The 70029-nt window shown below is 39.6% G+C and overlaps 7 protein-coding genes across 9 annotated transcripts in view; 1 reads left to right on the top strand and 6 right to left on the bottom strand.

Annotated features, from left to right (window-relative positions):
• The window catches only part of furina (furin (paired basic amino acid cleaving enzyme) a), a 77967-nt gene extending 71356 nt beyond the window's left edge, over positions 1-6611 (bottom strand). The window contains exons 1-2 of one of the 2 annotated variants that reach the window (XM_028575945.1): positions 6437-6611; positions 870-1184 (exon numbers count right to left, since the gene is read on the bottom strand). In XM_028575945.1, coding sequence (XP_028431746.1) covers positions 870-1079 — 210 coding nt within the window. In that variant the 5' untranslated portion in view covers positions 1080-1184; positions 6437-6611. Of the gene's footprint in view, positions 1-869; positions 1185-5793; positions 6094-6436 lie in introns of those variants that run through there. The other variant, XM_028575954.1, reaches the window with a different exon arrangement.
• A 1887-nt stretch (positions 6612-8498) lies between these two features.
• On the bottom strand, positions 8499-25150 carry LOC114552590 (stereocilin). The gene is made up of 29 exons (XM_028573552.1): positions 25057-25150; positions 23816-24946; positions 22284-22308; positions 21582-22167; positions 20539-21426; positions 20033-20095; positions 19821-19946; positions 19424-19590; positions 19154-19340; positions 18709-18821; positions 18051-18183; positions 17772-17954; positions 17410-17448; positions 17144-17320; positions 16677-16826; positions 15014-15072; positions 14730-14853; positions 14489-14571; positions 14269-14404; positions 13600-13802; positions 12711-12801; positions 12437-12608; positions 12159-12328; positions 11725-11880; positions 11458-11600; positions 10428-10576; positions 10096-10193; positions 8873-9020; positions 8499-8659 (listed from the first exon to the last, which is right to left on the bottom strand). Exons 1-29 carry the CDS (start codon positions 25148-25150, stop codon positions 8580-8582), a joined length of 5874 nt encoding a protein of 1957 aa, XP_028429353.1. The 3' UTR covers positions 8499-8579.
• Positions 25151-27687: 2537 nt separating this feature from the next.
• On the bottom strand, positions 27688-32243 carry drc4 (dynein regulatory complex subunit 4). Its single transcript, XM_028581208.1, has 11 exons — positions 31985-32243; positions 31609-31704; positions 30269-30466; positions 29944-30144; positions 29772-29826; positions 29482-29684; positions 29005-29160; positions 28745-28825; positions 28231-28440; positions 28076-28141; positions 27688-27968 (listed from the first exon to the last, which is right to left on the bottom strand). Exons 1-11 carry the CDS (start codon positions 31985-31987, stop codon positions 27855-27857), a joined length of 1383 nt encoding a protein of 460 aa, XP_028437009.1. The 5' UTR covers positions 31988-32243; the 3' UTR covers positions 27688-27854.
• Positions 32244-34110: 1867 nt separating this feature from the next.
• LOC114566169 (transcription factor E2F4) lies at positions 34111-40257 on the bottom strand. Of its 2 annotated transcripts, none has more exons than XM_028594563.1 (10): positions 40000-40257; positions 39397-39562; positions 38710-38819; positions 38442-38600; positions 38104-38147; positions 36311-36375; positions 35896-36205; positions 35174-35215; positions 34432-34476; positions 34111-34342 (listed from the first exon to the last, which is right to left on the bottom strand). In XM_028594563.1, exons 2-10 carry the CDS (start codon positions 39556-39558, stop codon positions 34227-34229), a joined length of 1053 nt encoding a protein of 350 aa, XP_028450364.1. In that variant the 5' UTR covers positions 39559-39562; positions 40000-40257; the 3' UTR covers positions 34111-34226. The 2 variants fall into 2 exon arrangements, with proteins under 2 accessions (XP_028450364.1, XP_028450286.1); XM_028594485.1 differs by having other exon boundaries at positions 39397-39559.
• Positions 40258-41340: 1083 nt separating this feature from the next.
• si:ch211-122f10.4 (Cathepsin A-like protein) lies at positions 41341-46185 on the top strand. The gene is made up of 11 exons (XM_028594330.1): positions 41341-41645; positions 41789-41900; positions 41985-42122; positions 42197-42355; positions 43046-43137; positions 43658-43742; positions 43831-43983; positions 44065-44208; positions 44909-45073; positions 45166-45255; positions 45375-46185. Exons 1-11 carry the CDS (start codon positions 41476-41478, stop codon positions 45456-45458), a joined length of 1392 nt encoding a protein of 463 aa, XP_028450131.1. The 5' UTR covers positions 41341-41475; the 3' UTR covers positions 45459-46185.
• A 1582-nt stretch (positions 46186-47767) lies between these two features.
• Positions 47768-57264, bottom strand: slc38a7 (solute carrier family 38 member 7). Its single transcript, XM_028594428.1, has 12 exons — positions 57171-57264; positions 54407-54726; positions 53422-53475; positions 52247-52391; positions 51504-51648; positions 51283-51381; positions 51088-51145; positions 50853-50967; positions 50010-50157; positions 49444-49643; positions 49302-49353; positions 47768-48653 (listed from the first exon to the last, which is right to left on the bottom strand). The coding sequence occupies exons 2-12, from the start codon at positions 54659-54661 to the stop codon at positions 48554-48556; spliced, it is 1371 nt and encodes a 456-aa protein (XP_028450229.1). The 5' UTR covers positions 54662-54726; positions 57171-57264; the 3' UTR covers positions 47768-48553.
• A 1247-nt stretch (positions 57265-58511) lies between these two features.
• On the bottom strand, positions 58512-67352 carry LOC114558307 (aspartate aminotransferase, mitochondrial). Its single transcript, XM_028582192.1, has 10 exons — positions 67155-67352; positions 62946-63102; positions 62499-62627; positions 62341-62400; positions 62098-62256; positions 61904-62008; positions 61636-61786; positions 60984-61149; positions 60665-60815; positions 58512-59773 (listed from the first exon to the last, which is right to left on the bottom strand). Exons 1-10 carry the CDS (start codon positions 67235-67237, stop codon positions 59651-59653), a joined length of 1284 nt encoding a protein of 427 aa, XP_028437993.1. The 5' UTR covers positions 67238-67352; the 3' UTR covers positions 58512-59650.
• Between the last annotated feature and the right edge of the window lie 2677 nt (positions 67353-70029).

Below are 70029 nucleotides of genomic sequence, written 5' to 3'. Positions count from 1 at the left end.
TCAGTAATAATATGTTGGAATTATGTTAAGCCATTTTAATTTTAGAAAAAAAACTTCAAAAATTGACAATAATTTGGGGGCCCCCCCTGCAGTGACTCTGAGGACCCCCTAGGGGTCCCGGACCCCCTGTTGAAGATCTCTGCTTTAGACTATTGTCATAACCGGTTCACAAGCAAGCAAGCAACCAGGATGGGAAAAAAAATCTATTGTTGTATGTTTGATCAGTGCATCAGTACAAAGCTTCCTGCTACACCACTGTCACGAAACAAAGAACATAAAACTAATGAGCTGTAAAAGATAATGAAGCAGTGACCAGGTGTTTAGACACACACACACACACACACACACACACACACACACACACACACACACACACACACGTTTTCACTGTAACTGACATTCAGAGAAATAAGATCAGGAAGTATAAATACTTTTTAAAAGAGTGTTTTATCTTTGGGATGGAAAAAGTGGAAACACACAAGTGCATGATGCTCTCTGACAGATGAGCCAACAGGTAACCCCAATAAAATGAGCTAACCCATAATAATGAAGAATCATAAATAACTCATAATAATCATTAATGAGCACATCTGAATATTGATGGGATATAATACAGAAATGAACAAGTCATATATTATACACAGTGAGGGGACCCTGTGTGTATAATAGCAGCAAGCTAACCTCCTTTTATGCAAACTCTCAGGAGGCCGATGCATCCTATATTTGCATAGTCTAAATGTAGTTGGTTTCATTTTTCACATACGGCCGCTGTAGTGCTCATTTAAGTGCTTCAGATCTTGGACTTTCTCATAATATCTAAACATTATACCATTGCAAATTAAAAGTCTAAAGTGCAGCTTATTACTTACATGTCCGTAATTGATGAACCCATGTTTACTGGCAATTTGATCCGCTTCCTCCTGACCTCCAGGTATGTGGACAGCCCATGTGTTGGTGTAGACCTTCTGACCCAGGGCTGGTCCCAACCCAGAAACCAGCAAGACCAACAGAGGCCCGAGTAGCAACTCCAGCAGCCTGAGCCTGCGGCCTACAGAGGGACATGGAGTGCCAGAAGCCATGGGTTCTTCTAGTGCAGCACAGTCTCTGAGCACAGCGTCTCTCCGAAGGTACACAGTACATGCAGGTGTACGTAGAGACAAAGAAGGGGGGCAGTCACAGCTCACCTGACAGGAAGCAAAAGAAGAAAATAATGCAGGTTTACACATCTGCAAAGTTTAGAAAGGTTTACAGTGGCGAGTCATTCCTTGTGATCCATAAAACTGTAACAAAAAAAGGAGACCGCACACCCTGGACGTGTCTATTCACAGGACGCCAAACAAAGAACACTTTGAGGCCCAAATTTGAGGTTTGGTTCTCCCCTTTATAGGTGCCCCAATGTTTGGTGAAATAAGGAACATAAAAAACAGGAATAGAGGAAATAAACTATGGCGTTAACATTTTCAGATTTCACGAAAAACCTAACTAAACGGCAATATGTCGAAATGAAGACTAAACACATTAAATAATAGATGAATCCATTTTGTCCGTGAGGAAGAACAGCCACCCCAACAGCAATTTGGACAAGGCGTACTACAGCCCAGCTAACTACAGGCATTTGATAATCTCACAGGAAGCAGTGAGCAGGACGTCAAGGCCAGGCCTGATGTTGTGGTCAGACACACAGCAACAAAATCTGGCGTTTAAACTCCTGTGGGAGGATACGGTAGATGAAGCTTACAAAAAGGAAAATGCTTAGGTGTACTGGATTGCCAGCAGAGGTGGATAAGTGTAGTTGGAAAACCTAGGCTACGCCCTGGATGCTGAGGGATCACAGCAGACTCGCTCTCACTTTGAGGGGAAGTAGCCACTCGAGGGTGGAGTTTCAATGTCTCAGGCAGGCGCTCAATGGCTGAGGCCAAGGAGAGAACATACACACTTAAAGTGTCAGAGAAAAATGTTGGACTACAGCGTACAACACACAGATTTGAGAGTGGGTATTTCTTTTTAGTATGCTGCTGATAAAACTTGTGCGATCGCTACGCTCATCTCATCCGTGGAAGCTGCCACCTTGTTTAGACTGAACAGTTGCTTCTCGTTGCGTCACACCTAAACCCGCCTCAAAACCAACGCTGATTGGTCGGTCGTTTGAAGAAACGGCTCCAAATTTTCTCTATCTCAAGATGCCAGACTGATCTGCGAATGGAAAACTGGAGCTCGCGAGATAAGGACGGTCTCACGAGGCTAATACATTTACCTAAAAGGCCACTTTTTATACATTCTTAAATGTATAGGCAATTTAGTTTCATTTAATTACACATTTACAGGGATTTTTCCTACATGTGTAACTTCAGATACAGGTTTCATTTGTTGGAGTAGGGCTGCTCTTCTGTGTATATTTACATTCACATACATAACACATTTTACATAACAACAAACATGTTCACCAATTCAACTATATTTAAAAAAAAAAAAAAAAAAAAAAGCATAATTTCAGTCATAGATTATTTACTAATTTGTTATACAGTAGATGGCCTTAACAGAAGAATTATTCTTGCTAGTGTAAAAATCTCTTTGGTGGCTGATGTTTCCATCTGGCTGGCTACTAAGAAATTACAAGGATCCCTTGATATTACTTCTTCTTTCGCATACACTTAAAACCAACACAGCTACTGTAGATCCCCTCTCAGTGGCATTTATCATTTATTATCAACAACAACCCTCAGATTTCTATTATGAAAGAAGCCCCGTTTGGTCAGTGGCAATTTAAATTAATATTTAAATCCCTTGTACCCTCTGCAATAAGTATGTGGAACTGATAGAAATGTTAGGTGGCATAAGGTGAAAAAGACAATTTAAAACTGCTGAAAAGACTTCATCAATTTAACCGCAAGTAACAAGTAAATGTCTAAAGGGTTGAAATAGACTTGGTTCAATGTATTGTGAAGCCTCATGTAATTGCATCATTAGCGATCAGCGAGCCCACAGGTCAGCCTGGCTGTGAGTCGGTACGACTAGCTGCTAATCCATGCCAGGCATTTCAACAGTAGATGTTCATTTCATAAATCTCTGGATAAGAGCTAACTGCACAACACATAATACTATAGATAGTGCTTCATAGCTATTTAAGCCAATATTGCTAGTAAATTGCAAGAAAAGCATGTATTAGATTTACATAAATCACAGTGTATAAGGAAAATAAGCTAACAAGAAAAGGAAAAAAAAAAAGAAATCTGGTGGCGTAACTCACTCAACTTTGTCCTCTGATGCAACAGGTAAATAGCGTGTGAACGTTTTCAACCCTCTGTTTGATTTCCAGACACATACGGACGTTTAAGTACAGACACATGCGACCTCAACCACTCCGATCCTTTAACGTCAGTGTGAAAACCACAGCATGGCGTAACAACTGCCCAACTACTTTACTTTTCGCAAGAGAGTAAGGAGAAGCCGACCGTCGCGCTGTGAGTGGTCTTTAGTGTTGCCACAGTAAATGATACCATATGCCAGACTGTGATAACAGATATTAGAACAGAAAAAACTACACCAAATTGTAATTAGCCAAGTATCATTAAACCCAAAAGGATAATACCAGCCTCATTACCAAACTCATCGGGACGTTTTAAAAAGGAAACCGTTTACACCTCATCAGTTTATTATTTACATTTTAATGAGATAAAAATGAACTCAAAAGCATTTAGCCCATATGACCCTTTTCTCCCACACAAATATCTTTCAATTACTGCCGGTTCTCACATTGTGACACACATGAAATGAATATATCAGTGCTAGAACGCTCAGATAAACCTACAGGGATTTTGGAAATAACAGGTTGTGTAGGTGTGGCAAACCAATGAAGTGACAGTAATAATATTGATGACTTTAGGTTAATTCAATATGCCATAAACAACCCCTCAGTCACACTGTATTTGCAACTAAATTTGCGAAATATAACTGAACCTCAGTTCCTAAATTGTGATGTACAGAGGTGTTCTAATCACAGATCGACAGTATAAAACTGAGTTTATCACTATTGCACCCGCTATCATCGTCGCATAGGGATAGTGAGGCATCAGACTACTAGGATACTATATTCCATTATCACTACCCATAACTAAAAAAAATACTTTTTTATAGCAAATTGTGTATATGGGCTAACACTTCACAAAGCAGTTTATTTTACAAAATATGGTCTTTAGTGTAATAACCAGCAGCACGCCAACATTCAGACAATTATTATCACAAAGAATATGCTTTAAATGTTCAGAGTGTTTGGTGGAGTCATAATAGTTAAACATTTCGACTTAAGTCGACAGAGACTGTATTTGAATTCAATTCAATGTGTTGTTAATTAAAATATTAACAAAAACAGTGGCACTGTGAAAGCTTTGGGACCTCTTTCAGAAGTCCACAGGTGCTCAAAGTAAACGAGAAAACAGGAAACAAAATGGTGGAAATGTACACCTCTGTAGAGTTATAAAACCAGATCCTGACACAATGAGTATAAAAGCCTTTATTCAGGATGTCGAGAAGCAAAAAAACACCTCCTTGGCCACATTGTTTGCCCTCCTGAACGAAGGCCTTTAATAACAGGAGTGGATTTTACCACTCTCTTCAATGGTGCAGGATTTCACTATTTTGCTTTTTATTTAATTAAAATGTATCCCTGCTACTTAGCTTCACGGTTTTAAAAAGAATGTAAGCGTGACCAAACGTGACAGCATCACAGTGTAGTTAGGTTATTGAATGCGTTTTGTGACCACCTTTGCAAGTAAGTCTCATTCTTATAACATCACTTCATTGTAAAACCCATTTAAGGTTTAATGGGTTGACTCTCAGCTAGCTGAGCAAGTGCTTGCAAACTATTAAAACAAAAACCTCTTGTTGTTGGTTCTTCCTTTTTTGTGCTGGTATATTTGTTTTGACCCATGCGTTGTCATCTACTTCTTCAGACTTCCTATAGCAATGGTCAGCATTACTGCGTCATACAAAGACTTCCATAATATATTTTCTACTACACAGGTAACTCTTAGAGTTCTCCCTTTCTAAGTTCAGTTTTCCCGAGATAAGAAGTAGTAGCCTTGTATAGTATAAGGCAGTGCTCACTCAACTTTAACTCTACTGAAACATCTTATTGTACAGTAGAAGCAAGCTGCCTGACACTTACTACTCCAAATGAAGTGCATTGTGTGGTACATGTAACTGCATGTAAGGGGCTCAACGACCCTGTTTCAGTGTTAAGCCATAATGATCAGCAGCTCGGTATCGCCTCATTGGAGAGATAAAATTACAGTGTTGGATGTAGTGAAAGAACAAACACAAAGGAGGTCAGTTCCCATCATGAAACACCCATTTCTATTCTACTGTGACCCTTAATAGCTGAAACTCAGTGACTCTTTTCACAGGAAGTTAGTATTCATATCCATCCAGGTTTTGTTTAATCCGAGCGTACAACAAAATGTGGAACACAGCAAGTCGGACCAGTCTAACAAAACAACATCAGCTGTGTTACTCCCTGATGTCAACGCTCAGTCCCAAAGGAATCTATAGGCATAACCTTAATAACCCCTGATGAGTGTAATATTAAAGAGTAAGTTTCCTATGAGCTTGCACGTGTAAACAACAACACGTACCGTGCTTTAAAAATGACATAAACATGAACTGCCGTTACAGTTCAGGGAGGCGGAAAACTTCTCTCGCTCCGGCCTGTATCGCCAAATACTTTGTTCATAAACTAAAGTTAACAGGTTTAGCTAAACACACCAGCTGATAGGAGTCTGCGGTTGTTTGACTCACCTCACACGTTAAGTCCGTGATAACAACACGTAATCATAATGCTGGAGCTGAACCGATGAGGACTCCTCCGCTTGACAAATATGTCTGAAACTGTACCTCGCCGGGATTAACGTAAACTTGACACCGCGGTAGGCTGACCTGCTCCGTCTCACAGGTGCCTCCCCTTTTCCTCTCCTCTCATCCACCCCTGACGAACATTTCCGACCTTAGCTACATTTTACTACTCGTACCGAGCGAGCAGTGTGGAGCACGAACACAATTCTTCGCAGGAACAACCACAGAAACCGGACACGGCGCAGTCGACGTCACCTCGGCGTGAGTGAGTGTGTGAGATCCCCCCCTTCGCGAGCCAACACACACACACACACACACACACACACACACACACACACACACACACACACACACACACACACACACACACACACACACACACACACACACACACACACACACACACACACACACACACACACACACACACACACACACACACACACACACAGGGATCAATAAACAACACGCCGTCCTGTCCGGTGACAGGGTCCCGGTGGTACCAGAGGCAAACTCGCCGACCACGCAACCCAAACAAGTAAAAATACGAGCTCAAGCAAATGGGAAACTTACAATACGTTCAACTTACCAGCTTCCTCTTACATCCTGCTCGACCCGGGTTGTTGTTGTCTCTCACCTCGGTGTTAGAACCGACGACGGCACGGTAAAGCGACTGAAAAATTAATAAGATAGAATTGCTGGTTATAAATAGTCATGATACCCCTCTGGTGTAGCGCCGAGTGGACCGTTCAAGCCCCAGGAAATACGTCACGGCCGTGGACAGAGTGGAGACGTTAGAGCAACACCTACTTACCGGCCAGCAGCGTTGCGACACCCCCATCTGCTGGTCACAAGCGGAACAGCACCTTAATCTTCATACTGAGGCTGGCAAAACAAGATATTTATTCACATACAGATTGATTTTTTTATTTTATTTTTACAGTAAAACACTTAATAGATGCCCAGTAAAATGCACCATCTTCATTGAGAAAATTGTTGTGGCTAGAACACGCACAATAAATGAAGATTTCTTAGGGCCAGATCAACCTGTTTGGGGGACCCCGGGCAAATAATTGTCTTTAGGCCCCTATATGTATCCTGAGACCTCCACGTTTTCACTAAGCACAATGTAGACTATACGTGGAAGCTTCATTATTTCCCCAGACCAGCCAGTGGCCTCCTACACTGGAGTAAAACTATCTGGTCCCAGGTTTTCTGTGTGTCAGACAGTTATAATATATATGATAATTTGATGAGACCCAACTTTAATTAGAAATATGCATTTGGGCTGCCCTAGCAGCCAACCATGAACCGCAATGTGCCTAGTTCGCATTCAGCCTGGGGATCCTTAAAGCATCATTAATCTGTCATTCCCTGCCTCTCTCTCTCCTCATTTCCTGAAATCTCTCTACTGGAACTACTGTAATACTGTAAAGGAATAAGTGCTCAGAAAGTAATATTAAAAAAAGAAATATGCACCATGCTAAATTTTAGCACCCGCTAAACTATTATCAAAATTACATTTTCACACATGGCCCCTGTACAATGCAAGGCCACAGAATTAGCTAATTATGCTGCATGCTACCTTTATTGATATTGTAGTTTAGTGGGTCAGATTATTTAACAAATGTGCAATGAATTAACTTACCAAAAAGCAACTGACAGACAGTGAACCTGGGGCCCCTGGCCTGGGGCAGTTGCAGTCGCTTTGCCTGGTTGGTAATCCGGCCTCTTTCCTTCTACATCGTCTTATATGTTTTTTTAAATATTAAAACATATAAAGGCTCACATAACAGTTTCCTCTCTGCCTTAAAATTGTTAACTTGACTTTGTTTTTACTTTGCTCCTTAAAGTCACAAATCCTGAAAGCTTAAAAGTTTCACTGTGTAGTATAACAGTTCAGTAATACCATTGCACAGGCTGACTGTAATTATTGTATTTTACTCTCATTTGGATTGCAGTACCACACTCAAGAAATCAAAAATACCTTCAGGCAGGAGCATCAGCATTCTGATATTATCCCCATTGCCTCTTGTATGTCAAAAAGTTTAAAAAAGAAACACACACTATTCCAGTATTATATAATTAAATGTACCGAAATATACCACATATTATAGAATTAAGTGAATGTATTGTATTTGATAAAACATACAGGAGGTATAAAATATGCTACCAAAGAGGACAGGTATTTTACTTTGAAAGGATTGATACATCAAATCTGCAGCATTTCTAGAATGAAAATAACAAACTACTGTAGATCCTAGTAGAAGGTAGGTCGCCATAGATGTCACAGGGGCCATGGTAGACAGGTTTGTGCGTCAATAGATGTTAAAAATAAATGGTAGAAAGATTTCAAAGTTCTTTTATAGACCCCAGTGTCTGTTTAAGGGAAAGGTTTCAAGATATTTTATTCAATAAAATATAATCTCAATTATGTTTGCTTGATCACACAACCTGTAAAGTTTGGAAAGCCCCTTTCATCTATCAAATAAACATTAATAATTGCATTGCTTCCTCTGATTGTTCTAACAAAAAATATTATACATGCTGTACTACAACTACATTCACTTATCTACATATTTGTCAAGATGTGCAGTAGAGCACAATCAAGAGTGAAGTAAATTTAAGGACCAATGCACAAAGGGAACAGAACAGTTCAAAATATTTATTTGTAAGTACAAATATGATGATACCAAGGGAGGTCAGGGGACAATTCCATTCGTTCCAGCTTGTTAAATAAGTTGCCATAAAAAGAGGCACAGAGCCAGTGAGCGTATAGTGAAGCTGTCTCCTACTGGAGCCGAGTTTCTTCCTGTTGAAGCAGACAAACGGAGCATTTATCACCACCTTATTATCACAACATAAAAATCATATTGGTTAGTGGAAACAAGGATTACCATAATTAAAGTACAGTATATGCGCTCACAAACACTTCCTTCGATAAATAAAATAACTCTAACAGTCTCATTATGAAGGAGGTTGTTAAAAGGACATTTTGTCACCATAATGTTTTTTCAAGACACACCTCTTAGCTCCAGCAGGACGTCTCCTTCGTATCGAGCGAGTCCGACAGCGTGCCTCTGCTCGGTGTCCAGCTCTGCCCACTGCTCCTCAGTGACAGCCCACGCTTGCTCCGCACTCAGCCACGACATCTGAACTGCACTGAACACCACCTGTCCGACACACACCCAACACACATAGTGACTTACTCACAATGTGAGAGGAGGCACTCTGTGTATATTTTGTCATACTTGTTGACATCTTTTTTTTCATATAATAGTTGAAGAAATGTTCTGTAAAATGTACTATACTTCAGTTTCTTTATATGAGTATATGATATATAAACATATCTAAACATTCAATACACACAGTACATGCACAATATGTAGGGTGCACTAAATATCCTTCTTCCCAAATCAGATCATATATTCTACATGTCCATTACTTCAGTTTTTCTCCTCACTAATTATGTATATTCTTATGTGTGTCCAGGCTTCACTTTATCCAGTATGATTTTGCTTGAGGTCATTAAGCTCCCTGCACCAATTGCCAATAAGTCTCTGAGTCATTTTCTGTATTTCCCAATTTATTAAGATTGTCTGTTTGGATAAGGCAGTGGGTTTGCTTTTGCTTTACATTGTCAAGTTGCGGATTCAGCCAGTTTCAGTAAGAGTTATTGTTGAGTTTGTGTTCTGTCTTTTATGTATTTGTTGTTGAGTTTAATGTCTTTTAAAGGCCCATCTAGGGACGCAAATTATCTTAGACTATAAATGCTGTGGTGTGTGGCATAGGTTTATGCTACATATGTGTTCCTATACAAATAAACATGAAATGAAATGAGTCATTAGTAGTTTACAGAAAGCAAAAAATATCAAAATATTTTGTTCAGTTACATTTTATATGGCACATCACGACAAATACCTAATTTATGTTCTTTTTAAATATCGTAAAAATATATAAAAGACTTCTGTAAACCAATGACAGTTATTGTGAGGAAAAATGTGTAAAATTTGGTGGTTACATCTACAAATGGTGGGTTGAAAAAAAAGTATGTGTTCATAGTTGTTACATCATATTTTATAGTTTATGAAACTATAATTGTTATATGAGTTAAATGTGATATCTCAAAATTGAACAATTCAGCCAAATTTGCCATTGGTGCTACTTATAGATATAGTAGATAGATAGATAGTACCTCTATACTGAAGCTAAACAATGAATAATCCTAAAATCATGGGTAAAACTCACTGCCATCTTTTTTGGAGACATCAGGGCGATGGCTTCAGGGGTGATTCCCTCCACTTGTTCTTGTACCAGAGCCGACAGCAGCATGTCCTCCAGGCCCACTGAACAGAGACGCAAACACTGCGTAGTCAGACGATTAATGCTCCTCACATCAAATTACAAGAAGTATAAAAGTTTGCCTAAACTTTTATACCCTCAGGGATATTTTTAATTGCTCCTATCCATCCAAAAGCCTCCTCCCATATTCCTCACTCTTTGGGGGGAAAAAACAATAAAAAGAAAAAAGTTAATTACAAAAATGTTTATATCCCGAGGGATATTGTGTCCTACTGTACCTGCCAATGTTCCAATTTCAGTGAAAACTTCTGGTCCCCAAGCACTGACTGGACCAAAGGCCTCAGATCTGGACAAACGGCTTGTCAACGCCTCCATCTGCTGCTCTGTGCATGGCAGGGACATCTCCCGCAGGAAAAGGACCGCCATACTGCAGTGTGAGGGAAAAAATGTGGACTTTATCTTCCTCTGGGGGTATGCAAAATGTTTTATGAGGGTGGTGCTGCTAAGAAATGTGCACCAGCCTCCTGTTAGTAAGCATCTGTTAACAGCTGGATGTGAAATCAATATATGACTCTCTGAAAACCTAAAGCCAGTTCTTTTACGGCATTAGAAAGATTTCACTGCTGCTAAGTACTGCTATGTAGGTGCATAATGTGCTTACTACCTTGCATACAAATTAGCAGTATTTGTCAACACCTTTGGACTGTACGTCTATACGTCCATCTTTGTTTATGCTCCACTTTGTTTTGATGCCATTTACCTGTATTTTATAAATATATATCACAATTATTTTTGATGACATATTGCTGAGTCTTCTTTTATAGCTATTACAACTGTTGTTTAGTTTTGTTGTGCTAGAGGAAGTTTATACTTTATTTCAGCGATCTTCAACAGGAGGTCCGTGACCCATAGGAGGTCCTCAGAGTTAGTACAGGGGGGCCGCCAAATTATTAAAAAACATATTCAAAAATTAAAAATGTCTGAAAATATACATTAATATGAATCCAACATATCAATAGTAAAGATACATTGGCCTATTTGTGAAAAAAGATTAATATATTTACATATTGAAGATAAGCTTACTATAGGTAAGCTAGCCACTATGGTAGCCGTACAGTAGAAAGATTCACTGTGCCTTTCACATGTATGTTTAATGTTAAAACATGATGTTCATCCATTCAGCCCAGTTTAATATGCAACTCAATTGTATACAATATATGCAGGAGGGGGTTCCTACTCGGTCTCTCTTTAAGCTAAAGGGTCCCTGGCCGTTGAAAAAAAGACCCCTGCTTTATGTATTTGACTGACCTGAGGTTGTAGGGGCTCAGTCTTTTGATCTCTGAGGGGTACAGACCACACATCAGATGGCCACATGTTGCCAGATCAACAGCTGTTAACTGCTCCACTCTTAGTTTGCGTTTCCGCATCATACTTAAAATCACCGCTCTCATCTGAAAAAAAAGCAAAAAAACAAATACAAACCTTAAACACACACTAATGGACATGTTTAAGTCTTCAGGAGGAGATTCTTTATATTTATTTGAAGTTTTACATCAGCATAAAAAAATTCAAAACCTTTTTAGGGCTCCAGTCTGTCAGTGTCCCCAAATGTGCCAACACACCCAGATCAGTGGGACTGGCATCGTGCAGCTCTCTTTCTCCCATCTCAGTCACCACTGGGCCCAGAGCCAGCACCTGATCTGCTCTCAGCTCTCTCACCGGACTGAAGGACTGGATTGAGTGAAGAACCAGAACATGTTTCAACCACAGATAATGTTAACGTTAAAACACGACACCTTTTACTTAGATGTCCTACCAGCCTGCAAAAAAAAAAAAAAGCACCACAAATTTACCAAGAATTGTGATCTGATGTTTAGATATGCTTGATGGGAACAAGGTCTTAGCTGGGAGGGGGAAAGAACTGCTGCACTACAAGTCAGACTTTGAGGCAAGATGATGATTTGAGTAATGCATCTTAACTTCATGTGGTCTTTCGCAGTTTTACTGACCTTCCTGAGTTTCACCCACAGTGTGCGCCGCTGCTCAGGGCTCATTGAAGTGTCCTGAGCAAAAACTTCTACACACTGTTTCAGATCCTCCTGTGACATGCGGCTGAGCTGAGTGGATGTCCATGCTGAAGGAAACGTCCCTCTGATGTCTGCACAGCTTGGAACTGGCACTGCTCAAAGAGACGCCAGTGAATTTAGTGCACGGATATAATTAAGAACTTACACAAAGCATGAGACACAGAATTACAGCAGCTCTACAAGTGAAATATTAATTTAACCTTTAGCCCTCCTGCTCCGTGCTTTGACAATCCCTCGTATGAGACTCTGAGTCTGCTGTCTCTGATGATGCTGGTCCATACAGTGGGTAACACAGACTCCACCCACCACACTGTCCTCCCAGTGACTTTGACCCACCAGGACCTGCTCTACTGTGTCTTTATTCAACACTGTCTGCACGGGGAAAACACATATTATCATGCTATGTTTTAGAAAAAACATTTAAAGTGCAATTAAATTAATTATTTGCTTGGGTTGATGCTTTTGCCTGCTCACCAGTGGGATGGAGTTAATCTGCTTTGTTGAGAGAGAAAACACCAGCTTGCCCAAATGTTCCACATCCCCAACTTGCCATTTGGATGGATCCCTGGCAAAACAAGTACACATATCTTCAGTCAGTCAGCCCACCGCTTTGGTCCAGACTGAAATATTGCAACAACTGTTGAAAGGACTGCCATCTGTACAGACTTTCATGCTCCTCAGAGGATAATTCCTAATGGCTTTGGTCATCATTGGATTTTTGTACTAGTGCCACCACAATGTTCATATATGTGGTTTTGACTTGAGTGTAATATATCAACAGCTGTAAAAGTCGTGGAAAATGTAGTACAGGATGAACTGTAATAACTTTGGTATCTTGTAACTTTTGATCTAGCACCATCATTAGGTTGACATTTGAATGTGTCTTTTTTTTTTAACCAAATACCTACAAAAGTAATGACATTCACATCAGCCTCAGCTGTTATTTGTGTTTAGTGAGCTGATTAGTAAATGGAATGGCTGTTCATGAAACACAGGAAAGAAGTATTTAATTCTTATCTTGATATTGAATCATTACTTTGGTCTGCAGTTGTGGTTTTTGTTGTTGTTGTTGTTGTTGTTGTAAGTGTGTAGCCCAAAAATATAATTATTGGCAGCATTTTGAAGTCAATCTCTTGACATATTTTTTACAGAGGTGTCATAACCATGACATGTAACAAGATATGTGCTATATAGTTGTCATTAAATAGATTGCTTTTGAAATTCTTCTGTAAAGTTCCAACTCTTTTCGGTTTTATCTGTGCAGCCAATAACCTTTTTTTAAATAATGACTGAAATTAAGCTCTCGACATATCATTGATTCATGACAAGGACATGTCATGTTTTCTTCAGCAGTTCTATTTACCCGAGCAGGTCTTTCTGAGTGAGCAGAGCACTAATATCTCTCACAGACTCTTTAGGAAGGCAGAAACTTCTCATCTCCTCCAGCCGCAGAGCCAGAGCTCCTCTGTCCACCAGAGCCAAACTGTCCCGGTCCAAGAAAGGCAGTAAAGGCCCCAGGAAGTCCAGAGTGGTGCCATCAATCTTCCCCTCAGCCTGAGAAGAGCCCTGCAGAGCAGCACATACAGTCAGTGGATCTGGATTACAGGGATTTCACACTGATATGACTTTACCGGTGTGAACAGCTATTGAGAGGATGAAGACGGTTATTCTCTCTTTATGTTTGTGTTTTCTAAAGAAGCCTGAACTAACAAATGTGGTTTCTTCTTTCTGCCCCATTCATTTGTTAATACCAATCAAATATATGAGTCACCATCACTGACGCACGCCCTGATTTCATTAAACCAGAAATAGCATCTCTGAGTTCCAGTTCTGAATGCTCACGGTGCCAGTTTGTCATCTTAATTGCGCCAAGGATAATTTAGGATTTCTGTTTCAACTTGATTTTTATAAATTATATGCAGCAACTGTTTTTTTAATCACACTAAAACATATAGCAATGTGTCAACTCCTGCACAACATGTAAGGATATGCAGTAAACGCAGTATTTGTATAGATAATGATGGTGTTTTACCAGCTCAGTTACAGCTTTCTCTGCTAAATTAGTCTGCTTGTAATGTGGCATTCTGAGGAAATCTGCAAAGTGTGCCTGAATGTGGTCCAGAATGGCTCTGAAGGATGCATTAGAGAGGTCCTCTATCATCGTCACTCTGGAAAAGAACAGAGCAGAGGTGTGAATGTAGTTATCTTTGGATAAACTGTGAAATATTTACATTTGATAAGAAGATGCTTACGGTAAAGTTGCAGCAAACCCAGAGCTCAATGCACTGAGGTCAAGTTCAGGTTGTTTTCTCAGTTCGTCTATGATACATTTCCGCTGGTAACACAGCCAAAACACATCTGAACTAGTTAGAATTATAAAAATCTATAATATAAATATATTAAAATATAAAAAACAACAAACTAATGAACCATGGCTGTGTGTCAGAGACTATGATAAAGAGTTTGAGGAGTGCTAAAGTATTTGTTCCTCACCAGAGCAGGTCTCATGCCTCCAGGCAGCTCACTAACAAACTGAAGCAGTTCTGCAAAATCTGTATCGTTGCTCCAAAGCCTCAAAAAGTCACAACTCATTCCACTGGCAATATGACCTAGATCCCTAAAAGTAAAAGAGAGGTTGTGATTTAAATTGTATATTGAGTGAGTATCTGACCTGAAAATGATTGTAACATTTGACTCTTTTATTCAGTTTGCAGGTAAAATGACTTAATGATTAAAGTTATAGATCTGAATGTTCTGGTGCAATACATCCAACTTACCTCACAATCTTGCTGGTAATGTTTTTAAATTTGTGGATCCTTTTGAACAAAAGCTGAGCCTGTCCACACAAAAAGAAAAATGTCAGACTTGGCATTTTAATCAAAGAAGATACATTCAATTGTAGTTATTATAAAAAGACCAATTGTACCAGTATTTGTTTTGCATGTTTTAGCCACTTTTAGACATGTGTGCTTGCCCACAAGTTGGACACATATTTTGATACATGTGTAAGTATAACATAGTGAACATACTAAGTAAAAAAAAGAAAGAAAAATACTGCTTTGAGTTGTTTCAGAGGATGTTTTGATACTTCATTGCCTGTAAAAACAGCTTAAAAAAAGACATGTATACTGTTGGAATCCTTTCAAAATAAAATTCATTTGCTGCTCTGCTTTATAAAGGACTAAATACATCCTTTAAAAAGCTAGCTTTTAACTCTATGGGCGTTGAGTATTGACTTTAGGTTTTACGCACGTTTCTTATGATCCCATCACCATCCTTTTAAAGCCAGCGTTACGCCAAAACATTCATGTATCCCAGAGGATGAACTCTTTCCATTTTGAATACTGCATGAGCTTTCCTTTTGTGCCACTCTCAGATTCGGAGTGTAGTATTATTAAGCATTAGACTCAGAACTGGTAAAACTCTAAAGAATAGTACAATTGTCATTGTATTGTTTGGTCCATCCAACTGTTTCTTAATGCACTGTGTGTAATGAACATTACTAATTCAAACTGGAGTTGCGATTACCTTCTCTGTAGCTCTGGCAAAGTGCAATACATCTTTTGAACTCGTAATTACATCTATTATGCCCTGTATAGCAATTTGCACATTGTATGCATGCACATACATTTAAATAGCACACATTTTACTTATTACTTTCAACTCTTATCTGAGTACTTGTACTTTTGATGTTTGTTATTTTGCACTATTCTTTTTTCAGTGTTGTTTCATTCGTATACTGCTGCTGCGACATGAGAAGTTCAATAAATAAAGTATCTTTTTATCTGTTGAAGCTTTAGGGATCGCTTAAAACTTTTAGTTTTCTTAAAAAGCAGTTCAAATCTAGCTAAGCAGTGAAACTCTGATGACTATCACATTGTTCGAATTCAGGGGCATGTTGCTGATAAATATATTGCCACTACAATCTTGCAAAATATTTGTTAAACTAACCATTAAAGGATGTTTACAAATTTGTAATCACACAAATAACGGGCTACTAAAACATTTAACTTCAGGGTTATTTAAATACAATATTTTAGGTTTGATGTTTAGTGTCACAATACATTTCAGAGCAACTACTAACTGCAAAGGGCAATCGTTATTGATTTGACTCAGGTCTTGTTAGGCCGAGAACAGGAGATGAAATACACACTTGGCTGTGACTAAATCCCTTTAAGGTAGCCATTATTAATTTATGCTACACTCCTCCACACCATTGTACTACATCCAAACTAATTAGCTTGATGGCAGCTGATGCGTGTGGCGTATTAATATCCTGAAAGGTTCATCTGAAGCATAACCAATGAGTTGCAGATTAATGGGACCAAAGACCGAAGCTGGTAACATTTTCTTCTTTAGTCAGAAAACTCCCAATCTATTGTTATCATATGAATGCAGTGTGAAACAGCAAACACAGGTAGGTTAAAGTGAAATGTGCACCTGCTGTGGCGACCAGCGAATGTCTCTGTACAGGCGGACATCTCTCAGGATTGTTTCTCCATTTAAGGTTTCTGTCAGCTTCCTCAGAGGGACAAACGGTAATAGACAGTTTACCTGCTGAGTGATGTTCTGCAAGTCTCTGTGTAGAGCCTGTTGACACACAACAACAAAGAAACCAGAAGCCTTTAAAGGCAACACAAAGCAGGTATCACACATGCGTATCAAATGAACACGTTCTGGAAACCCTAGTGCCAGATTAGTTAGGCCACAGTTTTTTTGTTTTAACTTAATGTGTTATTTTCCGGTAAGTTTATCTATAAGAGTAAAAATTGACCTATCCACCTCCATTGTGTCAATCTACTCTTAACATGACAACAAGTTGAGCCAGAGCTAATTTATAAGGAGAGATGAAAAGATAAGAGAAGTGATAAGTGTTAATGAAGATAAGATGATAATAGCACCGTCACCTCCTGCATTGCATTGTATAGCATGGCTCTATGGCCAGGCTTAAGCTCAGTTAGCAGTGCTCTCCAGCACTGGCAGTGGGCAGCTCCAGTGATTTCAGGCCACTGGAGGTTCTTGAGCACAGCAGGGGAGAGCCCAGAGAGTAACGGCTTCAGTCTGCACAGTTTATCCACGGTGAGCTGGCAGGGAGAGAAAAACCCAGTGATGAAAGTGCAGCTGGCTGAAATTCAGCAAAAAAAAAAAAAAGAGTTTGAAAATGTCTACTTACATTGATGTCCTTTGAAATGTTGGATAACATTTGAAAAGCCTGAGGAAAGTATTGAAGAATTAACAGATGTGTTTGGGTAAAGGTCACATATATTTATTTTCTCTATAAGCTCGGTAGCAAATTAATTACAGTTATAACAAACTGTCAAGGCTTTTCTTTTTAGTAATGTATAATAATTATTTGCAGCATCTTAGAGAAAATACTAATTTGATTTTTAAATCAAATTTGAAAACTTTCAAGTAAATGCAACTCATTTTTATACATTTACAGTTACACTTGAGACCTACAACATTTAACAACCTCGCCCACGATAGGAATGATGAGAAGACACATGTGAAATGAAAAACAAATTCCATGCTGACCTGTGCTGGGGAATATCTGTGTAATCCTGGTTGTGAGAAGATTTCCAGGAGTTGCTGTGAGGGGAGCGACAGCAGAAAGGAAGCTCCTAACTGAGGTAACAGACCGCTGAGGGCAGACAGCTCTGCGGGAGCCATGCTGCTGATGTTCAGGGTCTCAATGGCTGGTATCAACCAAGAGGACAGCTGTCCGTGAAACACGGTTCAACAGAGTTAGTCAGATATTGAAGATTTGAAAGCAGATTTTCTGTAGTGAGCTACTAGAGAACATGTGCTGCTTACCCTGCCGCTGGTACTGATAAACCCCTTGGACATGCACTGAGCCAGCTGCTGCCAGAGAGTCGAGGACACAGCTGAGTCCTTGAGAAATAAACCCAGGTCCACTGGATCCAGGTAACATGCAAGGACTCCTAACCTGTAAAAAGACATTTGCTATCACTTTTTTTCTATTTTGGGGCATTGTTGCTTTATTGTACAGCAGACAGAATATAGGCAGACAGGAAACAAGGAGAGAGAGATAAAGAGAGAGAGAGAGAGAGAGAAAAGAGAGAGAGAGAGAGAGAGAGAGAGAGAGAGAGAGAATGTAGTGATGTATTTTTCCATACCTGATATAGCACCACACATCAATACCTAAACAAACTATGACCTAACTCATTGGCGCCAATCTTGGTGGTCAGTAAATAATCTATGGGGTCATGTCAACAGGGGCAACACTTATGTCAAGTATGTCCTCAGATTAGGAAACTTTTTATTTTAAATATAGTACGATGGACAAAAACACAAACAAAAATCAACACCGACTGCAGGACTGAAGCTCTGTATAAGAGCCATCACGTGGAAACATATTGGAGTATATTGAAGTACTGTAATCAGCCATCAGATGACTCAGCCATTCAGTGATCATAAAGATAGACATAAACATTAAGTATCTGGGTCCCACCTTGATACATTATCACTGGTCAGAATCTTCTTGCTGAAGAGGGTCCGGAGCACATGACGCCCCCTTACAACATCCAGACTGCTGTTGCCTAGCAACTCTACCAGAGGAGTTAGCTAAAGAAGACAACAGATAAAATGTTGAAACAAGCCAAAAACAAAAGTTAGGGTAGTAAGGTGATGGCTTGGTGTTTGATGATGGAGAGCACGTTTCTCAAAAACTCTACGATAAAGGTTTAACTGGGTTGATTCACATATCTGTAATACTCGTTAAACTAATCTCCGGTCATTGTGCCCTGTATGGAAGCATCTGGTTCACATTTATTTAGGTTTTCCCCTGTAATTTGTCATCTGGTCATGTAAGAACCCCAATCAATGGCTTTACTAATCACGTCACCATGTCTGAGATTACTAACATCTGTGAGAGAGATACAGCAGAAGATTTTTACCTGTTGTGATGTCAGTTGCTGAAAATGACTGACTGGGAGGTAAGGCAGAAGTGGGAGGATGGAACTGAGGAAGTACGGTGGCCACGTCGGGACATCCCCCACCACACTTGACTGCAGGAGTCTTTTTACAAAGGCCTTTTTCTGCAGCGACTTCATCCCTGAGCTGTGTTCACGAATGGCTGTCAACCTAAAGAGCAACATAGAAGTTGTTAGCATCAGAACAGTAAGATATATAAAACTAAACGCAACTGTCTTGTGTCAGTGACTCACACGCTGTCGTTGACTATCAGGGAGGCTGGGAAGCTCATGATGTCAGAGACAGACATGTAGGGAATAAACTGAGACAGGTCCACAAACAATTCAGGGGTCACCCGGGGGAACTTATGGATGAAAGCAGCAGTCATTGTTTCCATGGCCTGCAACTCTTTTTGAGACGCCTGACAGAGAAAACAAAAGAGCGGGACACAAACTGATTTGCATTCAATTCGGCCCTCTAACTATGCAAGGGCCATGACATAGATAAAAGAGATACGGCACAAGAGATTACAATAGAGTAGAACTGTAGTCAACAGAGAGATGAGAGCTTTTACCTTCACAATTACTTACTTAATAGAAAGTATCAATCAATAATAGTACACTCTGTTTTGTTGGGAGTTTGAGAACAAACCTGGCCGGTTTCAACTTGTAGCTGGTCCCAACTTTGATGCATATGGGAGAGAAATCTTTTAACATCATCTTTTTCAGCAGACATCACTAGAGTGCGAATGCTGTCTCTTGGCATCCGGAGGTACTCCTGGCGAGACAAAGTGATTTAACTAAATATAAAGTTCACTGAGCTGATCTGATGTGATCTGTGAGTGTAGCTGCAGAGGCCAGTACCTGAAGCAGAAACCTCAGAGCAGATGAGTTGTCATCCCGCTGGATGAGGTCCCACAAGACAGGCTAATGTAACAGAAAAACAAGTTATTCACTCTTTGCTGTGTATGTGTGTACGTGTGTGTGTGTGTATGTGTGTGTGTATGTGTGTTCTTGTTTAACTACATCCGTGGGGTCCAAAAAACGGGAATACAGTATACTTGTGGGGTCCGGACAGCTTTGTGGGGCCAAAATACTGGACCCCACAACTTTAAATGTCTGTTAAGACTTGGTTTTAGGATTAGGGTTAGAATTAGGTTATAGTTAGGGTGAGGGTAAGGGTTAAGGTTAGGCATTTAGTTGTGATGGTTAAGGTTAAGGTAAGGGGCTAGGGAATGCATTATGTCAATGACAGGTCCCCACAAAGATAGTGAGATGCACTAAGAGAGTGTGTGTGTGTGTGTGTGTGTGTGTGTGTGTGTGTGTGTGTGTGCGTGCGTGCGTGCGTGCTCGTCAGTCAGCTATCTTACACTGAAGCAGCTCAGAAGGTCCTCTTTGAGAGTGGTATTCTGCTCTCTGCGGAGGAAGACTCCAACGGTGTGAAGGACGCTCATGGAGGCTTCTGGCTGCAGTGTGGCCCAGGAGGTGTTGTCAAGGAGACTGGAGAGAAGGATGGCCTGACCCAAACCTTGTCTCGCCTCTCTTTCCCCCTCGTCCAGACCCGAAGAGAGCCCCACCATGAAGTCCAGGACTCTCAAAACATATCCCAGTGCCACTAAAAACCCTTCACGCTCCCCTCCCTCAACCTCACACACACTTAGCTTGTGTAGAGCTTCCACCAGCATTGGAGCCGGGTCCACACACAGCTGCGATGTGTCAAATTCATACGGCGCCGGGAGCATGTCAAAAAACCTCTGCAGCAGGCACTTCCTGCTCTCCAGTTCTGCCTGAAGATCGGCACAGAAATCAGCAAACTGAGGCACTGATGTTAACAGCTGATTGTAGAGTGTGACATTTAGACAAATGTACTCTCTAAATCCGTGTGTCTGCCCACAGAGCTCCAGGAGGGTGGAGTTGGTGAAATGATGCACAGCCCACACCCTGTACTGACAAGTCTCCTCAATGGTGTAAACATGGGAGAAGTTGTGTAATTTGGAGCAGTACGCGGCGGCCCAGCTACCCTCTGGCAAGGATTGGTGCGAGTCAGGAGACCCACTCCCGCACAGAGCTGAGATCAGGACAGAGTTGTTGGGCAGGAAGCAGTGTCTGAAAGCCTGGGCACTAAGCAACCTGCTGCCCAATTGGGCCAGACAGTCCTCATCGAGTACCGGACTTTCTGTTGCCTCACCTGTCAGCTGCATGCACAGGTCGTCTATACTCGTCAGGTTAAAAAAATGGTAGTCCTTTGTCAGTGCAGCCTGCAAAAATTAAAGTTAGAATAAGTTAATATGAACAAGCAATGCACAAATACATACATATACATAATACATATGTCCCCAGTACACCTTGTCATGCCACAGATATTTAGCAAAACGTTCCCAGAAAAACACTCATCAAAAAAGTGACCCATTACCTGATGTGCTCTCTGCAGCCAGAAAGAGGAGTTGGCACACACTGTGTTGTTGAATTCATGGGCAAAGTACTCACTGCAGATATGTACCCAAAGGAAGTCCTCCTCAGCAGCAGACAGGTACCAAGCTGCATCAGAGCATGTGGCATGTAGGTCGAGCCCCATCTGGGCCTCTGCAGGATTAACTGACCCGTTCTCCCCTTCAAACAGTTTACAGTAAAGGAACACAGTGAAGTTGGAGACGCCTGTCAAGCCTGGGATGGATTCATTACACGCTGCCTCCAGGATTTCTATAGAGGTGTAGTACTCCATCTCTCTCTGCTGCTTGTTGCTCTCTCTTGTTCTTGCTGTTTGTGGCAGGTTGATGCGGGAGCGGTTAGGTGTGGAAGAGATGTCATGAAGCCGTTTTTGTTTGGAGATTGTTCGTGAAGAGGGGCCTGTTTTTGGAGACGAGTGGGCCTGTGTTAGTCGTGATCTTAGTTTATCTGCTTCGGTGGAGGGGCAAGACAGGAATGGGAGTGAGCTTGGGAGACCATGGGAGCTAATGCCCAAAGCCTGGGTGTTCCATGTCACATTATGTCTTATCCCCCTACATGTGCGTGAACAGAACAATGGTAGAAATTTGAATTATAAATTATATTATAATTTACTGCCAAATATGTGGACTGCAATGATATAGTGAGCCGCATTCCTCAAATATCTTACCATAGGATCAGTTGTCTCAGGTCACCTTCAAAAAGACAAATGAAAAGCACATATTAACAAAAAATCAAAGTGAATGAGAGGTTGAAAAAGCAACTGGGAGCTCCTGCAGTACACGATCAGGCCTGATGCAATAGTGCAGCTCATCTAACAATGCCCAAGATATAATGTTACTGACATCAATGAGAGGATAAAGAGATTAGCTGGGCTAACAACAGATGCTTTCACCAGCCAGGATGATTATAAAGATTTGAAAGCAGTGTCAGTCACTGTCACTGTCTCTCCTGTATCTTTCAGGTGATACCAGGCCACTTTAAAAGTATATTGAACTCGCTGTAGAGCACTTGTTGCTATAAGAAATAAATTGTGTATTGCATTTTATTTCTGTTCTGTTTCCTATTATCTGAAAACTGTGTACAGCAAGGTTTTCTTTGTTGAAGTTTGAAGCAAGGTTATTGTAAGTGTATTGCACTTAATTTGTATACAGTTCTGTGAAAAAATATCTTCCTAGCCCTTATCACATGACCAGTTCATGTTTCCATGATGGCTATCCAAGTTTTTGCCTTAAGAGCCCATAGAAAATGTGTATCGCAATTGGATACACAATTTGTTAAAAACAGAAAAACAAGTGAAATTAATAATGAATGTGTTTTGTTTAGTAAATAAGATTGTGTTGTTCTATCCTATCCAAAATGTCCTATATTTCTAAACAGATTTTCTATGCTGTATTCTGATAAAACCACCTGCCCCCTCCCCCGCCCTGACTGATTATTGGCCCCCACTGTGCCACCCCACTTAAAAAATCCTAGAATCGCCCCTGAAACCAGGGCCAAACACATGAGGCTCTTAACAAGAGGTTTCCTCTGTGAATAACATTAAATACAATCTAAACCAGTGTTTAGTACGTGAACTTTTTGCAAAATGCTCATTTAAAAATATGTCATGCATAATTCCTAAAATAGTTATACTATAATAATGAATGAATTAAGTGATGGATTCTGAACATTTGAAATGTAGCATTTAAATATCTTTCAGTTACAAGGTTGTTGCTTAGTAAATCTATCACTGCCGACACTGTATTGTTCCTCTTTATATAGATGTAAAAATGTTTTTGCTCTGGTCAGGGGATACTTGGCTTAAAAACACAATTCAAAGGGGGTACATTATTGAAAAAAGTTTGAGAACCCCTGATCTCAACAATGTATGATTTACTTCTTTACCTGTTATACGTTTGAACTGACGTTATTTAGTTAAAGCACAATTGTTGTATCATGCTTCTTTTTCAGAATCATCCTCTGAAGCAAAGCATTCAAATGTTAGAACATATCAGCAGCATCTGTACTGGAGGGTGCTCTTACAGTATATCTAATGATTTTATAATCAGATTGTGTGTAGGACTGCATGTTACTTGAACAACACTGAATGATGAGGAATGAGCCAGGTTTTTAACTCAGCTTTCTGTCTAAATGTTGCAGAGTTCTTATGTCTTTAGATTGTTCAAACAACCTCTGAGGCCAACTACCCCACATACTCACCAACTGAGCACCGGCCCCGAGCCTTGGGCTGTGGCACGTCCACCAGGCTGCTGACATCATCAAGCAGCGCCATGGTAACTTGTGATACTTTCTTTCTCAGGTTACCATAGACAGAACTACCCACTCTGTGCAGGAGGCCCCTCCTCAGCCCATCCAAACTCTGCACCAGAGCAAGATTTTTCTGTGCAAATTGGCCACCTCGCTCTCCTCCACCTGAACGGGATAACGCCTGCAGCAGGAAACTTTGCATGGAGTCTAGATCATCCTCTGGGGCCATCGAGTCTTCCAGAGATTTATTTCCAGACAACCCATCCTGCCTCATGGCCTCAGGAGGCAAGCTGAAGGGCTTTAAACGTCCAAACACACTTGAGCTCCTGTGTTCAGCACCTTCCCCTGCTGGGTGTAAACTGACCACAGGCTTCCAGTTGCGTGTTTCTAGGAAACGCAGCAGCTGCTGAAGCCAGCTTACACTGAAGGCACAGTCACTACGACCTTTTAGAGCACAGATAAAGCCCTGCAGGCCTGCACTGGCCTGACCATAGGTCCCACTGAGCAGAGCCTGCAGCGCAGCTTCAAACACAGCGCTTACTGTCCTCCAGTTCTGAGTTAAGAAAGTTAAGAGGGGCCTGTGGGGCTGACGCTCTGATAGACTGATCAGACTCTGCAGCAGCCCCAGGAGCCAGTCCCAGTGGGGGCTGCCCCGCAGGGACAAAAACCAGTCCTGCACTCTGACACTGGGTCGGGGTGGCACCCGGCCGTTCCACTGGTTCAGCGCAGCACTCCCTTCAGACTGGAGAAAATAATGCAGCACCTTCTCCCACAGCTGCTCCTGGTCTGGCTCTGGCGGTTCCTCCTCCAGCTCTGCACCCATCTCTTGGAGGTAGAGAGAGATGTTGTAGAGGAAGCCAGAGAGACGGTGCCTATCAATTGGCTTGTTTAATGAAGGCAGGTTCTTGCTGGGAAATAGGCCAAGTGATTTTAGGCTCCCCATTATATTCCTCACCCAAGGGTGCACAGACTGGTCTTGGTTTGTTTCTGGAGGAGCTTTCTGAGGTTTCCAACCACTTCCTGTACTCCATTTTGAAATGATCTCCTTAAGAATGGCGTCTCCCTGGTCCTGTTTACCACCTCCTGAAAGAGTCGCATTAGAGACAGCTTGAGCCAGCATCAGGTAATAAACACACGTGGTAATAAACACACAAATATTGTATTTTAGCAACAAGTTTTGGTGGTTCACTCACCTGTCTTCTCAGGGGATCCTTGTGCCAGTAAAACAGCACAAACTATGATGCTTGTGAATGTAAGAGTGGCCATACCTGGCCCTTTCTCGGCCATCTTCATCTCATGGCAACATGCACAGTGACACAGTGGTGTCACATCTTTCTCTTCAGACTTTATTTCCTATTGATTTCACAAAACCCTGTGTTTAAACATATGCTGTTTTTTTATTTTTTCATTTTCAGCGATGGGGTGGACTCAAGGAGTAAAGTATCTCAGCGGAGGGATATTAAACCTTAATGACTGGCCACCACATCACCTTACCACTTTCACTGCACGGTCACTGACACATGTATCAGTAATGTACTTAACTTATAAAATCTATGACACTATGACGTATTCAAAGTAGGTCCGTATGTGACACTGAAAAGAGTGACCAAAGAAAAGTTATGAATATGAGGCAAGATATTTAAATACACAATTCTTAAAGAGATCACTTTCACAAGAATCAAAAATATCTGTTCCTGTTTAAAGTATTTTAAATATCCGTAATCACTCACAACAATAATTCAACAATACAAATTCAGAACTCACCAACTGTTGCAATCCATTAATTTCTTTAAGTATCCTTTCAAGCTTTTGCCAGCATCTCTAACTCAGCGGTATCAATACACTGGGAGCTGACCTCTGTCTGAGTGGCACTCTCCGTTTCACCATCACTCCGACTTTCTTTACCTTTCACTCTCTCCTGCCCCCCTCCCACCTGAGTCCTCTATCTCTCTCTGTGCTTTGAGCTGTTTGGGGCACTTGCTTTTTGTCTCTGGTGTTAAGGGTTGGCTTCATATTTCATGAGTTATCTTACCATGCTACATTATGTTTTCTATAACAATGTGCAGGGGGGGAAAAGCGTGGTTAGGCTTAGGTGTACAACATAATCCCTTGAAACAGGCCTTGCCGCTCAGTCGTTAAGGTCACTGTTTTTATTTGGATGTACAATATATTGTTTTATGTTCCGAGTTACGTATTTTGGGGCATCATGAGGCTACAGGAAGGTCACGGCACTCAGCTAGGTGCTCAGACAAGGTGAAAATCTGGATCATGTTAATCACACCCAGGATATCTATCCCACTCTCTAACTGTCCAATGTCTCCCACTGACTGATTCCCTATTGAGCTGTCTCTCAGCTGGGACTCATCTTGTGACTCTGGGTTTGTTGTGGGTGTAGTCTTACCATACCGGATGGGCCAGCAGAGACTGTGCAAGCTGTCACTGTTTAGACACACTTATCCTTCGGTCAGGCAGACTTACAATTGAGCCCTGTGCAAGGGCACAGCAGCCAGCTCCCCAGAGTCAGACCACTGTCTGCAGGCTCTGAAACCCAAGAGGGCTGAGTGAAAGGACCACTGCCTCCCTCCACTTGCTTTAGCTGTATGATACTGTGGCCTGCACAGGGACAATAACTTCCTCCTGTATTATTGATACTGTGGGGAACAGCGATCACTCAGTGTAGCAGGGCTCGATTCACCACAGGAATATTCAATGAGAAACTGGATCCACCCCATACGTTCCTCCTCTCTCTGCTGGAAACTCAGGCATAGCAGAAATCAGCTGGTGAAACTAGCTGTTGAGATTGGAATACTTGGTTCAAGTCCAACTTTTAGCCCCCTGTCTTCCAATGGAAATATAAACTCATAAATACTTATATACAGCTTTTTCATATAGAACACAGGATAACAATTTGTTGGATACTCATTGGCTGCTGTTTATGCTTTTATGAAAGTTAAAGGTTGTAAGTTCTTAGGTATCCCCTAAAAGGAACAAACAACGTTGAGTTTGTATGTTAACAGACCACACCAGAGCAGCCCATTTTCTGATTGTTTGTTGCTAAATTGACTGAGTTGTCTGCACTTAATATCTGTTGAGATTAACAGAAATGCAATCAAATCTCCCTTCAAAAGCCAAACACAGTAACTACATATTTGGTCCAAATTCAGCTAAGACCAGAATCTGTTTTTTTAATTTAAAAAACTATTACGCGCAAAGGAAGCACATTTGCAGTAACCACAATAAAGATCAGAGACCAAAAACAGCTCAACTAGTCCTGTAAAGCTACTGTAACTAACTTGGCGGAGTATCAGTTACTGCCATCTCAGTGTCTGAGTCTTAAATTAAGCTTCTTTTAAATCACATATTTAAATGCATTTCATTCTAGATTAATTTATTATCGCAATTTCAATATAAATCTTAATAATATATGGACAGACACACAGCAATACTAAAATACATTGCATCTCTATGAACAATTTACGAAAGGATAAAAGAAAAAAATAAATTTTCCATAAAGACTACTTTCTTAAACAAACTAGTTCAAATGCAGTGAAGTGTCACATTTTGTTTGTAGATACGGTTTTCCTTGAAGATTAGCTTTAGTTATTGTGTTTGGTCAATGACAATGATTTTAAGGGGTCTGTTACGCAGTTTGCCGGTCTATCTGAGAACTTCAAACCTTTTATTATTATTATTTTTTTATTCACTACTTCTGCAGTTACTTACTTTTGCCTTTGGAGGGCAGCGTGAATCAATCATGATGAACCTTAAAGTCTAAATTCCCATTTTCACATAATTATAAAATGCCAAATAAAAAGATTACGAGATTAAAAGCAATATTTCATGTTGTTATTTTTGTGTTAGCGAACATCGACATCTGTATAAAAGGAAAATATGAGAAACGTGTCAGATTCTAATGAGATAAGATGCAAACAAAATGAGTCTTTGGATTCATTGCTTCTCATTTTGGGGCAAACCCAAGATCCGAGTGTTGTTACAGAATTTTCCCAGCAAGACTGCTCTCAAAGGGCTTTACGAAAAGCTCCTCCACAGGGACACCAGAAGCCCTTTGCTTTGCTTCGTAGGTCAGCAGCAAATCCTTACGGGCCTGCAGGATACACACAAGTATAAATATCATTACAAAAATGTATTAAACACCATCATTAGTTAAACAAATGCATGACAGCACTTTCAGGAAGTAAACAAACTACTAACCTGGGCGATCTGAGCTTTTTTATACTGCAAGTTCTTGATGGATATATTACTGGAGTCAAGATTTTCCTACAAGCAAAAAAAAAATTTTTTTTATGTTCTTGTACTAACAGTAGGGCAACGTGCGTAACATACACACTATTTTAAAGATAATTTACCTCAATTTTGTTAGTGATCCCATCAAGAGCAGTTTGGTCCATGTTTAAGGCAGAAAGCACAGAGAAAAGCTGAGCCTGCGTCTTCTCCAGGACGTCTGTCAGGTCCTTCACCTTCCTTTCCAGCAGCGTGCTCTTCAAACCTGCTTTATGCTGTACCTTCTGAATATTCTGAGTGAACGTCGTGTACAGTTCGTCCCTTTCCAGCTGAAGCTGTTTGACATGTGCACGTACACAAAAAACATTCACATAAATACCAACAAGCAGGGCCCAAAATTTCCTTTTCTGTCAACCAGACAAATGGCTAGGGAATGTTCACATTTTACCAGCCACTCAATAGATTACCATTGTTTTCTGGCTGGTGAGTGAAACAAATCTACCAGCCACTTGCATATTTTACCAGCATTTGGCTAGTAGATGGTGCTAATTTTGGACACTGCCAACAAGTACACAAGTATTTGGCTCACATCTAATATTAGAGCAACATCATACAGTGGAACTCAATCTTAGCTTTTACCTTGCTGAATTGCTGTTCCAGTGTCTCGTAGTCCAATTTCAGATCATCCAGCTCCTTTTTTTTTACCCTTTCTTTGGTATCCTGTCAAAAACAGCATCACAAATTGACCTTGTGCCCATGTACAGTATGTTACATGTCAGTTACTAAGACACATGGCACACAAAGCACCAATTAAGTCACTGGTAGCGCCAAATATAAATGCACAAAGTTGCAACAGTTTGAACTCAGTTTAAAACAAATTGACAAACAACACCAACAACCTTTTTAGTTGCGTAGTATTTCATTTTTTTCTCATTTTCAGCACTTTCGTCTACGACTTTTGACAGCAGCTCAGCAAGACTTTTGTTATCCTGCAAAAGACGAACCAGGTCCTTTTCCTTCTCCTTCTGTTTCGTGTTCATCTCTTCAATTTGTGCCTAAGAAAAGCCAATAAAAGATGCCATAGGAAAAAAAACATAACTGGATCAGAACTATTGCTGTAACAATTAGTCAAATAAGTCATTTATTAAGAGAAAATCCCAAACATTATCAGGTTAGACTTTTCTATGTTGTATATTATTTTGAATTGGATAACAAATTGACCATCAATCAAAAAAAGCTATTTAAACACATGGGCATTTTTACCCACTTTATAGACTAAAAAATGTATAAATTTAAAGAAAATAATCAACAGAAGAAAAAATCTGAAATTTCTTTGGTGTCAGTCTGACAAGGATGCCGACTGTGTGCACTTATACCTTGAGTGAATCGCTCATATCCAAATCCTGTTGCATGCGATTAACAAGTGCATGAGCATCACTGAAAGCTTTGTCGTGGTCTTCTATAAGAGTGTTGATGTGGCTGCTCCAATGATCCTCTCTCTCAATGGTCGCATTTTTTCTCATGTTGTCCAGCTCTTGTGGCAGCAACTCCATCTTCTTCTCATACTTGGTTTGGATTTCTACTCCAACAGTGACACAATGGCTCTCATTTAGTTTATGACAGCACAGGGTGTTGAATTCAACTCAAAATGAGATTAGTTCTTTACCTGCGAGTTGCTTCATCCAGATGCTCCTTGTTTTGGTCATTTCTTCATTATGTTTCTGTTAAGATAACAACCAAACTGGGATTTGTAGCATTAATGATTACTGTCTGAGTAAAGAGAAACAATAATTCCACAGATATTTAAGTGTAACAATAAAATAGTGTGTACTACCAACCAGTTCAAGCTCCTTGACAAGGTTTTCATTGTCGAGCTCCTGCATGTCGACCATGATGGCCCTCATGTCCTTTTGAAGCTGAGTCTCTAATTCTTCTTGCTCTTTCTGCACCACCTGAGCGGAGACTAAACCATCTGCTTTCAACTCAGAGATCATGTTCTGGTGCTCACACAGGAGATGCTTCATCTTCTGTTTATACACCTAGTGGGGAAAAATAACCAAATGTGCAATATAAAATAAAATAAATCTGTCCATGTATAATCACAAATGACAAACTACACTGCAGTTTCACTGTGTAGCTACCGAACTTATGTAATAACCTTACTTTGATCTCTACTTGGTGACGCCCCTCTTCCTCTTCACTGTCCTTATCAAAGTTTTTCCGTTCAGCCTTGACCTCTTCCAATTGTCTCTCTGTGATCTCCCAAAAGGTATGGATCTTGTCCCTCTCCAGCTGAAAGTAGTTTCTCTCTTCCCTCTCTCTGTCCAGCTCATCTCGAAGGCGCACAATGTGCTCTTCCAGCTTAAAATACAGAAATATATTTTAGTGTGGGCATATCTGAGCGAAACAACGTAGATGACACTGTAGGTTATTGCCTCATTTAGCCTAAAGGGGCATTCGACCCCATTGTACATGTCAAAGTCCAATTTACCGTTCACAGCGGGCACTACTTGGCCTGTGAAATCAGACATATCGTAGCCCTTTCCCAATTCCCAGTTTGTGCATCCCTGATTCCTCTCTTCGATTCCTCTCCTCACGCCTTAGTCCCGCCCACAGGAGATTAAAGCCAATCAGTCAAGGAAGAGACTTGAGGAGAGACAACAGGTATTTAACAAATGTAAGACATCTTTACCTCGGGGCCATCGTTTAAAAGCAATGTCAATTAAAAATGATGTGCGGCACAGCTGCATCAGCTGTTCGTTGTTTTGTTATATGTAATTTATGATCTCTGTCAGATGAGCAGAACAGTGTTCATGACAATTTCTATATTTACTTTGAATTCAGTTTACAACTGGCATAATGTGATAAGAACGAACGGGGGTCATAGATTTTTATTTCTTGTATTTAACACACGCATAGGCTATTTATATATTTATAATATAGGCCTACAACAACTTCCGGTTCAGCCAGGACCTAAGAGATATCAAATAAGTGAAGTGAGATCCAACCCTAATCTCACATCCCGTATTTGATAGCTCCACGAATTAATGTGACGTAAGGAAAGGATGTCTCATCCATCTAAAACACATTTCCTCTTTTCCTCTCTCCTCCCATGATTTCCTCCGTCTCTCCCGTGCTTCCTCGGTGGGACGGACTAAGAAGCAAGGAAGGGAGGCAAGTGGAGGAGCCGGGGATGCAATTTAAGGGAAGTGAGATGCAGCATAAGAGAAGTGGGATGCACCTTCGGACCCTCCAGGTAGTATAGGCCTATGCATTGTTTTGAGACCTTGACCCATACTAGAACTGAAAGTCAGGATATCTTGACCTCTGCTGCACTGTTTTTAACCATTGTTTAAACCCGTCTTTTGGGAGTCCCCCAGCTGTATGGAAGTGCAAAACCAACTTGCTTTAATGTACAGAAACGTGTCTTTCCTTCTGACATCAAACCAAGCGTTAATAATAATAATAATAATAATAATACAAAAAAACACTTAAGCTCTGACCTGCTCCTTGGACAGCTCCTCCTTGGTAAGGCCATCTATCAGTGTGGGCGTTCTTGCTTTAGCAGGCTTTTTACTTGAGCCTTTGCTTTTGGGAGGCTGGACAAAAGTATAGTAGAAAAGTCAAAATAACAGAAACAAGGTCAAACTATTTCTTACTAGCATCATAGTCTATTTCTTTAACATTGTTGTGGGGGAGTAGCTACAGCTAGCCCCAGTCTGTCTCTAATGAATGTAACGTTAATGATAACACATGAGAAGCACAAAAACTGGGCCTGGGCTAACGGCTAACGTTATTTACTGTACTGTACTGTACTGTCACAGCTTACTATGAACCCACATGGTTTTGATTAATTCATTTAAAAAACGCTTTGCTTACCATCGTATATGTTGCGCAAATAACACGTGTAGACGGGCAACGTTTCGGTAGTTTTGACAAGCTAGCTAGCACACCAGTAAGCACTTAGCCTAGCAAAACTCAGAGAAATCTATCAAGACTAGAGTCTCAAACACGCGTTGCCATAGCAACACAGGACCTGCGAAATATTTTTTTACTAGGATGGGAAAGGCATGTCCCGCCCTACTCTGTATTACTCTGCCTCTGATTGGCTTACCATGACATCCCGCTCCTCCTGCCTACATCCATAGACAGTATATAAACCTAAATCTCATAAATCTAACCTGAATCTCCATGGAATCTAACCAACGCAATCCAGAGCAGCGCTAGCCAATCAGAGGGAGAGTAGGACCAAAGCCGGTCTAAATTCTTTGGTAGGACCTGGTAGGACCAAAGCCGGTCTACTATATTAGAAATTCTTTGGTAGGACCATAGACTGTATGTTATTAGTATGACGGATCCCCATTGCTCGCCCATGCAATATGCATGAGGTGCTCGCCATCCTAGGAAAATAAATTCTGGCCTCCAGGAGGGGGTGATTTGCATCACCACTGACTCCCCAATGAAACACCACAAGGAGGTTTCAATAAAAATCTGTGGTGAAAAACATTTACTCAATTAACCCTATATAACCCTATATACTGTCTATGAACTAACCTTACTGTACATACAATAATTACAATTTTGAGGTTTACTTGAGAGGTTTTGAGGATCTTCTATGTTATGCTATTTTACCCTTTCCCTCCTATTTCAGATATAGGAGGGGGAGGTATATTGTACTTTTTATTTATTTGATATTTTTTTGATCTATCAAATGTTATAATAACCTAATTTAAATACGGTTGGACCTTGGATGACACTGTAACATGTCCTCCCTCCCATTTCATGGAAACCAGTTTTGAGCAAAACTCACTAAACTAGCTACAAAAAGCATTTTTTAATCTTTAAACCTATGTATCTTTTGTTTTGGTATGAGCCAAACACCACTGTCTGCAACAATTTACTGTTGCAGACAGTATTTGTACTGTTGTGTCTTTTGGAGCAGCACTGGCCTATTAACTTTTATATCACATAATAAACATTTAATATCCATGACCATGATCCCCTGATTTATATGATATAGAAAAATGTTACATTAATAAATCATTGGTTTTATCCTACTATAAACTGGCTTTGATGTGCATAGTTGTCAAGGCACACAATTGTCTTCTATTATCTGGTTTGCAGAGAAAATATATGTAGTCTGAGGGTAATAGCCTTACATAAAATAAATTACTAAGATGGAAAATGAAATGAATGTATCCTAAAATACAGATAAATGATGTATAAATATAATTTCACATTAATTTTCCGTATTAAGGTACCTCATGTCCTCATTCTGGTGCTTTGCTTTTTGATGTGTGCATACAGTGGTGAAGTGCTATGCCTATAGGAGGATAAAAACTGTTCAGGACTGCTCTGCAGAGAGGATATGACTCTGTGAGTCTCAGTATACTTAATAGGGGTGGGAATAACCAGAGGCCCCACCATACAATATTATCACGATACTTATGTCACAATATATTAATGCGATTTAAATATATTACGATATTTTTTTTTTCAAATTATTGCCAAGGAGGAAAACTTTGTCAACATCCATTTTATCTAAAAAGATACATTTCTATGTTCATTACACAATTGATTATTTAGGGATTGATTTATTAAATGATTCTTCTAGTACCAAAAAGTTAAATTCTCATGTGCAATTCATAATAATAAAAGATCAGTCCTTGGAGTCGGTGTATGATACAGTATTGCCACAGAAAATATAATTTTTTTATAAATACATACTGTGCTGTATTGATTTTTTTCACCCACCCCCTACTTAATAGCCCCCTTCTAGAATACATATGTACTTGATTTTTTTGGCTATGGTAACGACATGGCTCTAAGAATGCTCCAGACTGAAATATCTCAGGTAATACTGGATGGATTGCCATGACATTTTGTGCAAACAATCATGGTCCCCAGAGGATGAATCCTTATTGTTTTTATTGGACTATATTATATTGAAAGTTTTTTTTTTTTTTACTACTTTGCTTCTCAGTATATGAATGAGGTAGACACAATACTCAAAATAATTCATTTATTATTTGTTATAATCAAATAACTATTTAAAAACAGACAACTATGTACATTTCCAGAGGATTACTTTTAAAGTCCTTAACGCAGTTCAAACACATGGTCAAACATTGAGCACAGGGATGTCAAAGAGGTCACTGAGGCCTTCAGTCTCATCCAGATTGTAGACATATTCACGTTCAGATGGAGGCGGAGATAGACGGAGGAGCGGAGAAAAAACTAAAGAGCAGAGTCAAACGTGATTAATACAAATACCAATACATGATAGATATGAATATATATGAAGCCAGGTAATAAAGTGCAATTACCTTCAGAGGACATTAGCTTTGTGATCAGATCTGCTTTCATTACTTCTATAAAATGAGGAAAAGCATACTTCATACATCCGCAACAATCAAATAAACTGACATCAGTATTTACTTAAAGGACAATTCCAGCGCAAAATGAATCTAGGGGTTAATACCATATGTGTACCCAGTCAACTGTTCTATGGGACGTGTTTTCATGCTAATCGAATGTGTATTTAGCTTGAAACAAGCTAGCGCGACCCGGTGATTAGCTGCTAACGCTACCTTTCGGGGCAGAGGGTAAATCGCTATTTTATACCACTAACAAGGCTCAAAACAGCACCACACTTCCACGGTTACATAATGAGGGTCCCTACATGTAAACCAAAGCATTGAGAACTTTGTAAGTGTACAGACAGTTTATTAAAAAGATAGATTATAAAGACTGTACACTTACAAAGTTCTCAATGCTTCGGTTTACATGTAGGGACCCTCATTATGCTACCGTTGAAGTGTGGTGCAATTTTTAGCCTTGTTACTGGTATAAAATAGCGGTTTACCCTCTTCCCTGCCCCCGAAAGGTAGCGTTAGCAGCTAATCACCGGTTTGCCCTAGTTTGTTTCAAGCTAAATACACATTCGATTAGCATGAAAACATGTCCCATAGAACGGTCGACTGGGTACACATATGTTATTAACCCATAGGTTAATTTTGCGCCAGAATTGTCCTTCAACATTAAGATAAGATACAACAAGGGCCCTACCGTTGTTTGGGTGTAGTAGGTCCCGCAGTTCTTTTGCTAAATCTGTAACACAGATTTTTTTTTTTTTAAACATCATGTAACACCCATATAAAATCCCTCAGCACCAAAAGAAACATGCACAAGGCATAAAAAAAAAATAATTGTGAGCATGCAAGAAATAATCAAGCACATAGAGAAGACCACAGAACCAGCAACCACTGTGATATATAACCGATAAACTGTTATCAGTAAAGGAAGAGCTTGACGTCTGTTGCATATCCTCCTCACTTCATATCAGGAGCACGACACTAAAAGCCAATTTACCAGCAGTAATGTTGTATTGACCGGTTAATCAGTAAATTGTAGGGCTGGGTAGCAAATTCAATACTTTTAGGCAGTTTTAGGTAACTCTACGTTACGCACAGTGACTGATCATGTAGCAGGAGCTGAAAAATAAATAAAAAGATTTGTGCCGTAATGTTGTAATTTCTTTTTGTTTTATAAAACTGGTATCGACAAAGTTTAGGAACCGGTATCAAAGTCACGTTATTGGTATCGGTATCAAAATATTTTTAATGATACCCAGCCCTAACAAATTGTGTTTTTAACTTCACATTTAATCCACTGTTTTTAATTGTTTTAAGATCAATCTGTCAAGGGGTCAAGTTCAAGCTAAAATTGAGCTTTAGGTTTCTATTTCGACAAAAACACACTTCAGAAATTGTACAAACTACAACACTCACATTCAGATGCATCAGTTCTTTGAGCCTTCATACATGATGACCGAAGGAGCTGCCGCATGTCCTCCGTGTCCGTCCGTCTAGATTTGGGGCCGGGTTTGGTATTAGCTGAAGCCTGACATGGGGCGATACTGCTTTCTGTCTCAACTGAAGTGTACATGGCTGGTTTGGCATTCCGTAAAAGTTCTTCTGGCGGCGGGACTGGCAGTACGACAGGAACAGAGCTCACAGAGAGTTTGTTAAGAAGAACGACATCTATCGGTCCATTGATGCTTTTCAGATGGATCTGGTACTTTGCTGGGCTGTTCTGGACCTGAAAGAAGATGTATGCAGTGCATATACTAAAATCATCTCATCTGAATTAAAGAGAGAAAACGAAGTAAAAAATTGCAGTAGGTTCTGGTGGTACAGGACTTACAGCTTTGGGAATAGGAACATCTAGCTGTGTGCCAGATGGTGCTCGTACCGCCAAGAGATTATGGCCTGGAGAAAGAAGTGAGTAGATATCCTTTCAAATGACAATAATTCAATCTGGTCTTATATATTAAAAGTAAGAAGAAATGTTAGTGGTTCTTTTTGCCCCATGCTAAACAAACCAAATGCCATCATGAACTTATACAGCTGTTGATATTAGTCACTGTTTCTCAAACTGTGGTACAAGTGCCACTGGTGGTACACAAGCTCCCTCTAATGGTGTGTGTATATATATATATATATATATATATATATATATATATATATATATATATATATATATATATATATATATATATATATATATATATATATATATATATACACACTATAGAAATACCGGTACTACAAAATGTTCAATAATAGTGAATATGATCAGTTAAAAGTAATTTAAAGTAAGTGTTTGTTTAAGTGTCATATTTTTTGTTTCAATATCAGCTTGCTACAGAGTGCGCATACAGCCATCATTAGTCACAAGCGGTGATGGCAAGATAGTAAGCAGAGGTAAAATAAATGGTTCAAAAACACTGCAGTTGTGGCTTCAAACAGGAACTATTAGGAAGAGAAGTGTGGATGAGGAAGAGAATATTTTGGGCAGCCCTGTTGAAACTATAGTGGACGAGCACAAGTGTTATAATCTCTACTTAAGCAGCAGCGGAGAAGTCTCCACAGCACCTGCTAGCAGCAAATGATGCAAAACAGTAAGGAGATAGGACCCGAGTTTGGAGTTTTGATTCAGTTAGAGCGGGACGGAGGAAGTAAAGTTACAGCGTGGCTGTGAACAATAAATATTGTTTTTAGGAATAAACCTGCCTCCTGCATGACCTGTCCGTAGCTGAATAGGGTAGGCCTATTAGGGCTGGTCGATAGGGAGAAAAATCAGATATCACGATATTCTTGACCAAATACCTCGATATCGATATTGCAGCGATATTCTAGGGTTGACAATTGGTGCTCTAACAAAATATCTTCACACTTAGATTTTAGATAAATAATCATCAGTAATGTGGACATAATGTCTTAAGTGAGGAAAAGGCAAATAATACAACAGCTAGAACAGTCTGGTAAGTTACATCACTTTACTGTAATGCAGCCTTTAAAACCAGGAAAAGACAACACTTATGTCATATCACGATATGACGATATCCAAAATCTAAGTATATCTAGTCTCATATTACGATATCGATAGAATATTGATATATTGCCCAGCACTAAGGCCTATGCTACTCTAGTTTAATGTGGACCATAATGGTGGTACTTTGAGAACCTAATATTTAAGTGGTATGTGGTGTTAAAAGTTTGAGAAACAATGGTCTAGGAAAATACACTGAATCCACATAAGATCAATTCTACAATAATTTAGAAAATTCAACATCTTACCTTTTCAGAGGTTAAAACTGTCCCAACACATTTTTCAATACTGCAGAAAAGTCAACAAGGAATAATAGTTTTTAACCCAGATTTATCTCATGAGTATTTCATGAAAGTCCCCATTGTCTACGTTTTGGTGTATATTTAGATTTAAAACGGTTGGAATATAATGTTTTTTTACAGATACATCAATCAGTGCAACCCAACAGCAGCAAAGATGAGGAAGGAAGAAATGTGCAGAGGAGCTATTCGTCAAAAAGCAGGGCTCGGATGTGTACATCGCTCTACTGACTCTCACTGCCTCTCTACTTGGATTTTCAAAAATATGCTGACACAAAAATGTACACAAGAGTAACTGTAACTTACCACTGAAGCAGTTGCAGATGTCTTCATGATTCACATAGGTCAGAGTTGATTTGAGTTAAGGTTCAACTTTATTCAACTTATTGGGTAAGTTTGAGGAGAGACCACAAGGATGCTGTCAGTGTGTCAGAAAGTAGCAGGCCTGCATTACAGATATGTTCATTATAAATGATTATGCCAAAGAAAGTACAGCATTTGTGTCATAAAGGAATACAAAATCTGAATAAATATACTAAAAATGCTGTCCGACATCTCATGCAATTGTTACTTTTAAAGCAGAAAAAAAAAAAAAGAAAAAATACATTTCTGCACTCCTTGCTATGTTTTTGTGAAAAGGATATTCGCTGCAGTCTTCTGTTGTGTTCCTAATGCTTTGTTCAACCCAGAATTTCTGCTGGTCTAACATACATTCCTTCTGCTCCAAGTCCTCCAGCTCACACTTCAACGCCATCAGTCTGTTGCTCAACCCATGGTGTGCATTTTCTTCTGGCAGTGTACCCCTTATTTAGAAAAAGCACATGTATTATTTTGTAAATCATATTTTGCACCACACTCTTAACCCACAAGCACATTAAAATGCATGCAGACAAGACAGGGTTAAGGACTTACTTCCACTTTACAGTGCTCTTGGAGATTTTTGCGATTAGACCAACACCCTCCAGCACATTCGTGATGTCATAGATTCGCCTTTTCTGTCCAACAGCCAGGACACTGATAGCCTAAAAAGGACACAAAAGGCCCATTCAGTCTCCTTAGCCTCATCCTATAAAAAAATTTGTTTCATAAATGTCTATAATCTGGGTGTCTCAGTGTCTAATTCCGAACCCTGCTTTCAATAATAACAATAATAATTAAGCACTTAAACTGTAGCACTCAACATACTTTTCTTGTCTTGAAGATGCACCTACAATGTTGATCACATTTTGTTTCTATGGAGGTTGACTGCACTTATTGACAGTCACTTCTCAGAAAAACAGCTTCTACTAAATGAATGAAATATAATGCAATGTTTACGGTCTTCACTGGAGTGGAATGCGAAATGAAAACCCGAGAGCTAACAAAGCTAGATCTATTCTAAACCAACTTTTTTTTTTTTTTTTTTTTTTTTTTTTTTTCATTTGGTTACAGTACAACTGCACAGGTATCAACAGTCACACATTTCTGCCAAAACATAATAAAATAATACAAAAGTCACAACAGTCTAGAAGAAATCAAAAAAGTGTAATTTTATTTGTCAAAATATGATAAACATTTCCAGTGATGGGATCAGTGTTGTACTGGTCTCGGCTCCCTTACCTGTTTGAGGTCCAGCACACCGCCATCAGCTTGTTGTAACATGCTGACAAACCTCGTGGTGAGCATATGAAGGCTCCTCAGACTCCTTTGGTATTTGGGGTTCTGCTGGTCTGGCGTGGCGGTCACTTCGTCTGGACTATTTGGGCTACGTTCAGGATCCATTCTGCTGGATGGGAGAGGAAAACCAATCAACCCGGGAGCCTCCCTGCGAGCTGTGTTGTTTGAATCAGCTGCAGAGAAACCGCTTCAGACTACCGGAAAGATTTTTACTTCGAAATAAAATATTGTTTCTTGTATGAGCCCTCGTCCTTTTGTAAGTTTCATATGGCTTTGAATACATACTGTGAAAGAGAAAATGGAGTAGAAAACATAGTCACGTTCGTTTCGTCTCTACACGGCTTGTTTCTCAATGGCGCAGATTTATTATGAAAAGTGTGTAACGTTACTCCGGAAGCCCTACATTTTGTGTATCTCGTACGTTACCAAGTGTTTCATTTGTAGAACTTTTGGTTGTTCTAAAGAACGTCAATGCATGCATACAAACAGACGGTCTACATGACCTCGGCGCAGAGCGTGAAAACTACGAGAATAAACGGCGTTTACCTGGATCGTTTTCAGGACCAGCGTTAATGTTACAAAGAGTTGCTGTTGACGATGCTAAGCTAACGTTAACAGTCCGGAAGACGACAACCGATAGTATTTTAACTTGAGAAACAAGTTTTGGCGTGCAGGTACATTTATCCACAGTTTAATTCCAATCTAAAGCCAATATTTATGGCAATGTCCCAAATTTACGCATAGTCCAGCACCACTAGCTATTGTGTTAGGCGCGGAATCTTTTCCGGTAGCTGTATATACTGTACTGTACCTGCCTTCACAATAAAAGTCCGAACGTTTGACCAAACACAATAAAATTATCTCGCTAAAAGTATGAAAAACGTTTAAAAGGGCACCCTGTAAGATATATGAACTTATTTTTTTGATTTAATATGTATTCATTACAGTAGGCTTTAAAACCAGTCTAATAACATTCAGAAGTTAATTTGCTATAATTGTTCTGTTTTCAGAGATTTTGCAAAAAACATGCCACCAGGGTTTATTGGGGCCCCATGGCAGGCAGTTTTCTGGGGCAGGGGCCTGCTCAAGTGAAAGTCCTTCTGAAGAACAAACATTTTTGTGCTGTTTTTTTTAAACTAATATTAGGAACTGTATTAATTTCTCTGTTTGTATCTTTTTAAATTATTTTAAAGTAGTTTCTTTTCATTTGTGTTTCCATGTTTTTTCTGCTCTTTTTCTGGTAAATGTGCTATACTGTACAAATAAACATAATAAATAATAAACACTATGCATATCATTTACTTTATTTGTACCTTTTCTATTTTTCCATTTATGTTTTTCTCATGCACTTCCAAAAACTGTTACTATTAGTTCTTTGTGTGAAAACCTGATAGGCCTGCATCAGTCCTTGTTCCAATTTTTAGGAGTTCAACAGTTAGGGAAAGATACTTATAGCATATCATTGAGGACAACATATCTTCCTTTAATCCATCTGGTACATGAATAACTTGAACGCAAATATATCTTCAAGGCAAAGGGTAAAGGCAATTATTCTCATGGGAAAATATCGTTAATGCAGCCTATGTAAATGAAGAAACACTGCCCTATAAGAGGGTCTTACAGAATATATATAGGCCATATGCCATATCCTATCCTAATTTTCATGTTTGTGTCACTGTAATGATTAATTAATTTAGCCTTATCGTATCTTGTGATCATTTTGTGTTGCTTTATAGTGTAAGCATGTTCCCTTGAGTTCCACTGTAAATGTGTTCAATAAAAATAAATGATGATAACTCAATACATCTGCCTAAAGCAATTCATCTTCTTCTCCGTATGATGATTTGTTGCCATAGACAGAATATAAAAAGTTTGTTGCACGGGATTTCCGTGTAGTCAGGCGCCGCTGCTCACGTGGCCCACAGCAGCAGTCATATGACGGTGTTCGTCTTGTTCAAGCGGAACAGCCGTTGAGGACGTAGAACGAAGTTACTGCTACAAAGAAGTGATTGGAGTTCAGTGATGATCGCCGGTGGTTTGTTGATGTGTTTTCTGGCCGTGTTTCAGCTCGGCTCGCGGGCTCAGTACGCCCCCGATGAGGTGACCTACCTGCCGGGTATGACGTTCAAACCGAACTATCGACAGTGGTCGGGATTCCTCCAGGCACGGCCCGGGAAGTATCTCCATTATTGGTAAGAAACAGGAACCGACTGGTTCTCTGCAGCTTCTCAATATTGCTCCATCTCAGTTTAGCGCTAGATGTGGAGGTAGGCTATGTGAGTGAGACCATTGAGTGTTTAATGCAGTCTTTAACCCCGGTCCTGGTCTCCTGCAGGTTTGTGACTTCTCAAAGGGACCCGATCAAAGACCCCCTGGTGCTCTGGCTGAATGGAGGCCCAGGCTGCAGCTCTCTTGATGGATTCCTGTCAGAGAATGGACCATTTCATGTGAGCATTCTTTGTGCACAACTATACCTGTGCACTGGTTGATAAAAGTGACTCTGAATAGGCATTGTTGACTTTTGTATTCAGGTCAATGATGACGGGGCCACACTGTACGAGAACACATTCAGCTGGAACAAGATTGCCAATGTGCTGTATCTAGAATCTCCTGCAGGTGTGGGATATTCCTACTCTGATGACCAAAATTACGCCACCGATGATGACCAGGTGAGTTCCGCGACTGCTGACTGACTTTAAGAAGCTTAGAAACTGCATTTCCATTTCATATGTTCTTCTCTTAGGTCGCGGATGATAATTACAAAGCCCTCCAGAGTTTCTTTGCTAAGTTCCCAAGTTTCACTCAAAATGAGTTCTTCATCTTTGGGGAAAGTTATGGAGGAATTTATGCACCCACCCTCAGCCTGCGCGTGGCTACTGGAGCTGTCAAAATCAACTTCAAGGTGAGATGCTTCACGCAAACCAGTAAGTACATTTACTCAACCAGTACAATTTCGAGGTGCTTGTAGGCCTACTTGACTTTACTATTTCTATATTCTGCAACTTCATACTTCATACTGATAACTGATGACCAGTTACGTTCCAGATTCAGATTAAAAATGCAAAACCTAATAAACAAATAGAGTATGATTTATAACTATAGAATAAGACTATTGACATTCACGAGCTGTCCTATCAAGTAATTAAATCTTTACCGGCTGCAACATTAAAATGATGTACACATTAATGCATCAACACTTTTAATCCACTAATATCATGCAATGCATTATTCAGAATTGGGCCATTCTGCATTATGACTACTTTAACTTTTGGTACTTTTAATTTTATTTTGATGCTCATACTTTTGTACTTCTTACTTAAGTAAAACTCTGAATGTATGACATGTATGAGGAATATTTCTACACTGTCGTATTGGTACTTGTAAGTTATAAAGCTGACTACTTCAACTTCTCAGATTTTCTTTTGCTCATGAGCACCATCAACTGTGGAGTATCCGTACCACCACCAGAATGCCGTTTCATGATTGAAGAGATGTTAGTTTTTGCAACTCAGTAAAGCAGACATGTCTTTTTTATTTTTTATTTTTTTTTTAACTACCAACATTTATCTTGATCTATTATTGTTGTTTTCAGGGCTTTTCAGTGGGAAATGGCCTCAGCAGTTTTGCTCTCAATGACCAAACTTTGGTCTACTTTGGTTACTACCACGGCCTTTTTGGAGAAGAGTAAGTAGCACTTTGCTGTGGAGGAAGCTTGTTTGCTTTGAGGGAATATGTTCAGAAGCAATGCCTTCAGATGCTAGCGTGCTCCCCTGCTTCATTCAGCCGGGACACAACACATACAACCTCAAGTTTAAAATGACACTCTGAACACTGAAACATTGGAAAAAACACAAGACAACCATGAGTCAAAAGACAGAACTGAAATATCAGTCATTTTCACAAGTCCCATTAAACACGTGACCTCTGATAGTGAATGACTTGTGTACGTAAAAGGAAAAATATGCCTGTAGTCTGAAGACAAGCTACTGTTTGTATCTTCATTGGGAGGAACAGCAGAGTATTTTAATGTTCACTTCAGTCCCTTTCTTTAATGCATGCCAGAAATCCAAAGAAAAACATCCCCATTTACTTCTGTGGTTTTAATTCTGCCAGAGATGTCACCTCATGCTGTTTTACAACGAGCCAAGAATTTATAAATCACTCATGTAGTTGATGTCATTTTAAAGTCATGTTTTATGTGCAGTTTGTGGCGTGATCTGAACATAAATTGCTGTGACAAGGGAAACTGTAACTTTTACAACTCCAGTTCAGAGACCTGCAAGACGCTGGTACGTGTGCGTTATTTCTTCATTATTCAGCTGGGCATTTCTGGTGCTACTGTATGACTCAGTCAGATTTTACTTTGTCTCCCTTCAGGTGAATGTGGCCTTTGGTATTGTGTATAATAGCGGACTGAATGAGTATGCCCTTTACTTGGATTGTGAGGTTGGCAGAAGATCCCACAGAGGCTACGAGAGGACCATGAGTCACCTGTTTAAAAACTACAAGAAACACCCACACCTCCACAAGGTGAGTGCTGCCTGCCCATGCACCTGTGCTTCAGATTCTTCTTATTGTCTTGTAGCAGTAATGATAAAATCGTAAATGAAGTTTTCAGATGGAGTTTCTTCCTCCGTGTCTCTGGTTGAAGTCCCTCCCTGCATCAACAGTACGGCTCAGATGAACTGGCTGAACAGAGGCGATGTGAGGAAAGTGTTACACATTCCAGACACACTGCCACCATGGGACCTCTGCAAATAAATAATCAATGTGATGCGTCACAGAGAGATACCGTAGGTCTTTCCTTCCTACTGCTGTCTATCTGTCAGACTATACAATCTGCACTGCTCCCACTGGACCACAGGGACAAAGGACACACACCGTGTGCATGTGTGTGGCAACCGTGTGAATATTCCCGTTGTGGGATTAATAAAGGATTTTTAATCTTTTGATCCATCCAACAGGTGCTGCAGCAAACAGGAAATTTTATGGCAAAAAATACACACACGCACACACACACACACACACACACACATTTTAACAGTGGGTGGATTCTACCAACATTTTTAATGCATTGGAGTAGTAGTTTTAGATCATTGGTTCCCAAACTGGGTACCCCCGGAGGTACGAGAAATGACATAGGGGGTACCAGAGAAAAAAAAAAAAAAGATTATATACAAGTGCAAGGGTGGGGCATACGTAGGGGTACATAGCTGGAGGTTAAAAGTCTAAAGGGGTACAGGACTGTAAAAGGTTTGGAAAACAACACTGTTTTAGACAATGGCACTAGCCAAATTTCTGTTAAAATCCATTGGTTATTCATGTCATTAATTTAAATGAACCCCTTGAATTGGAGTGACAGTAATTTGTAACTGAGGCATTTCCCTTTCTTTTATGTGTGGAGTTGGGTAGGTAACATGTCGCTCATGATCATAATGAACTCTCTCTTCATTGTAGTGATGACGTTGGAGAGCAATACACCAACCTGTACCCAACAGTGAAGGAGGTGTATCAGAAGCTGCTCTCTCTGGGCCTGCGGGCACTCGTCTACAACGGAGACACTGACATGGCCTGCAACTTCCTGGGAGACCAGTGGTTTGTGGAAGACCTCGGCTTGAAGGTAGGAGCTTTATTTTGGAAAATATTATAAAAGAGGTTCCCCCAAACTACAACCAGATACACTTCTCAATACTACTAAAATGTTGTTCTCAGGCAACCACTAAGTACCAGACCTGGCATCATGATGACCAGATTGCTGGTTATTACCAACAGTTTGGAAACATCACTTTCCTGACAGTCAAGGTAACCATCACTGTGTTGTTTAGTTTGTGCAATAAAATCATGGTTGTCTTTTTTTTTTTTTTTTTTTTTTCACATGTATGGTTTTATATAGTGAAATACTGCTGTCCTCTGTTTTTCAGGGTGCAGGGCACATGGTTCCTCAGTGGGCTCCGGGTCCAGCTTTCCACATGTTCCAGTCTTTCATAACAAATGGCTACTACTGAGCCTTGATGGAGACTGCTGTATGTAATATACCTGCACTAGTCACTTGTTAGACGGTACATTTTCTCAGGGATGAGGATTTTGGAGGGAAGAGGATTATTAGGGAACTTGTTTTTTATCATCTATATTGTACAGAGTACCTGCAGTGAAGTGCGTTGAGTATTTGGAGAGGGACACATTATTTGTTATTGGCTTTGCTCTGCATCACCTTGAATTTCAAAATCTAACCATTAAAGTGCCAGTGTTAAGGATTTTTTCATAGATATTGAGCTTATAGTGTAGGAATTAAAACCCTTTTTAGACGGTCGCTATTTTTTTTTTTTTAAAAGGACCACAAATAATTGTGAATAAAATGTTTATTATATGGTTACCAGCCTGCTTCACTTCCTGCTCATTTTGGGGATTTGTGCCTTAAGTTTGGTTTTTACTAAGTGAAAATCTCAGTCCAACTGAGCAGGTGCTTAACTGACTGAGCAACAGCATTCTGTTTAGCAAAAATTCCCCGGTGCCCTTGTCGTCTTAAAATTGTCCTGGGGAAAAAAAATATTTGTCCTGGAACTGGGGAATTACATGTAAACATAACAAGGTACAAGTCCCTACTATTCACCCAAAATAGAAGTAAACTGATATAAAGCTGAGTCTTGCCGTTTGTGGTAATTATTCTGAACTTAAATGACAATGCTCACTTCACTTGTATTTCTTTTATTAAATGTTTTGAACTGCCAGTGACATGGATTGCCAGATTTATTCACATGCCTTTACTGTAGTAATTTATTGGAATCTCACAGGTTTAAGTATTTTCATAAAAACCTGCCATGAACATATTTGTAAGTCAAAGGGACACATGATTTCTGATTAACTGATGCCTTGGGGGAAAAAAAAAAAAAAAAAAGTGTACATCCTGAAGGTAAAACTGAAGTTTACTGAAAACACAGTAAATCAGTGACAAATCATAAATGCACCTGACATTCACTCATGACCAGAATAACTAGTGTCTGTAGCACCAAAAGGTTAAGAGAAAAAAACATTTCAACACCACACCATACAAACAATTCATATTAACAATGATTTCAAGACATTGATTTGACTGTAGCTTCTAAATGTATTTAATCCAACAGCTGACTAATACAATGCAATTGCTTTTTTGGAGAACAATATCCCTTTAACCTTTACTGTCCCTCATGTCCACAGAAAAAAGAATCCCACTTAAATTATAACATGCTTAACATTCCTAAGATTATTAGCTGTGATACAGTTAAATCCCCCCGTTTGTTCTTGATTGCCATGTCCATGTAAACCTTTGAACATTTTCCTGATTTTAAATGTACACTACCGTTCAAAAGTTTGGGGTCACTTAGAAATTTCCTTTCCACTCCATTACAGACAGAATACCTTTTTTTTTTTTTAAACCAGGGCAGCAGTTTTCAGATTACATTATGTGCTTACATAATTGCAAAAGGGTTCTCCAATGTTTTCTCAGTTAGCCTTTTAAAATGATATCTCACAGATAGGATATCAGATTAGTAAACCCAAATGTGCCTTTGAAACATTGGATGAATGGTTGCTAATAATGGACAATGTAGATATTTCATTAAAGATCAACCACCCACTCAAATCAGCTGGTATTCTGTCTGTAATGGAAATTTCTAAGTGACCCCAAACTTTTGACCAGTAGTGTAGGTCAGCTGCATTTGCAGCTTGATTGATTAAAAATGTTTTTAAATGCTTAATACAACTGAATAAATGTGTTATAAACATATTAGTGTTAAATTAGTCTCATGTTGCCTGATCTCTCCACAGTGCTGTCGGAAGCTTAGAAAACAAAGCTCACTTTGGTTTTTGTAAAAAAAATAAAATAAAAATTAATTTCTAACTTCTCATTCTTTAAACAAAGAGTTTGTGGCGTGGTGTGAACCAATTCAAGTAAATAAAACCGCCCACTCAGTTTGACTAGTTGGCCTCTGTAATATATGTACAAACTGAATTCTGCCTAGGTTACGTCAATTTTTTTGCATACATTCATAAAGAACTCATTTTCAAACCCATGAGCACTCTTGAAAAGAGTTTGGGTTTGGTCACTGCTCCTCTTGCAGATCTGTGTAGTTTTTGGGGAGGCACACTGCTGTAGCTTTCCGCCAGTCTGGCAGTTAACTGTTTTGCACATTGAAGTAATCTAATCTTTTTTAAAGGCCTGCAGGCTTACATGAATGTAACTTTGTACTTTCAAACAACAAATATGGTTTTAGTTAAAAGCAAAATATAAAACCATAATAGTACCATTGTTATAAAATATACAAGAAACCAACAAAAATTAAAAAATAATGCCTTCCTAAATTTATTTTAAAGTGTAATATGATTAAGTTGCAATGCCCAAATGGTTGAAAACCTCCCTTATTTAAACTCATTTAGGAGGTACTGACTGGAAATTAAATAAACAAGACAAACTGTCCCACCCTGCAGTTATCACATCACTCAATGATTCAGAAGCCTTGCTTGTACAAATGTTTCACTCAATTATATTATTCATTGGAGAAGAAACTAACTTCTTAATTACAAACCATCACCAGCAGCGACATTATAGTCCGGACCGGGATAGCACCTGGCAACAACAGCATGTCAGTTTTAGTAAGAAATATTTACTTTGACATGCAAGTTAAAATACACAAATTGGTACAATTTCATTATCAAAATCAATTTGATTGTAAGACCTTTCAAAGTCCTTCAGCTCTTGTAAACAGGACAGGAATGAGTCGTCCAGAGACAAGGGAAGCCCCTCTGTGCCCCTGAACTGTCAAACAGGTTTCGCTGCAAGTTTAAACCATCATAAAAACATAAAACGTGCAATTTAAACCGTACATTAAGTAAAAGGCAAAGTGTCTGAAGTCATTTGGCATCGTGGGGTGTCTCTGACTTCTATCTTACAGAGTAAAGAACTGTGGAGCGTTAACTCAGTATGGAGCAGGGATGCAACATGCCATAGAGAATTTTTAAATGAGTGTCATGAGATGGTTCTCCATCAAGTAGTTCAGAATAGCAGCACAGAACCAAGCCCCCCCTCGGTCTTAAAACACCGTTGGCTCCAATAAAACGGTTCCCTTTAACTGAGGTCTTGATAGATGGAGTTGGTCGTGGTGAGGCCAAAGATGAAAGCTCCAATCGTAACCATGACAACACCAAAGACCACCAATCCATGCCAGCTGTAACAGAGAGACCGACATTAAAGAAATATCCTTATCAAGGAAGTTTACTCAAATCTGCATTTAACATTTTATTGTCGAGACACTGAATCAAATGTCAATCATGTAAAAAGGATCTCTCATAGTGCCAAAATCAGAGTTTCGAGCAAACAGGCTCCGATAGACTGCACACTACCGGCTCACAAGCAAACAGCTGACAGAGAGCAGTAACATGGGGCTGGTTAACACAGTTAAATATGCAGATATTTTCTCAGGAGTTGGTAGAGACCCAAACAGTGCTAAAAGCAGAGTGAATGACAACTGACCTCCAAATGAATGCTATGTTACTATGTTGCTGAATGTCTAATGTCACGTAAGCCATAACAACAATATAAGCTGGTGATATCGCAGAAGTTTGTTTTAATGTTTTTTTCTGCACCCTAATGGCCAAAGTGTGATAACAACACATCTTTTAAGTTGTACTTCATTAATCCCTGTGAGAAAATTCATCCTCTGTGTTTGACCCATCGTAACTATAAAGTAGCAAAGGGCAGCTACAATGCAGCACCCACGGACCAACAAGGACGTTATTGCTGTTCTGCTCAGGATAATTTAATCATTATAGTTCCAAAGAAAGTAAACTACATCCAATAATAAGCAGGATCTCACCTTATAGTGTGGCTGTCTGTCTCTGACAGCTTGGCTTGCATTAAACACAAACCTGTTAAACAAACATTGGATAGACATTTCAGTGGGACGTTAAAAATCGCACAGAAATCTGAAACCTTGCAAATGATGAGGGAAGCATTACCTGGAAAGACAAAGATAAAGCAGGCTGCCAATCCTCCGATCAGCGAGATCACCCGACCAATATCTGGGATGAAGAGGGCGAGGACGAGGGTGACAACAAACCACACCAGCGTCTGCAGGATCCTCCTCCTCTGCTCACGACGCACACACACCTCCACCTGCTCGCCTTGGAAACGCAGCCAAAGTCCTTCTATAACTGCCCTGGAAGGACAAATGATTACAACAGAGTGTGGTGAGGAAATGCCGCATTAACTGAAGCGTTAAAATAAGGAAAGTCATCTTTATCGCAGACGAGGGATGCACTGATCGCATATTTACAATCAGGGCTCATTCCAGGTACTGATCTAAAACCAGTTATACTTATAAACTATTTGTATGTCACTGGATGCAATTGATCTGGATCATTCTGGCATAGGTAAGGTAACATGAGGCTATAGCTACACATTACTGCACTATAGGTAGCAATATTCATACAGAAGTCTTTTTTTAGGTTTGTGCAATTTAGAAATCTTTGAACAGGGAGACCAAGAGTATGGAAATGAAACATGAATATTTTCACTATCTTACCTGCCACAGAAGTGTAAAATGGGGTAGGAGGTGATGACGCAGATGACAATAAAAGCTCTTGCGATGGCCACAGCAATATCATTAGAAGGGTACGACATCAACACATCCTGATTGACGTTGGCGCCAAACGTCAGGAAGCCACAGACACCTGATCAAACACAACAAGCATTTAAGTATTGACCGCCAGTCATATTTAAACACATTAAGATCGGTTACATGTTGAAGATCAGGATCGACTTTATACCTGACCCAAGAGCCTGTTATGAAGTGTGATTTTTAAACTAGGTATTTCATTGTATTAGATGGTTTACCATAACTTGACAATGTTAGTTTATTAGTAGTCTATTTTCTTTGACGTTCCACTTCCAGGATTGCTCTGTTGCCGCCGGAAAATCCGCCGGATTTCACTCATTTAGGCCGGATATCCGTTGCCTTGGGCTTCCTTTGTGTTGGCATTTTAAACTCTGGTCGATTTATGACGACTATGGTTAACCTTTTCTCAGATCTCTGCAGGGTAAATCGAGACCGCAAGCTAGACTATCTGTCCAATCTGAGTTTTCTGTTGCACCACTAAAACAACTTTTTAAAAAACGTACACGTTCCACCAAAACATGTTCCTTCCGAGCCTATTTTGCAGCGGCAGCGCTGCTTTTCTCCGGTGTTTAGCACCGCCCAAGATGATTGTGATTGGTTTAAAGAAATGCCAATAAACCAGAGCACGTTTTCGACTCCCTGAATGCTATGTGGAGTAGCCAGACTCCCCTCCAGCGTGCTTTGGAAGAGTGTCTGGTAAAGCGAGACTAGGTTATTAGTTACATTATTGAGTAACAAATGCACACAAACCTGTTCCCGTGTAAACAAAGAGGCAGATTATCATGCTCAGAGTGACTACGACTCCCCAAGGTTTGATCTCTTTTCTGCTCATACTGTTGAAAACGGGCACACAGCTGACATGGCACTGTAGAGAGAGATCAGGACAAAGAAGATGGGACAAAAATACATCAATATCTAACTCTGTTCGATAGAAAAGGCATATATAAATATTTATGATGTCAAATGATAACAAATGAAGAGATACCTGGAAACCAAAGCATATGGTGGGCATTGCATTGAAAACTGCAGTCCAGGATGCAGAACTGTAACACAACACAACTATTTAGCAAATCAAGCAAAGCGTGACGACGAGGATGCAAATGTATCTGATTGAATGAGCAGGTGGACACAGTGCTAATTAGTAAAAAGTTTTGAAAAAGCTGTTGTGTGCAGAGCTCACCTGGCGGGTATGTAGGCCGGAGTCGTATCTTTATCTGGCCAGATGCACTTTATTATGACCACGATAGTGACATACCAGGTTCCCATCACACTCAGTGCACTACGATGAAGAACAACAACAACTCAAACATGATCAACATGCAAGGTAAAAGCTAAGAAAACATTAACCACATTTTAAGCCTTGGTGAGAAAACATGCAGAGTGAGCAACAAAGTTTTGTACCTGGCATACTTCTGAAATCCAATCTCTTTGGGGATGGAGAGAGGAAGAATAATCAGGACTGCAGTGACAGAGATGGTAAATTTGCGGTCAGTGTACCAGTAGCCACTGACAGTACCATCTGTGTCATGAGCCACTGCAGCCACCACTGCAACACAAAAACAGGAATTACAAAAAAAAAGTCAGAAGGAGGCAGTATAACCATGCATGCTGGATTAGAGTATAGAGTGCCACAGTGGGAGTTAACTGTAAAGTGCAGTACACATGGAAGAGATTTAGCAAAGTACATAATTAAAGTCACAACCACTCTATTCATTCATTAATTCCTAAAGTGGTGGAAGGTCGCAGTCTATTTCCAGAAACAGGCAGGAGTAGGATTTCTACACTGTCAGCATCTCAGTGTGAGGAAATGTCACAGTGGGTCACGAGGGTCACATTTACTGAGAGAAAAAGCTTAGTAGTGTCATTCTTGATGCTCTTTGCCCTCTTCAAGGATAGCTACACACTATTACTACTACTATTAGATATCTTCTATTGAACTTTAAAAACACACAGATCACAGCTAAATGTAGAACAAAGTCCATGTACGTAATGACTATAGAAAGCTAAGATCTGTGAAATCCCGTTTTTAACTGTTAAGAGGTTAAGGTAAACATAGATTAAGATCAAAGACTGTCTAACCAATCTCATAAACTGAGACAGAAACACGGTGGCTTGATTCACTTTATCAGTGTGAATATACTCACAGCGATCCAGCTGGTCTCCAATGACAATAAAGAAAGCAATACAAGTCCCAAAGGTGTAGACAGCAATGGCTACTTCACATACGATTCCTGTGACTTTGCCACAAGTGGCTCGGACAACCTCCTGATAGGTGCTTTCATTGCTGACCTGAAGGAACCAGACAGATAATAAGTGGACATGGGTTCAGCAGTAAATGTGTTGGAATAGTCTTTTAGTTATTTAGTCATTGGCCAGCTTGAGGTGATGGTGCACTAACATACTGAAGTTATTCATTATGGTAATTAGATCCGAATTAGGGTAAACTGAGGCCTCAAAGACATGCACCTGCTGTGCCACACATGCAGAATTCTGACATTGTGACAATGACAGGTGTGTCAATCTTCACTGATCTCACTATTCAATTCAATTACGATTATCCTGTCAACGATTTGATATGATTCGATATCCCAATGCATCATGATGCGCCACCTCCTCAAATTTATTATATATTGATACACATGGTTCAACTTTTCATCAACAAATTCAAGCAGTCAGATATATTTGAACTATCATTTTGATTGCATCTGCTCTTAAAAAAGAAATTCCTGAAAGTGGTGGAGTCTGAACACAGCAGGCAACAGACAAAAGGCAAAAATAAAAACAGCAACAAACAGAAAATCAACAAGCAACATCAGTAGGCAATAACTGATTATTGTCGGTCACTGCATCGATGCAGAATCGTCAAGGTCCCTATCGCGATGCATCGATGCAATGATTAATTTAACACTCCTAGTCAATAAGGAGTGTTAATTATCTTCACTTTAAGGCATGGTTATAGAGAAAGTCATGGGTTTTGGCTGGTTAGTACAGTCAGTCAATTATACTCATCAGCAATTGGTATGTTACTTGGCTGGACTCTTTTTCCATTGTGTTTTAACATGTCACGTCAGCAGTCTGAGCCATCAGGAAGTGAATTGTTGTGCAATGCACTTCATTTGATCAGGAATACAACCACAGAACAATGTTATTACACAAGGCTACTGAAGGAAAAGTACTCATGTGAAAGACAAGTAGTCAGCTTTAGAAGGCTGCAGAACATGTTGGAGAAAATGATAGAGAGAAACAAGTGGAAAAGTAAGAGATGGAAATAAAAGACTTTCAGGAAGTCAGAATCTGATGGTCCTGTAGTGACACATACCTGGGAGCAGTACCCCAGAACCACCAGTCCACTGATTATGAAGATCAGCATAAACTGAAACAAAGAAACAGGAAGCATCACGTTATAGTTCCCGATAATATTGTCTATAGGCAGTTTTGTGTTGGTCACAAGAACACAGAAAATACTTTCAGACGGTCAGCTGTTATCTGCTCTTAACATTCAGTGCAAAGTAGTGAGTAAGTACGGTGTGCCTGCACATCTGTCGAAGCCAGGTTCAGTCTTAGATAGGGCTGGGTACCAAATTCAATACTTTTTAGGCACCGACCGAATTGCCTCAAGTATTGAAAAATGCACCGTCATTCAATACTTAAGGAGCAAACCATCAGCGTCAGTGAGCCAATAAGCACGCAGCGTGCTTCTACTAAGATCTAATAAAGCTTTTGATTAGCTGCCTAACGTTACATGTCGTAGAGGCAGGCAGGAACAACTCTACGTTAGGCACAGAGAAGGGGCTCACGTAGTAGGAGCTGAAAAATAAATCAAAAGATTTGTGCCGTAATGTTAATTTTTGTTTTATAAAATTGGCATAGAAAAAAAGTATCGTTTAGGAACCGGTATCAAAGTCATGTTATTGGTACCGAAGATTTTTGAACGATGCCCAGCCCTAGTCTTAGATTCTAATTTAGATAATCGAACACTAAATTTAGACAATAATAAAGTAAAACACTATGTTTTCTCCTTTCATATTTTCTAAATGCTTCTCTGTAAAGTTTTATGAGGGTATATGTTGGTGGACATAGTGAGCCGTTTTAGGACATCCCTTTGGCCTCTAGTAATATATGATTATTATTTGTCATTGCTTTTGACATATTACATCCTAAATACTGATTAAAATCATAGGTTGCAGCCCAATTTTATCAAATTAAACCAAATGTTTACAGTGTGAGCATGTGCCTCATGCAGTGGGGAAAGGGCCTGTAGAAGGGGCATACGGCATAATGTGCCTCACTTTGGATCTCCTCACCATTTGAAGCATAACTCCTGCCGTCACTCCTCCTGCCATGTTGAAGGCTGCAGGGAAATTGAGTAGACCCGCTCCCAGTGCTGCGTTCACTACGATGAAGACCGCTGCCCAAGACGACACGCCTCCGGTCCCCCTCCTGTCTGTCTCAAGATGCTGGACAGAATCCACACTGGGGCTCTGCAAGAGCCACGCCCTTTCTCCAGAGTCATTACTCCCAACACCGCCCCAGTCCTCGACATCAGTGTTAATCGCCATAAGTCAATAGGCTGTAGCTTGGACTGCCAAGCCTTACGCACCTCAGAAAATTTGTGTCCACCTCTCTGGAACCAAGAGGAGAAAATGTTGTTTAGAAAAGCGCAGTATCTTAAGTTTCACAACAGTCAGGAGGCAGCTGATGTCCCCCCCCCAAGTTATCACCAGTGTCAGTATGATGGTGATACCATTCAGTAATCTGTAAAGTGGTGTTTGCATTTAGAGATACTATACATCTGTATATACAATCTGACCATGCACAGTGCGGATATCATATAAACATACAATGTAAATTAGTTTAAACCAACACTAAGATTTCGTCTTAGTGTTAACTGATTAACACTAACATGTCAAGTACAGGAGTCATTTTTAGCACAGCACTTCTATTCTCTGTATTCTCGGAAGAAACATTAGTTTCTGAGAAAATTAATTTTAAAAAAAACAAAAAAAACATTGGTGAATAAACTGGGATTTTTAATAAACAATCCATATTATGTGGAAAGTCAAGGTAGGTTAACTTGTATTAACAATTTTAAGGTCCACTGTGTAACAGTCTGCTTTTAAGTTTTTGGTTGATGTGAAACCTGCATATTATTGGCCCACATGATCTTTGTGAGTATATAAAGATTATCTGTAGAGTTTGGATAAGCAGTTTCCCAAATTGTTTCTATCTTATCTTCTGCTAACAGATAACGAAGGCAAGGAACCGACAAGGAAGTACATATTCAGGAATGTATGTGACTTGATGCAGTACATTAACACTTTAAAGAAAACAAACGTTATAGGCTATATTTCAACTGATAAAAATGACTGCACTGGTTGGCAGAGAGCAAGTAAAATAATTTAGAGTCATAAGCATAATTGCATATAACACTTCTTTGGTCATTATAGTGATTATTTTGTCACACGAAACGTTAAAGTTTCACAAAAACATACCTTTGCTATTACCACGGACAAAAAGTTATGTGTAGTTGCACGTTATGACTGTTTGGTCCAGAGAAATGCAGCTGTAGACGTATAGAAACTGTGCGATACAGCCTTACATTCTACTACTCATTTATTCAAAGTGTGATAACCTTTTCCTTCACTTGTTGGTTTTATTCCATTAGTCTTCAAAACAGGAACTGCTTACATCAAACTGTTAAAGTCTGTTCCAGAATTATTGGACTCCCCTGAGAGCTCGGTCCACCCTATGCGAACAGCAGACCTTGAAGACTGCCTGTAGGATCCATCGTGATCCATCACATGTCATGTTTTCGATGTTTGAGTGGCTCCCCACAAAGCAAAGACTCCGCTGTCAAGACCCAGAAGAGGTAGGTGAACTTTGTCCCCAGGGCTGTCCAGCTCCTAAACTCCCAGCACCCCCCAAAATAAAATATTTGGACTCGACTAGACTGATGGACTGATGCACTCATCCCATCCCCTTTCCCCCCTTTTTTCTTTTTATATATTACTATTTATTTATTGTATTGATGATGTACTGTATGTGGTGGAATATGCAGCTCTTTTTGTCATTTAATTGCCCCCTGGGGATGAATAAAGTGATGTGAATTGAACTGAATTAACATGCTGCGCGCGCTCCCGCGGATGGCAATCAGTTTATGGCAGTCCCTCAGTTTTTGCACGACACCTGGCCATTATAAGTCACTGATGAGCTTTAACAATGTCTACAGAAACTGCAAAAAAAAAGAAGGGAAAAAGCAACGTTACCAGGTACAAGGGAGGGTGCTGATCATATATATTAAACATGCATTTACAGACATGTTTTATATCTATGATGATGTCAATTGGGTTTAGGCTACTGCTAGCTTAAACCACAAGACACACCTTCAGCTGCCTACACTGTAGGGCTGTCCTCGACTAAAGAAATTCTTAGTCGACTAACACTTATACGATTTTGTCAACTAATCGATTAGTTGATTTAATTGACAGAGCTGTGCGCTTTGAGAGGTGGTTAAGACTAGAAAAGCACAATATAAATATAGTTAATTAACCATCTGTAAAACTGAGTTTCTCCACAATTAATCCTGCAAAAGCACCACTTTAAATCTTGTGTTTCCCATAAATGTGCTCAGCAGTTTCTTGGAAATAAGTAATTAAGCATGAATAAGCATAAAAAATGACTAATCGACTAAAGAAATCTTAGTTGACTAAGACCAAAACGACCGATTAGTCGACTAATCGACTAAGAGGTGGCAGCCCTACTACACTGATACTGATACTGATTAAACACCCCACTTTTCAATGTGATTAGATTATTGCTTTTCTCTTCATTAACCTAACAAGAACATCTGTCAACGCTGTTAGCCCCTTTGTTACTCTGTGTCAGCCAGCAAACGTTACACCTATAGCTAGCTAGCTAAGTACAAAATACAAATACCGGTAAGCAATTTTTTTTACCAAACGGTTTCACACATTTAATTATATCTACATAATTTATTTTCGCTGTAATTTCTTCGCTGTGTAGTGATGTGTAGAAGATAATGCTGATAATGAAGAACAGTAACGTTACCTTTAGTGTTAAACCGCCTCCAGATAGTGAATGACTGACCGTCGGTCTGTTTTGGCAGTTTGTAGAATCCAGAGGAGCATGTGACACGTTGTCACGTGACTGTTGTTTGGAATTGTGGGTATCGTAGTTCTCTGCATTATACGACTCCTCAATATCGTAGGGGCAAATGGGCAAATCCCAGTTATTTAGCCTATTTTATGTATGAACATATATATATATATATTGTTTCTGTATTTATTGTTTATTTCATATTAATGTTTATTATGTTGTATGTCTGTTATGTATGCACCAATCACCAAGGCAAATTCCCCTAAAGTTTCTGATTATGATAGAAGTCGCCTTGTGTTATGAGATGATAAATTAATGTCCTAATTCGTTAATGTAATAAACTTAGTATTTTTTTAATAAATGTATAGCCTAATGTTATTTTTGTGTGTATGCCCTCACAACAAAGAAGACTGAAGAACAGAGAGAAAGAGCTTAAAGAAGCCACTAAAAGAACTGCAACTTTGCAGAGCTGGATTAACCTGCCAGCAGACCAGCTGCAGGTGAAGCATTTGATAATTTCATTTTGATAATGTCAAGCAACTATCCTACATTATTAATTTAATGTGAAGTAGGCCTATTTTATCAGAAATATTTTCTTTAAGTTAGAGTAGGTTAATAACTCATTAAAAACAAATCAATGATAAATGTACAGTATATTGTATCTGTGCCATGCATAGCATTGTGAGTTAGTTATTATTTTATGTATGGGGCTAACCCCAAAAGCTCCAGTTCACAGCACATTTGAAAACCTGAGGATCAAGTCAAATACTTTTACTAGCTGTATTGAAATATGGGATGTAATGCTAGATAACTGGTTCACAAAGGCTTTATAACATGTTGTAATTTTTCTTTATTCAATATATATATATATATATATATATATATATATATATATATATATATATATAAACATAAATATTATTTATGGTGCCAAATCATAAGTTATTTCAACCAGAATCATTAAGTGAAGCCACCATTTTTTTTCCAGGTTAGAGCAATAGCCCCTCCAAATATCAGTTCACTTTCCTGTTCTCACATTCACCTCTAGTCAGTGGTTGACAGGAGGAACAAAATCAAATGTTATAACAAAAATGAAAGACTCATTACACAGTAAGATTTTAAGATTAGATGAACCTATGTCCATGTATACCTAGTATGAGATTACTGTCATATATGCATGTCAAACCATCAAATGACAAATAAGATTCAGGCACATAAGCTTGGAAAGGTGGGTAAACTGTAAGGAAAAGGATAACGTCAACTGCATTTTTAAAAAGCACATTAGAAAAGATCATTCCTCTATATCCATTTATTGTTTGTTCAATAAGGTACATGCCAAAAGATCCATTATTTTATGACAGAATGCAAAACATGGAGGAGTACTGGCAGACGTTTGAGAGGTATGAGTTGACTGGGGGAAAACCCCACATTTCTAAGTGTTGTTTGTGCCTCACTGTATCAATGATGAACAGATTGATACACTAACATACACACATACATCTTGATGTCTGAGTGTAAGAGCAGCATGTGCATGTTTCTTTAGGAACTGTCTGGTGTTCACCCCGTTAACGTACTCCACTCATCTTTATTACCCACACAGAGACGTTTGTACTTGTATCAAATACTCCATGATTAAAATAAAATTTAAAAATTGGGCTATTGATGTGGGGATATGGTGAAATATGGAAAACATCTCCATTGTGGAATTCATTCCAAGTATTAAATGCTTTTAACCATGTTTGCCTTGTGTGCTTGTTTGCATCGGGGGTTAAAGAGGGACTGACTGAGAGATAGCTCGGAAAATTTCAAAACGGAGATAATTTGGAAATTACTCGATGATTGATTAGTCCAGATGGACAACCACAGAATAGCCTGATAGTGAATTGATTAACTACTAACAAATAAGTTAAGATGCCGGCCTAATCTTGAAAGTCAACAGTGCCTTACAACTTATAAAGTGCTACGACTCCACCATTAAAATTAAGAAGAAAAAAAAAGGCTTAACATAACAAAAGAGATCTCAACTTGTAGGTGAAATTGATTCATTCCAACCTGCTGTTGGTTCCTGGATGTTTTATAGTTAATGGTGCCCCAGCACATCAACAGCACACATTTAGGAGGACACTAATGCACAGCCAACAGTTGATTTTTCATAATAAATAAGCAAAGATGATTCATCAGTAGTGGAAGAAAATATGTATTTTACAATTTGGCAGGGGACCCTGTTCAATGAAATGTTGTACAAACAAAAGTTAAACAGAAACTAAACTGTTTTGACAGCAGCATCTGTTCCAAGTTGAACTTGTGTGTCTTAACTAAATATTGAGCTCTTTTCTAAAACGTGGAATGGAGGAGACAGAGAATAAGTGACGCATTAAGCTCCTCGTCAACACTGCTGCTTTGATTTCGTAACTCTCCCAGCAGGATCCACTCTACTTGGTGACTGCATGGATGCCGTGTGCCAGGTAGCCCACATTCCCAGAGGTCACGCCTGCCATGGAAATTCTGCCATCCTTGGTCATGTACACTGAAAACTCCTTGGTCAGGCGCTCAACCTGCAGGAACAATGAATGAACACACACAACTCAAAATCCACACGTCAGTAATTTATCAACAAACATTCCCACTGCACTTTGTCCTCTCATTGTATCTCAAAGAGAAATCTTTTAGAGAGACCTGTAAAGACACTGTTACAGTAGTCGAGCCTCCTGTACAGTTTAACACTGTGCCAGAGAGTCCAACCCTGTTTTCTAGTCTGTCTAGTAATATGTTGTGGTCGTCCGTCTCGCATGAGGCACTGAGATCTAATAATATCAAGAAACCTTTCCACCGTCTGTGTTTAAAGGGATATCATTCAAGAGTCAACAGTGCTGTGGTCGAAATCCTGACTGGAAAACATCAAAACAAGGAAGGACCAAGGAAGTGTTCAGCTCTTAGAAAACAGGCTTTGCAATGATTTTACTCAAAATTGGGATGATTGATATGGGCCTGTAATTATTCATTGGTTAGGTTGGTTCTTTTTTAATTGTGGCTTAAGAACTGCAGTTTCCAGGGCCTGTGGGGAATAGCCTGAGAGAAGCTCTATAGAAGATATATTTAGACTATATTAGAGCAGCTGTAGAGGACAAATGCTGGTACGTAATCATACAAGAAAAAATGTGGGTTTTTAATTTAATACCAGAACAAGTGCTTACATTCACAATAAGGTTTCAATGTAAAAAAAATCTCCTATTGCAGTGAGTAAATGTGGTAAATTTACCTTAAAAAAAGGACAATTTTGCTTTGCTTGAAATACTTCTCTGAAAGCTGCAAATTATTTTTCTTAGTGCATTTGTATCATCTTAAAAGAATAGGTTTTTCATTTTGGGCAACCAGGAGAGCATCCAGGAAGTTCCTGGTCCCTGCAGCCCTATTTTTAACAGAAAAATGTGTGTGTGTGCGCGTACCTGTTCGGGTTTGAGGCCTGTGAAGCAGAACATCCCAATCTGGTCAATGACATGCTGCCAGTTGTGGGTGGAGCCCTCCTTTTTCAGACCAGCCACTAGCTCTTCTCTCATCTTAATGATGCGGTTGGCCATCCCATGGACCTCCTCCAGCCTGGGATGAAGGACAGCAGGGTCAAACAGATCAAGGAATAGATTGTGGCATGTATCTTGAACAGTTTGGTGAATATGAAAGATAGAGACTTGATCTGAAAAATATTCAAACTACACATTTAGTTCAGGTATTGTGCACAATGTATGGATCTACAGTATAAGCACATACCACAGTGAGCGCAGATCTGGTGTGTTGAGAATGGTTGCTGCAATTCTGGCGCCGTTCATTGGCGGGTTGGAATAAATGGGTCTGATGAGGATCTTAAGTTGAGACTCCACTCTCTTTGCCTCCTCTGCGTCATTACAAACCACAGTGAAGCCACCCACACGCTCACCTGTGAATATCAACATGCACATTGAATGTTAAGTCTGATCAACTCATGTCTGTGAAACAAAAATCTCCGAACTTACCCTTTAAAACACCAAAGTTACACAACAACACTAACTGATCGAGGCAGCAGAACTTCCCTGTTCTGCGAGGTAAAATGACGTTTTTTGAATAAATCATGTTGTTTCTAACTTTGTAACTACTTTTTACCACTGGGTGGTGGTAAAACACAAGCTACAGTTCACCTGTTCAGTCACTAAACACAGAATTAAAATTTGTTTATTACATTTTTTTAAATCAACTAATTCCAATAGGTACTGCAGTTTGGCCAGAAATGTGTTATCACAAATAACCACATACTCAAAATGACCAGACCCCATCCAGGTAAACTTACCAGTACCATTTCTACTCTTTCCATAATGAAATTTGAAAATCTGCATTTCATCTTTATTAATATTTATTCAAGAAGAGTTTGTACTGAATGCTGACTGACCATAGAGTCCCATGTTCTTGGCAAAGGACTGGGACAGCAGGATGTTGTGGCCCTGTTCAATGAAGTAGCGCACAGCCCAGGCATCACGATCGATGTCTCCACTTGCGAAGCCCTGATAGGCCATGTCGAAGAACACAAGCAGGTTTCTTTTCTATAAGTTGAAAAAGCAGACAGAGACAACCAGTTAATAATAGTGTAAGTGATAACAGCTCAATAAAGTACAGTGCTTATAAATTGTGGCTTTTGTAATGTCTAAAGGTCTACTCACCTTCACAATGTCAGAGATCTCCTTCCACTGCTCAGGCCTGGGGTCCACACCAGTGGGGTTGTGGGCACAAGCATGCAACATGATCACACTTTGCTCTGGGATTTTCTGTGACATAAAGAAAGGTTCTGGTTAGTCAACTTACAATGCCATGAACAGTACAGACTCTCTTGACTAGTCCATCATCTAAGTCTTACAGAGATGTCATCGAGAGCTCCCTTGAAGTCAAAGCCACAGGTGGACGGATCGTAGTATCTGTATGCTTTGAGCTGCATGCCGGCGTCTCTGAAGATGGGTGTGTGGTTTCCCCAGGAGGGTTTGGGCAGGTACACATCACGTGGACCATGGAATCGAGACTGTGACAAAATAAAGTTCTGGTGAGATAACCAGCCTGACCTAGGGTTTCGTTTGTGTGACTGATGAATACAAGAAGACCTCACCAAAAAGTTGGCTCCAATGCGCAGAGATCCAGTTCCCGAGATGGTCTGGACAGTAATGTTCTGTTGGGAGAAGAGAACAGCTGCACTGATGTGGACTTAAAACTGTCACAACCGATTTGAACTTCATTTAGTTTGGAGTAGTCACCACCCCAACTTACCCTGCCACTTTTCAGGACCTCATTGTCATTACCGAGAGCGAGCTGGGCGCAGGACTTGGTAAACTCCCCCAAACCACCAATGGCAAGGTACTCCTTATCCATCTGTTTGGCTGTAATAACAGCCTCTGCCTAGAAGAAAAATATAAAAGTCATTACCTTGAATGGTATTCCATGCTTTGTACATAAATCATCAATGATTTAGTTAATATTTTATTAAGACACAAATCAAATACATACACAATTTCTCATGGTGATAAAGCAGAAATTCTCCTAATTATTAACATAAAGCCAAACATACACTAACATACACTGCATGCTAAAATGTTCCATCCAACTCTCTGTATAGTGGAGTTGTGTGTGTGTGTGTGTGTGTGTGTGTGTGTGTGTGTGTGTGTGTGTGTGTGTGTGTGTGTGTGTGTGTGTGAGAGAGAGAGAGAGAAAACCTACCTTGCGCACACAGCTGAGCACAAATGGCTTGCCCTGGTCATCCCTGTAGGCTCCGACTCCCAGATTCATCTTCTTGGGGTTTGTGTCCCTCTTGTAGGCCTCGCTCACCCCCAGGATGGGATCGGGGGGACCCATCTGCACTCCACCCCACCATGAGCTGCAAAAACACCAAGTCAGATGAATGGTGATGTGGATGACATGGCAAACACTGAAGAGTTCATCTGTGCTCACTGCACTGAAAAACAGATATCCGCCCCATAAAATGGAAAACCCTAATGAAACCTTACAAGGTCATGAAATTAGCTACTTCTTAAGTTTTCAAGGCCTTAGGTGAAACCGGTCACATTAATGCGATGGCTAGATTAGCCTTGCTCCTGTAACATGCTGTGGGCCTAATGCTCTAGCTTAACTCTTCATGTGACCTGAGGATACCACACTGACGTAGCGACACATGAACGACACATGCTCAGTTGGCACAAGTTTAACGAAACAAATATTATAATTCATTCAGAGTCCAGAGTCCAAGACCTAGAGTAACAGTTAATACAGGTCTAAAAACACAAACACCCTTGTTCATCAAGTCACTACCCACCAATTAAATTATTTATTCAACATTACTTACAGATTCACTATTAAAAGTAAATGCTAAAATATTCTCATGAACAATACAAATCACCGCTTATAATAAAAAAAGAAAATTACTGATCTGTGAAAATAGAAATATCCCCTTGTAAGAGGAATGAGTAAATACTAGGGCTGGGTTAATTCTCCAATTAAAATCTACCTTTGTTTGAGAAAATCCAGAAATCAATCTTTTCATATGTTAATGATGTTAATATAATGTAAGTCCCGTTAAGTTAAAAATACTTTTTGGGGGCCAATTCTTGATGTAAACATTAATCTGGTGCATTATAAAAAAAAAATAATTGTGAGGTTTGCTTCTTGCTTGTACAATTTACAGCACAAGTTTGCTGAGAATGTCTTTTATCTGTAAGCAACATTGGTATTGTAACCGTAATTTCCCTAACATAAATTATATTGAATCGAATCGGGTCCTTGTGAATCCAAATCGGAGCAATTTTGGAAATCATTGGAGATATCCAGCCGTGGGTAATACCTGCATAAACAAAAAAAAGTGAGTACCGGCAGAGAAGTAAGTAAACCAGCATTAAAGACAGCAAATGAAAGCTGCATATCAAATGTAAAAAAAAGTCATGCCCTCTGACCTATTGACCTCACCTCACTGAACTCTACAACTCATCATGCACATGACAGTGGTGCAGGGCAGGCTGTGTAAATTTATTAGATCCACTACAGACTTGTTACGTACAAACATACTATAATAAATTGCATGAAAGTATGGTTTTAAAATGCTTTTCTTTCTTTCTTTCTTTTAAAAAGCTTTCTAACTATGTCTACACACACTGGTAGGTGTGGGTGCCAACTTAATAAAACCTGAACAGGATCACAGTACCTCCATCACTCTCTCTTAAAAAAAAAACAAAAAAATAAAAAAAAGGGGGAGTTCTAAGGAAAGTTGATGTAAGTGGAAAGGAGATGAGGCAAAAACATCCAAAACTTACAGTAGATTAAGGAAGATCAACACAGATGTTTCAGGAAGTGTCTCTCTCAGTGTGGCATCAAGGAAAACACAAGCCAGTCATCTGTGCATGACATGCTTTCTGCATTTTAAATAAAATAGCATTGTTTGAAATCTACTGAAGATATTTTAATGGTTTAACACACCAACAAAGCAGAGATGAATGCTAGCTCTTCATACATTTCAACTTGTTATAGTATGCAACTAACTACTGAAAGAAAGAAATGCCTACAGCCTACATTACAAGAGTACAATAGTTACAAAAAAATAATCTACCAAATTTAACCTAGTTAGATTATTAGATATCATTATGTGTTGAAGGCTTAGAAAATCAGTGTACTGCATTGTTGAATATTTTTCTACTGGATATTTGGCTAATATGTCATAAAGGACTGCTACTAATATAATACTTGTCTTATCACTGTAACCTTTTTTCCTTTAGACAAATTAAATAAATTCTGTCACATCTGCTTGATGCATGAAGGTTGCTGCGTGTTGCGACCTTTAACGCACTGTTGCTCACATATTGTCTCAGGTTTCCTCGACTTTGTAAAGCCTCTAAACTTTGTAGCTAAATTTAGGACTGAGCACTTTGCAAAGGGCAAGAGTCTCCAAACCAACAAATAAATATATATATTTTTTAAATCATATGACACTGGTTTATTACATTTTTTTTTATCACTGATAAACATGTTTATTGCATAAAAATCAAGTGGTTTAAGTAAAAGAAAAAGAAAAAAATTTGATGTGCCAAGTCCAGCTATGCAACTGTTAACTCGAAATACAATGGGGTTAGCTTATAATGTTTTGACACATTCATTGCATTGTGTAGTTCAGGGGTCTTAAACGTTTTTTAAGCCAAGGACCCCTTAACTGAAAGAGAGACAGATCAGGGACCCCACTACTACATATATTGTATAAAATGAAGTTGCATATTAAACTGGGCCTACAATAATGTGTAGGGCGGCCTAAAGCCTTTATACATATCCTTTTTGCATAGAATACTAAGCTGTTGGCATGATTGTATTTTTTTTTTATAAATAAAGAGATATACTGTATTATAGGTTCATGTGAGGACATAAATAAGGCACCACAATTATAAGCATGTCTGTGCAAAGTGTAAACAGAAGAGGTTGGAATTATTTTACTATGTAGTTTTATTACAGAAACAAAATTGTACAATTGAGAATCATTCTGTAAAGGGCATTTGGGTCCAGTGTTCCCATTCAGCGTAAATGCTCACAGAACCTTTGAACTTCAGCGTTTATATAAACATCAGTGACTGACAAGTTATTATCAGTGATCAAAAGACCGAAGGTCTTTTTTGGCAAGTTCCAGGGCAGGATTGCTGAGCTCACAAGGGTATTCCTTCCCCACCAACTGCTCTTGATACTAGCGTCATACATAAAATAAAAACGTCCAGTTACAGGTGTTGAAAAAAAACAAACTATTGTCATCTATTTATTCTTTGAAATCAGACCAATGTGCTTGAACATAAGCCGATAGGATGAGACGATCGCAGAAACACACCCACACAGACAGAAATATGATAGCAGCACCAGCTAGCCTACAGTTACACTTCCGGATACACAAGCAGAGGCTGAGCAAAGACACGTACAAACCGCCACCGTGAAGTTGTCTACTATTTACAAAAGCTACATGTGATATTGTGTATGCATATAAGGCACAGCAAAAGCTCTAAACGTGTTTGCCCTCCAAGCAGACCCTGAAAGGACATCGGTGGTGGTGACTTTCCCAGCTTCGCCGCAAAAAAATAGCCAATAACCGATTAAAGGCGGAACAGGACAGCCAATCAGCGTTCAAAGGCGGAACAGGACAGCCAATCAGTGATCAAAGGCGGAACAGGACAGCCAATCAGCTCGCACGTCTTCTCCAACTACGATAAGTCGCTAAGCTCAAACTGTGCGTGGGATTTGACAGCTGAAGCCATCGCGATCGAATATCCTTAATAAAGTTGCCTTTAAAACCCAAACAAAAGAAAAGGGCAGCCACCCTATATAACATATATATATTATTATAAATACGTTATTAAAAAAAAACGATTCCATAGGTTTTATGTTCACACCGGCGAGGTGTTAATGGAAACTTGTGCTGCTGACACAATCAACGTGACTTTTATCAGCAGCGAGCTTCACTGATAGCTAGTTACTCGCTGAGGTCAAATTAGTGCTAATCAGAGAGGATGTCCATCACACCAGGTGCAGACCTGAGAGTTAATAAGAATCAAAAACGGGAGTCAGTAAGGTTTACCTAACTTTAGCTACATATGAACATTAACGCTAGCTTTCGCCACAGGAGCTAACCTCAGACAGCCCATCGGGGGCCTATTGAAATAATGTGACCCCTGTAGCTAATAAAGTTAACCAGTTAGTATGGCTAAAGTAATAACAGAGCAGTGAAGCTTCAACATAAATGTGATGGCTGACAGAACCGTAAACGTTAACATTAAACTAACGTATTGTCTGCCGGGTCAAGCTAACGTTAGCCGTAAAAACCAACGTGAGCTGCTAGCTAGATCACGAAGAAAGCCTTTTCTACCGTTAATTTTCTCTACGTCCGTTAGTTTTGAGCGTGTTATTGCTGTTTACCTGTTGCGGGTGGACACAACTCCCAGGGACGGGGAAATCTTCCCCAGGCAGTAGATCACCTTGTTTGACTTGAGCATGGCCATCGTTGTGCTGCGCTAGGGAGCAAAGCCTAGTAGGATGTGGACGGATGTGAAGGGCAGACACGGCCACGATGCTATGCTAGTCCGCTCTGAGTACGCGCTGACGTCAGAGTGGCAAACTATCAGCAGTACCGATCAGGCCCGTACTGATACATATTTACTCCGCAACGCTGGGGAAACAGGTCTGGCAATGCGAGACTAGTACAGTTAATTTTCTACTTAATTTTCTGACCATCCTGCACAGCCAAACTGTATTTTGAACGAGTCTTATCGGCATGTGTGCTTTAAAGCAGGTGTATCTGCACCTGGAAGTCTGCTGTCCAAGTGTTCGCATGAAGCACAGCTGATTGAAGTAGGCTAACAAACTTTTATAGTGATGGTTAATTTTTTGGGGGGATGCTTGATTGCAGAAATGACAGTAGCATTCTGCAGTTACCTGATTTGTCCACTTGATGGCGATGTCACACAGCAGGCATTAGTGCCCTATAGGACACTAACAGGCATTAGCGCCCTTTATATCTCTAATATACGGCGCTGGCAGGCATAATCTTTTGAGCTGCAGCTGCTTATGTAGATGCTCCATGAATGATTATCTGCCAGTAGTCTTAGCCCATTAAAACATTTTTTTTTAAATGTATAGGGAGAATTTGCACCTTGCAGGCGCATACAAACAAAGGAACATGAACACAACAACAAACTAAATAAATACATCAACAAATCATACCCCAGGGAGTCTACAAAGTCCCGCACGGCTAATCAATAAGCAGTCCAATTCATAGCATCACTTACAGTTAGAAGAGTTCTAATATCATTCAGTCATTTGAGGTCACACGTGTTAAATATATCTGCACAGTCGTCAGAGCTTTACAGTTCTTTGAATATCTTATGGAGTCCAAATACTTCGCCCAGTTCATCATGGATACTTTTTTTTTTTTACAAGTTGCTGTGATAATGATCTAATGGCAAAATTACATCCCACCTGCATGTAGGTTAGATTTGAATATTTTAGTAAGTGTCACAAGATATTGAAAATGAAATGCTCAATTGTACCTAATCCACTGCAGAAAAGGTGTTTTGACTTAAGGACCCACCAGATGGAGACAGGAGACCTCTACATTTCACTCCACAAAGCTCACTAGCTCTCACTATTTGTTGTTAGCAGCTTCACAGTTATTGTATTTTTAGTTGATAAATTAGATGAGGAATGATACTTTGTGTTTGAAACCTACTATGATTCAAACATGTAAAACACACAAACACACACACACACACACACACACACACACACACACACACACACACACACACACACACCTTGCACTCATCATAGAATCTCAGCCATTTAAATAGTTGATATCTTCCAGTATATTCATTCATTCTTTTTTTAAATATTCATCTTGTTTTCTCTGTATAATCACTCAGTGTGCTGTGTGTGCTTTTGACTGATGTTAAGGCGCTACCACTGCATTAAGTGAAGATGCCAGGCATGGTTTCACTTTCAGAGTCATACAACTTGACAAGAACAGCAACCTCACTGTCGCTCAGTCTGAGTAGATGGAACAGCGACCTGGAGAAACATCACACAGCAGAGAATGGAAGCCCATGAAACATTTTCCTGTAACTCAGACTCTCTGGCACCCCAACAGAGTGACAGAGCAGGACACACACTTGGCTTGCATATGGGACTGCCAGTGTGTGGAGGAGATATAGGTGTTTCCAACAAATCCAAGAGAGGAAAGAGAGCTCACATTCACAAATGCAATGTTCAAAAAGAATTGTTTGTGGAACAGAGATGAAATACAATGTACATTTTACAGTTTCTATTGTTTTTTCAGTAACATGTTAAGCATCATGCAGTCTTTTGACCTGCATGATATAGCCTATAGGTTGTAAAAGTTAGCTGTATGCTTTTGCATCTCAATCACTCTACATAAACACAACTACTTTGTGGAAAGAAACTGATGACAGCAAAATAACAAGAGCAAAATGAGTTTGAGGAACTGAGGAGTCCACAGAGCAGAGTTGTAAGAAGCATTAATGAAATGAAAGTGCAGCAGAAAAAGAATTAAAACTGATAAGAGAGAGTGTTAGTGACTGTAATACTGAGTGATGTCTCACAGCTTAACTTAGGGTTGGCTTCTTTAATTAATGCCCATTATAAAGAATATGCGTGTGCCTGATTTTGTCCTCGCTGTTATTGTTACTGTATCTTGTAAAATAAATCTATACGCCCTTATTTGGCCGTCTGTTTACATGAAGATTTTCGATTTTCAAACACACACTACAACATATGTAACTGTCACTTCTCCACCCACTCTTGTGAGGTTATGGGTTAATAGGTTGTGTGACCAAGTATTTTATTTCATATATTGGTTAGAGTTTTTCAGGGCTTATGCTGTATTACATTCTACAACAGTGTCCTCTTTGCTGTCCGTCACTGTGGTTCACTTTGTTTTCAACAGCAGCTCTCAAATATGTTCAGTCACACATTTTTATTCAAAGGATTTCATTTGCTCACATTGTTTTTATTCTGTTTGTATACTGATTTTATTATTTATTGTGCATTCAGATAGATTCAATAAAAGCAAAGGTGAAAGGAAAATAGTAGATACACAGCATTTTAATCATGTTTGTATTTTCAGCATATATGCCGCTCATTTGCTTGAGTTATATCAGATTGCAATGCATTCAGCTCTCTCTGTCAAAAGTTAATAAATAATAAACATAGAATTAAAAGCTTAAGATAAACCTAATATATGCTAAACAGTAATCACTATTAACAAAAACCTTCCCTA

Source organism: Perca flavescens, chromosome 1 (genome assembly GCF_004354835.1).
Source record: "Perca flavescens isolate YP-PL-M2 chromosome 1, PFLA_1.0, whole genome shotgun sequence".
NCBI classification, from domain to species: Eukaryota; Metazoa; Chordata; class Actinopteri; order Perciformes; family Percidae; genus Perca; species Perca flavescens.
The sequence above is the reverse complement of the archived record's forward strand: the minus strand, read 5'-3'. Positions and strand labels throughout refer to the sequence as shown.

Excerpts from the sequence above, each read along its gene's own strand:
- LOC114552590 (XM_028573552.1), bottom strand. The coding sequence starts at position 25,150 with ATGGCCGAGAAAGGGCCAGGTATGGCCACTCTTACATTCACAAGCATC. Across the intron at positions 22,168-22,283 it reads CTGAGACAACTGATCCTATG|GGGGATAAGACATAATGTGA; the intron begins GTAAGATATTTG and ends ACGCACATGTAG. Across the intron at positions 11,881-12,158 it reads TGTGGGTGAAACTCAGGAAG|TCCTTCAGTCCGGTGAGAGA; the intron begins GTCAGTAAAACT and ends CACTCAATCCAG.
- LOC114558307 (XM_028582192.1), bottom strand. The coding sequence starts at position 67,237 with ATGGCCATGCTCAAGTCAAACAAGGTGATCTACTGCCTGGGGAAGATT. Across the intron at positions 63,103-67,154 it reads GTTGTGTCCACCCGCAACAG|CTCATGGTGGGGTGGAGTGC; the intron begins GTAAACAGCAAT and ends GTGTTTTTGCAG. Across the intron at positions 62,628-62,945 it reads TGCTCAGCTGTGTGCGCAAG|GCAGAGGCTGTTATTACAGC; the intron begins GTAGGTTTTCTC and ends TTTTTCTTCTAG.
- drc4 (XM_028581208.1), bottom strand. Across the intron at positions 30,467-31,608 it reads AGGAGCTGTCCAAGGAGCAG|CTGGAAGAGCACATTGTGCG; the intron begins GTCAGAGCTTAA and ends CTGTATTTTAAG. Across the intron at positions 30,145-30,268 it reads GTCACCAAGTAGAGATCAAA|GTGTATAAACAGAAGATGAA; the intron begins GTAAGGTTATTA and ends TTTCCCCACTAG.
- slc38a7 (XM_028594428.1), bottom strand. The coding sequence starts at position 54,661 with ATGGCGATTAACACTGATGTCGAGGACTGGGGCGGTGTTGGGAGTAAT. Across the intron at positions 49,644-50,009 it reads ATTTTACACTTCTGTGGCAG|GGCAGTTATAGAAGGACTTT; the intron begins GTAAGATAGTGA and ends TTGTCCTTCCAG. Across the intron at positions 49,354-49,443 it reads CTTTATCTTTGTCTTTCCAG|GTTTGTGTTTAATGCAAGCC; the intron begins GTAATGCTTCCC and ends TTTGTTTAACAG.
- LOC114566169 (XM_028594563.1), bottom strand. The coding sequence starts at position 39,558 with ATGGATCCTGAACGTAGCCCAAATAGTCCAGACGAAGTGACCGCCACG. Across the intron at positions 38,820-39,396 it reads GTGTGCTGGACCTCAAACAG|GCTATCAGTGTCCTGGCTGT; the intron begins GTAAGGGAGCCG and ends TGTCCTTTTTAG. Across the intron at positions 38,601-38,709 it reads AAGAGCACTGTAAAGTGGAA|GGGTACACTGCCAGAAGAAA; the intron begins GTAAGTCCTTAA and ends TTTCTAAATAAG.
- si:ch211-122f10.4 (XM_028594330.1), top strand. The coding sequence starts at position 41,476 with ATGATCGCCGGTGGTTTGTTGATGTGTTTTCTGGCCGTGTTTCAGCTC. Across the intron at positions 43,743-43,830 it reads CAGAGACCTGCAAGACGCTG|GTGAATGTGGCCTTTGGTAT; the intron begins GTACGTGTGCGT and ends GTCTCCCTTCAG. Across the intron at positions 45,256-45,374 it reads TCACTTTCCTGACAGTCAAG|GGTGCAGGGCACATGGTTCC; the intron begins GTAACCATCACT and ends TCTGTTTTTCAG.